The sequence below is a fragment of the Olea europaea genome, chromosome 11 (genome assembly GCF_002742605.1).
Source record: "Olea europaea var. sylvestris chromosome 11, O_europaea_v1, whole genome shotgun sequence".
NCBI classification, from domain to species: Eukaryota; Viridiplantae; Streptophyta; class Magnoliopsida; order Lamiales; family Oleaceae; genus Olea; species Olea europaea.
Genome location: NC_036247.1, coordinates 31,632,826 through 31,684,618, shown reverse-complemented (window position 1 = coordinate 31,684,618; position 51,793 = coordinate 31,632,826). Strand labels below are relative to the sequence as shown.

Genomic DNA, 51,793 nt, shown 5'->3' with positions numbered 1-51,793 from the left:
CGAAGCGAGTCATCTAGAGGATCATTTTTCACCTTACTCGTGATATCGAGATGGTTCCATCTCTATGTTTCAAGTTGAATGCGTACTAATTTATTTTGGATTTTTGTCATTTTTCTTTAACTACTAATGCTGGTTGAAAAAAATGAAAAAAAGTACAAGTTTAATGTTGTGAAATGCATATGCAGAGTGGGGATGCATCGGATTTTTTTTTTATTTTTTGCTTAAGAGTTGTGATACCTTTTTTTTATCATTGTAGTTGGAGGTTGTTTTTTTTTTTTTTTTAATGGCTTAGGAGTTAATGTTTCGTCTGATTAATCATGAGGAGTGGCTGCCTTCCCTTTGGTTCACCGTTGAGATAAATTCGAATGTAATCACAGTTTATACACACTTAATCTCACTTTACGATGTGCAGCTTATACACACATGACATCATTTTACGACGTGCAAACAATAGCCCTCAAAAGGACAACTAAACGTACCATAACTTTGTCTCAACGGGATATTTGCCTTTTCAACATAATTGTTGCCTTCTAGCTGCAGTGAAGATTTGAACATCCGATAATCCATAATGAACCTTCCTACCTTACCACTGCATAATGCCCGAGGGGCTTGTTGGAGCTGTTTTTATTGGGTCTATGCAGTTCTTAATATGTAAATTATGTGGAATTTTTAGGTCCACAAGTAATATCATTATAATAATTGATAATTACATTCATCTCCAACCAATTTGAAACCTCTGATTTTGTGCTCTTCATTGTCTCGACAAAATGCTCCTATTTGTCGTCAGTAAACGTATGGAACATTCAATTTCAAGCCTTACAAACGATTCCCAAATCCCCCAATTATCACCCAGCACTTACCTCTCAATCATTCCAATCTAGCCAAGACAAATAAATCTCACCTTAATCATCTAAAGTTGCACGAGAGTATGAGTCCCTCCGCTCAAAACGACAATAACTCGCTCATCATTGATAAAGCTTTCCGCTTAAAGCATTGGGTAATGGATCATACTGTAGTGAAAATCACCATCAAAGTGCAGAAAAAATTCGAAATGAGATCGGAATGGTGGCATATCAACTACAAAACAGAAGCAGCACAAGCACAATCAGAACAAAGTATATTTCCCAGTGCAGGGACTATAAAATCAATTTCGGTGTGTTTGGACGTAAGAATTGAATTTAATGGTATTAGTATAATAAATCTTTATCATTAAGATTAATTGAGATTTTCAAATCTTATCATTGAGATTTGTAATTATTATACACTCTCGAGTTTGTTATTCAAAACTACTATGTTGTTTTCACATTCGATCAATCAAATTTTACGCAACGTTTCAAGTTTTAGCATAACTTAGAGTCCGTCGACAAGGCTTTTGATAGGTAAAAAAATTGTTATATCTGGTTTTTAATATGTTTGGATAAATTTTTAAAAGTGCTCTTGAACATATTTAGATAATTTTCTCATAAACCTATTCTATAAAAGCTAAAGTAAAAGTACAAACAAACACATAACCTCATAAATTGGCGTGGCATTAGTTATTTATATGTTTGTTTTTGAAAAATTTCATAATTACAATAGTTTAAAAATTCAATTTCAAAAATAAAAAACTTGTAAAATAAAAAATAAAATAATAAAAAAATTCAAGTAGTATGTGATTGTTCCTATTTTGATAGATGGTTGTAACCTGTCAATTGTGTAATTATGACTCAGTATTAGGTTTGGTTGTGGTGTAATTAATTATGTGATCTGATAGTTTATTTAAGTGTAGATTGTGACAGTTTATTTTTCCTTAACCTTTATGCCTCATAATTTACTAGCATGTTAAATATATACGAGCTTGTGTGACTGTAACTAGTTGACGTGGAATGCTATGAAAGAATTATAGAAGGGAAAGGGGGAGAGAATAAGAGAAAGGAGGGGGAAAATAGAGGAGGAGGAGGAGAGGAAGAGAGAAATTGAGGTAGAGTATCAATATTTATTCATTATTAAATGTTGTTGAATTACGTCGCACCAGCCTCTTTGATAGAGAATTTGAACTATCTCTAATCGAAGCAGGAAAATAACATAAAATCAAATCATAATTATGTTTTCTAAATTAAATATCAAAATTAGAAACTAAATAATATAATATCTATATATTATTGCATCACTAATCTTGTTATCTAATTGGACTTAGCTCCTATTTGGAGTAACTAAAAATAAAAAAATTTAGTAGATTTTATTAAAAAAATATGTTATTGAAAAATTGTGTATGAAATATATAATTAAAATTAATTGTTAATTTTAATTAAAAAATTAATCGAAAATTTTAGCCATATCGAATAGAGGCCTAAGCATATACAGTCACATGACTTGACCACCTAATTTTTGGATGGAAAAAGTTAATGTCCGATTAATGAAATTAAAATTTCAAAAACATAGTTTAGGTAATTTTTCTTTTTTCATTTTATCTTTATCATAGTTTAGGCAATTTTTCCTTTTTATATTCATCTTTATCAATAAATTTGTCATCTAAGTATTAATTTCTAAAACAATGTTTAAAGAGAAGTACTCAAAACCTATTATTTTCTACTTAGTTTAACTATAATTTTATCCTTTAACCTAATAAAATCTTAGGCTTTTAATTCCCAACGAAGGAAAATATATAATCCTTATTTGATTTATATTTCTTAAAATTCATTCTCTTTTCAAAATATACATTTTCATCAATTTTATTAAAATTTATTAAAATCTTAATTTTAGCCAAATCAAACAATAACAGTATATGAAATGAAAAGTGGAGGAAATAGATTCGACCGCAACGTGGAAAGTTCAAATTGTGCGGTCAAAACCTTGAATTTGACTTTTAATTCTGCCACGACTTTTGCCTACGATTTAGAAGAATTTATAAACCGATTAATTATAATAAATACACTAAAGAATTTTAGATAAATTGAAAGTAACGAAGATTTCATTGAAAATTTCCGTTTGGCAAAATTTAGAAATTAACCCTCGTTTGATTCTCATTATTTTCAAAATATATTTTTTCTCTCCTCATTTCAATTACACATTTTTAATAAAATAATACTACATTCAAACCCAAAAGTAACTGATAGATAAATTGATAGTACCAAAGATTTCATTGAAAATTTCTATTTGGCAAAATCTAAAAATCAGCCTTTTTTCGATCACCATTATTTTCAAAAAATATTTTTTACTCTTATTTTTAACTACAGATTTTTCAATAAAATAATATTACACCAAAATTCAAAAAAATTTCCTCATTTTTTAAATGAAATATGCTACATAGATGGGGGCTATGACAGGCCCTTGTGAAGTACACCTCAGCCCTTGATCTGAAATTCCTGTTTGAGTAGCAAAAATATTTTTAACAACACATTCTCCATCAGTACTACTCTAAAATGCATTCTTAAGAAACAATGGGGCTCAAATAGGTGCTTAATGATCAAATTTTGTTTCTGCCTACACATTCTAATGGATCTACTACTATTTATTTATTCACTACTCATTTATATATTAAATAAAACCGCTTCTAAGTTATTTGCAAAATTCTCCCTTAATAAACTCCTGCTTAACATATTCCTTCACAAGGTCCTTTTCACCCGGAGCAATAATACGCCCGCCAACGACTTTAAAGCGACAACGTTGTTGACCAAGTGTGGTTAGCTGGTTAGAATACAAACAACCCATGACTCGTGTATCAAAAAATAAAAGCAGTGGAATCGATTTGAACCGATCCAGGTTTTGATCTCAAGACCTATTTTTAATTAATCTTAAATAACAATAAAATTAAAAAACTTATCTAGTGGTACATAATGAGGTGTACCGAATGGTGTACACCCCACTCACATGGACGTGGAACAAACAAACCTGTAATGAGCTCCGTAATTTTCTAGAAGATCAAATTGAGTAGCCTGAAGTTGAACCTTGAAATTTAAATATTTCTCATTATATAATTCCCGTAGTCCAGTCTTTAGTTAGTGATAACTTTTTCTTTTAATTAATTGTTTAGATGATTCTGGAAGGTGAATACATACGCGTTCAAAATTAGTTAAAAGCCTGTTTGAGAGTGATTTTTTCTTTAAAAAATTGACTTTTTGATCGTTATTTCACTATTTCAATCATCATATTTGATTTATTCTCTAACATACGGATCCCACTTTTCTCCTAATAATTAAAAAATTAATTTTCAAAATCAAATCCAAACATGCTCTAAAGGAAAAACTGTAAAACCAACAAATTAGCATTGCGACAAATCAAATCCGATCTGGCAAGACGACCGAAGCCATTATCGTGGCAAAAGTACCGTCATCAGATCTGACGGCAGATCCTCCACCACGTATATGTCTCCCATTCCTATTGTCCCTCAGCCAATCCCAGTAGACCATATGCTTCTATGTATATATCCATTCACATTATTACCTAACCAATACTGGAAAAAAGGCTCTTATTGCGGTCTGTATTATCTTTATTCTTTACACAGGCGTCCGATTGGTGAATTGATTCAATGGCAGAGAAGTCGTTCAAGTATGTGATCGTTGGTGGTGGCGTCGCTGCCGTGAGTATTTTCTTCCCCAATACGTTTTTCTAGCTTTAAATTTTGAATCGCGACTTTTCTAAGTATTAGTTTTTGGATTAAGTACTGTACTGTATTGTGTTTTGATTAGATTAATATTATGAAATCGCATCGTATGTTTTTGCTTTTGAAGTTTAAACATAAATAAAGAAGAAATGTTATCTGGAGACCGGGGGTTACCATTAACTTGTTCTATTCCTATAATAAACTAGATCTCCCTTTTTTTGGCTATCTTTTATCTTCTCTTTTGGATTAACCGATCGATTAGATTTTAGCAGTCATGAGTACTAGTTTTCCTGATAAGTAATATGTGTTCGCCAATAGATTTAAGTCTTTAACTGAATTAAGAAACCGTCTTTATTAAGGGATTAAATCCACATCAGATAATTTCCGAAGTATAGACCAATGTATAAGAGCTTAGGATACTCCTCTTAAGGGAACTCTAAGTCTTAATAGCCTGAAACTGGATTTTCTTGTTTATTACTGTAACTTTCATCCATTGATTTTTAGTCATAATTTTAACAATTTTTTGTTTGTAATATAAAGGTTATGTTCATCTACTCTAGATAAAAAGAAAACAGATTGAACAACCATTTTCTGGCATAAATTGCATGATAATATTTTGGCAGAAAAACGATTACAATCTGAGAATCACCCTTTTAGTAGATGTGGTGCATAGATTAACAGTTGCATTTCACATTAAAAGTAAGCTGGATGTGCTTAAAAAGTTACTATTCTAGAAAGTAAGTGAAGAAATACTTACTGGAATTTTGTGATTTTAAAAAAATGTTACTTTTAAAATCATACTTTTTGAGCACAACCAAACATGCGCTAATTTGTGTTCTCCCAGAAATAACTTGAGGACAGAAATTGTGAAGCCAAAAGAATTGCTGCTACGTTGTGCTTTAGTCTTGTCATAATGGTTTCTGAATCAAATTTGGATTGTGCTTGCAGGGATATGCCGCCAGGGAATTTGCCAAGCAGGGAGTTAAGCCAGGTGAACTGGCCGTCATTTCCAAAGAGGCGGTATGCTCTTAAGTGCTTCAGAATGAATTTTCTCCATTTAAAATTAAAAATAAATTCACAGCTAAGCTTCCTCTTGCCTATGAACATGAAAAAACTTCCCTAAATATGTTTTCAAATGTTGGATGGTAAAAATCTTTGTGAAATTCATGGGAAGTGGTATACTAGGCGCTTATTTGGTTGTTCTGATTACAAAATCAAGAGAATGGAAAGCCATTTTATCTAATAAGGGCAGTGGTTCTCTGTCCTACATTTGATATTCTGCAAATTAAATTTGATTATTTGAACTTTCTAAATACTCTAGCATTTTCGATTACAATGATTACGTGTCGTACTTAAATGGATTAGATAAGGAATAAGAATATATGCCAACATGTGGAGTTGAAACCGATGGAAGGTAAATTATGGGAAGTATGATTTAATTTCCTGGGGAATGTACTGCATAGAATTTTGGAAGAAAAATCCTCATTTGTACGGTTGACATGTACTCATAACATGCAATCGTGTATGGAATTGAGTGATGAAAAATGATTTGTGGAGCTCACCCTAAATTTAGTGTGTATTGAGCATATTTTGGTCACGCGATTTGTAATTTTTATCCGATGATGCTTGGCAACAAGAAAGAACGTGTAAATTATGTCTACATACTGACTTAAGGGAATTTATTTATAAATTCAGCTTTACCAGCTTGTATTTCCTGTCAAGAACCATTTGTGTGAGCATAAATAGAGAATCCTTGAAAAAAAAATTTATTTTTATTTTTTAATTTTTTTTTTAAGGATAATCCTTGAACTTTCATCAACGATTAAAATAATTGGGCTGAATAAGTCAATATGCATGCCTTATTTTTTTGCATAATATAGTATCCCTATTTTTTCCTGGAATTAAAATGCCTCAGTTTAACAGTATGAACCTTAGTATATACGTGTTATGATGGTTTCAGGTGGCTCCTTATGAACGTCCAGCACTTAGCAAGGCATACTTGTTTCCCGAGGGTGAGTTGTTTACTTTCAGTTTAGTAATGTTTATGCATGGAAACGAATGCTTCTGTAATGTTATGAGCAAAATGAACCATCTCTGTAAGGGCCTTCATAAGGGCATGGTATCCCATGTTCTCATTTTAAGATTCGAGATTGTATTGTGTTTATATTTGAGGCACAAATATAAACTGTTATCTGTTATGAAAGGTATCTCCAATTAAATTCTACTGGTATATTAAAAATTGTATTCAATAAGTTGATTTTCTGTTATTGTCACATTGGAAGGCCTTCAATTATATGGCCATTTGTTGTTTGTATCTGTCAGTAATTGTCAGGTTTCCACTTGTTCCTTTTCAAGTTTCTTCAATTGTTCAAGTATCTCTAATGGAAACCTGGTTTTATTTTTATTTTTTTTTACAGGAACTGCTAGACTTCCAGGTTTCCATGTGTGCGTTGGAAGTGGAGGAGAGCGGCTCCTTCCTGAGTGGTACGCAGAGAAAGGTAGAACTCTCATTGTCATCATGTATCTGCAATATAAGCATTAAAATTTTAGAAAACCTTTTTGAATACATGCCTCACGAGTTTCATTCCTAATTTTTGATCTTCTGATTGAATATTATTTCGAATGAAAAATTCATGACGTGAGCTCACTTTGATGATTTCCAGGGATTTCTTTGATACTTAGCACGGAAATAGTCAAAGCAGATCTTTCTTCAAAGACACTTGCCAGTGCAGCGGGCGAAACATTTAAATACCAGATTCTGATCATAGCAACTGGTTCTACTGTAAGTGTGTTATTCTGGGTATCATATCGCCTTCATATCATTTGATCTTGTTTCAGGTACTTGAAAACAGTATGTGATTGTGTATCACTTTTGGCAGGTTATCAAATTGTCTGATTTTGGAGTACAAGGGGCTGATGCCAAAAACATCTTTTATTTGAGAGAAATTGATGATGCTGATAAACTTGTAGAAGCAATCAAGGCAAAGAAAAACGGAAAGGCTGTTGTGGTTGGTGGAGGATACATTGGTCTTGAGCTCAGTGCAGCCCTGAGAGTCAATAACATTGATGCGACTATGGTTTACCCTGAACCTTGGTGCAGTAAGTTAAAAATTGTATTACATTTTTCATTTCTAGGTTGTTCCAAACCTTTGAATTTATGATTTATGTGAAGGCGACCAAATGATGTAGTGTAAGCTATCATGGATCCAACATGCTTTGTGCAACTTTGAGTTTTCTGACCTACCCATAACTTCTCTTACATGTATGCGTTTGCAGTGCCTAGGCTTTTCACAGCTGGCATAGCTGCCTTCTATGAAGGTTATTATGCAAATAAGGGAGTCAAAATCATCAAAGGGACTGTAGCTGTTGGGTTTGGCACTAATGAAAATGGAGAAGTGTGTTCTCAAGCAGATGAAAAATCTCTATAGTTAATTCTTCATGAAATTCATAGTCAGGACATGAGGTAACTTGTTGCACCTTTCAGGTTACGGATGTAAAACTTAAGGATGGGAGGGTGCTGGAAGCAGACATCGTGGTTGTTGGTGTAGGGGGAAAGCCTCTTGCAACCCTATTTAAAGGTCAGGTTGAAGAGGAAAAAGGTGGAATCAAGGTTTGTGGCTTCACTTTTTAATCATTTCCCTAGAAACTTGGTTCTCTTGTCAATGTTATGGTCAGTTACATGCTTGCTGATTTTTTCCCTTTGTGATTGATGTTTCAATGAGGTTGTGAATGTGTCAACAGGATATACCCAAAAAGAGTATAAAACTATACTTTTCTTGTCAACATACTGATACTTGGGAGCTCATCCTTATTTGTCCTGTGCGGGTGGACCTCAACTTTGAATTATCTTTAGAACTTTGACCAAGAATTCTAAATGAAACAGCACCACTTTTCCTTTTTAAATGTTATTTAAGATTGGAGACAAACACATGTTGCTTAGATAACTTATTCTTTCTCTATGCATAGTATTGAGAAATATAGAGAAGCAGAACTCCAAATAATAGGATATGATGAAATTAAAGGGTGCCAACCTTTTAGGTTAAAGCCGTCTTGCTAACAGTTCTGTGGTGGGTCATATTATGAAATTATGGTGGGAATTTGAATATAACGCTAAGGCCTTTCACTTGCAGACTGATGCTTTCTTCAAAACAAGCGTTCCTGATGTATATGCTGTAGGCGATGTTGCCACTTTCCCTTTGAAATTGTATGGTGAGCTGAGAAGAGTAGAACATGTTGATCATGCTCGCAAATCTGCAGAACAGGCTGTCAAGGTAGGTGATGTCTTCATATGCATAGTTCCATTTGCGTTAACTTGCATGCAATCAGTCTGCTGCTCATATGGGTGCATCTCCAAAGGTTAATAGATAACCTAGCTTATAATTTGGTTTGAAAATTTGACCATGGATGTATGATGCTTAAATATTCAAATTGGACCTCAAAAGATGGCAAAAATAAGATGTAGAAGTTTGATAGGTGTTATGTGTATGTGACTGTCCAAAGTTTGGAATAGTCTCACCTCGTCTGTAGTGAAACTGAAAACTAGATGGGTTTTTCGTGCAGGCAATCTTTGCAAGTGAACAAGGAAAGTCAGTTGATGAATATGACTACCTTCCGTTCTTCTATTCCCGTGCCTTCGATCTGTCATGGCAGTTCTATGGCGACAATGTAGGCGAGACTGTCCTCTTTGGGGACAGCAGCCCTACATCTACAACCCACAAATTCGGATCATACTGGATCAAAGACGGGAAGGTTGTGGGTGCATTTTTGGAAAGTGGTACTCCAGAAGAAAACAAGGCAATTGCAAAAGTTGCTAGGGTTCAGCCCCTCGCACAGAACTTGGATCAACTAGCTACAGAAGGTCTCAATTTTGCCTCTAAAATTTAAGTATCTTTTTTGAATAGTAAAAGGTCAGTCCACTGGAGGTCGAACATTCTGGAATTGGTTTTCAGTATTTACCCTGAACTTATGTCCGGGTAAAATTAATGAATTTTTTGGTGGACTGTAGACTGTGTGTGTGTGTGTGAATTTCATGTTTTATTTACCTTAACTGGGAGGATGTCTGCAAACTATCTTGTGCCAGGACAAGACCTGTTATGTTTCTTGGGAAATAAAGTTATACTTTTAGATGATTTCTATATAGTTTGTCGCGAGGAGTCTAATGGTTTGATATTGAGCTTCTGGGTTTTTTTCCCCTCTATGTAGTCTGTTTGTCTATTTACAAAATAAATAGAGCACTTAAACATCAAAGTGCGGCCAGATGGTCTGTTCCCATTTTGTAGCACGGATAAGCAGATTGAGCACTTAAGCATCAAATTGTGGTCAGACGGTCTGATCCCATTTTGTAGCACTAACGAGAAGTTTTTGCATTTAAGCGTCATAGTGTGGTCAGATGGTCTGGTCCTGTTCCCACTTTGTAGCACGGACGAGAAGATTTTGCACTTAAGCATCACAGTGTAGTCAGGCGGTCTGTTCCCAGTTTGTAGCACGGTCGAGCAGATTCTTTGAGTTCTTTTCTGCAGATCAGTAAGCAGATGACTTTTGTCATTTTACAAAATGAATCAATGACTTGGGTGTATTAAACTCGATTCTCTTGGTCGTGGTCTGGTTGTGGTTGCTTGACTGCTAGAAAAGCTTTTGGTACTATTTTCTCCCACTTTTTCTATTCTAATGCAGGTATAATTGTTTGTTTAGGATTCCAAAGTATCTGAAACAAACGGAAAAAAAAAAAAGAAAAAGAAAAAAGAGGGTAATGAAAGCTTCCAAAATTCGAATTGATATTCATACCTTTCATGTCAAAAGAGATAGGGAATCCGTGTCGGTTGTGTGGTGATAAATATTATAGAATATGTTAAATTTGACATGAATTTTGTGGTCTTGTATTTTATAGCATAAAGGACAGGTCGACACAGATTGATGGGTAAATCAATACATCGGCTGTTTGGAGAGTAGAATATCTAGTGGATCAAGGATCGTATGAGCCATATTTGATCATGCTCGACCTTATCTCCTTGATCTCTTGGCTTTGTATGGTGATAAACTATTTCCCTTGTCAAGTCACGAGAGAAAAATCGTAGAAAGAGATTTAAGAGAGATGTTCATTAAAATATATATGTTACTACTATCATATATCTCACATGGTTGGCTCTCGATTTGAGTTTTAAGCCTCCATTTGGTTCTGATTTTTCAAGCCAAAAGCTCAAATTTTTTTATCATTACTTAACATGATCAACCATCATTTTTTACTTCATATAGAGATGGGATTTATTTTTCTCTCTAATAGTCAAAAAATTGATTCTAAGAATCAATTTCAAAGAGATCCTTATTTTGTGTCAATTTTCATTATCAAAGCATAACGTGATGCCTCTTCTGACAACTCCCGCTGTTGCACATTCAAAGTCTTTGGTAAAAAATTCGAATCAAAATGAAAAAAACTAAGCCTCTCTGTTTGGATTTCAATTTTTTTTTTTTTTTTAGATTTTACTTTCAAAATTATATATTAGTTTTAATCATATGACTCATAAGTATTATCTATCTATTCGTCTATCATTTTTAGAAAATGTAAAATTTAAATAAAAGAAAATGAAACCTGACGTAAGCAAAAGAAAAAAAAATTTAAAGTACCCAAACACGTTTTAATTTTGCTTCTCTGAACTGACTGTACTTTACTTTTTGAGTCATGACTGACCTGTTTGAACACTTGACACGTATACGCTGTCCATAAAAAATTGTGGTGACTTCTCTGTTTGGCCCTTTTTTTTTTCTAAATTTTAATAGTTGGAATAATATTTTTTTGAAGAATATGTAGTTAAAAAGATTAAAAATTTTTGATTCACGTATAACACTATTTTATGAAAAATTGTGTGGTTGAAAATAAGAGAGAGAAAGAAATGAGAGAAAATGGAGGCCAAACATGAGCTTATTTCTTCCGGCCTCGGATTATTAAATGCATTATAGTATTGTTAAAAAATAATGTTATTTAGTATTAGTGGTGTTAGAATATCAATTTAAATGGCTATATTTAAAAAAAAAAAAAAAAGTTGAACCCCAACATTGAGGGTTTTCACCGCCCCGTCCCTAGAGCTTTGTGAGAGAGGTAAATTGCTGGATGTGCCTCATGAGGCCAGGGAACAAGAGTCATATGTACACTGCGCTTACAAGGAGTTCAATTTCATGTTTCAGGAATCGCACCCCCCACACTGCGACTGCCAGCAAAACGTCAGATAACATCGCTCATATCCTTTGCACCATTTGACAATGCCCCGGGGGGCAAAATAGTTATATTGTATATATTCACTTAGATGAGTCATATGCTTTTGTATATAAATGACGGGGGTACTTTAAAAAATATTTAATTTCATGCGTCAATTGATAAATGCTCACTTTTTAAAATTTAGCACTAAACTGTCTATTATATTCTTAATGAAAAAAAGAAGCAATTTATTTATTTTTCAATTTATTACGGATTTGGAGAAGTAGCTTCCATGAAAAGCTATATTAAAACGATGTTATAAACATTTCAAATGTCACTCTAGATATTTGAATCCTATTTATATTTTAAAATTACACATGTCAAATCATAATATTAAATTTTTTTCGACATTTCAAATATTGTTATCGACATTTCAAATATTTACAATGACATTTCATTCCGAACATGACATTTCTCTACACTTTAAATGTAATTATCGACGTTTCTGTGTTAATAAGAAAAATAACATTAATTGTGATTTGACATGTGCACTTTTGAAATAAATATGGTAGGTTATGTGTCAAAAATATATTGGGCAATAAAATTTTTGCAAAAATGTCCATTTTTGTCTTTGTGTGGAATCATAAATTGTTCACAGTGATATTTTGATCAAAAATGGACATTTTTGCAAGGATTTGTGAAAGTAGATATTTTTGCAAATGGATATGTGAAAGTGAACATTTCAAGTAATTTCCTCGAAATGAATATATCATTTAATGTTAAGTAATTGTCATCTAAATTCATTTTTAGTCCCCATTTGATCTTATTCAAAATCTAACAATTAATATTAACCACATTTTTCATGGATTCCAAAATTTTCAGTCATATATTTTAAATACATCGGCTGTTTGGAGAGTAGAATATCTAGTGGATCATATGAGCTATATTTGATCATGCTCGACATTATCTCCTTGATCTCTTGGCATCGTATGGTGATCAACTATTTACCTTGTCAAGTCACAACTTATATAATGAGATTTATGAGAAATGTTCATTAAAAAATATATATTACTCGCTCTGTTGGCTCTCGATTTGAGTTTTATTTTTTGTCAATTTTCATTATCAAAGCATAACATGACACCTCTTCTACTCTTCTAACATCTCCCGTGCTTGCACATTCAAATTCTTGGGTAAAAAATTCGAATCAAAATGAAAATAACTAAGCCTCTGTTTGGATTTCACCTTTTTTTTTTTTTTGAAAAAAAATTTACTTTCAAAATTAAATATTAGTTTTAACTTTCAATCATACGACATAAGTATTATCTATCTATTCATCAATCTTTTTTGAAAAAGTAAAATTTTAACAAAAGAAAATAAAACCTGACGTAAGCTAAAGATTTTTTTTTTAAGTATCCAAACATGTTTTAGCCTGGCTTCTCTGACCTGACTGTTCGTAACTTTTGAATCATGACTGACCGTTTGAACACGTGAACTTATACGCTGTCCATAAAAATTTGTGGTGACTAAAAATTTCTTGGGGCCTCATATTATTAAATGCATTACAGTACTGTTAAAAAATAACGCTATTTTGCATTTAAACACCAAATTAAATAACTATATAGTATATATCATACTTTGCTTAAAGAAAGAAAATTGCCTGAAAGTCCTTTCGGGTATAATCTAGTGGTGCAAAGAACAGGAGTGAAGTTATTTCACGTCTTGCTGGCAGCCGCAGTGTGGGGGTTCGATTCCTGATACATGAAATTGGACTCCTTGTAGGCGCAGTGTACATACAGCTCTTATTCTCTGGCTTGTTGGGGCACATCCCGCGATTTACCTCCCTTACAAAGCTTTAGGGGCGGGACCGTGGGAGCCCTCAAGGTTGGGGTTCAATTTTTAAGAAAATTGCCTCCACTATTCATTTAGGAGGCATTTGTTTGTTTCCTAATTTACCCTTAAATATCCATTACACTAATTCTAAATGGCAGGTCCAACGGTCTTTTCTTATATCTTCCATATTATATATTATTATATATACAAAATATCTTCCAAAACGTGATGCGATCAATGGCAACCCTAGCTTTCTCACTCCATATGGCAGAAAAGAAGCAAAAGAAAATCCCTCCCAAATCCAATCGACGACTACAATACCGTTTCTTCTCTGAAGATAAGTATAATTATCATACCTTCAATTTCTTCCTTTAGTGTAGATTTCCCGATTTTTTTTTTCGTTTCTCTTCTTCTGTAGTGCAAGCAGCAAGTTTCCCCATTTTTTTTTATTTATCGCAAGTTTGTTGGAAAAGTTCATGTAATAGAAGTGAAATTTAAATCTACACTCTGATTTTTTGGTGTTTATACATTCTTGTTTAATTTTCTAGATTTTAGAAAAAAATTTGTATTCGAAATAATACATGTGAAAAAATAAAAAAAATCCAAAAATATTGTAGTTTTTCTTCTTCTGATTCAACAGCTTGTCCAAAGCAACTATTTTCAATTTTTGAACTAAATAATTTAAAATTGGTTCAATTAACTGAAGTAAAATGTAATTTGAAACACAAGGCTGAGCACAGAAGTATTCACATCAAATACAGCTGTGTCATATTGAAGCATTTTATTTGGATTAGACAAAATATTATAAGAGAATGTGACATCCTTGAATATATCTGCACCTTTAGGATCATTTGCATTCTTGTCCGGATGGTACCTACACATTGTAAAATAAGCATAAATAACAACCAACAATTTTGTCTGCCTCATAAAACAGAGCCATTGATACATAAGGGCATAAACACACACAGAGAGAGAGAGAGAGAGAGAGAGAGAGACCATTCACAAAATACCATCCAGAAGCATCTACTAATAGGGTTCATGCTATAGATTATTTTTTCTGTTATTGGCAATAGATCTCTTGCAATATACTATAGAGTCTTATAAAATAAAATATAAAGGTTAAACTGAGAGCTTTAACAGTGAAACGGACCAATAGAAGACAAAGGACAAAGTAAAGAGAACAGAAGTAAGGCGAACAAATAGACCACCAACTTGGCAACTTCTGGAATGAGATTCTTCCTATCATGCATTTCTTTCTTTCTTTTTTTTCCTACTGACATTATTCACTGTATATTTTTGGTGCAAATATTTGTATAATTTTGTTATTTATCTGTTTATTGGGTTGATGAGTAAAATTTATATTAGGAGCATGTTTGCTAATTCACTAAGCTTAGGAAAAATAATAAAAATACTTTTATTCTATAGGCTTATAAAGAAGTTCCTATATGCCGGACCATATCCTTCGTGAATGCAAAAAAATTCTTTACATGCAAATCTTTACAAGGCTAAAACATTACTCTTTTCACTTTTCGATTTCTCAAACCTGATTTCGTATTGTTGTTAAAAAACAGTGAGGCGGATTTTACTATTCTCATTAGTAAAAGAAAAATTGTCTCCAATTCTTTGTACATATTTTTACTTCAATTTGACGTTCGTTCGTTAATAATGTGCAAGGTCTGACTGCTATCCATATTTATAATTTTCTCCTCTTCATTTCGCTTCGGTCAAAAGCTAAGAATTTTCTTTTCCTTCTATAAGTTTAGCTTCCTTTGATAATGTTTAATTAGATTATACATAGAAATTACTCGTTTAGTACTCTTATCTTATGTTTTGCAATATTTTGAAGTTCCATTTACTTTATTTGTGGCTGAGAACAATGTCAAACTTAGATTTCTTTTTTTTTTTTTTTTTTTTTTTTTGTTGACATTTGTTACAACTCCATAAATAATGTTAAATGGATTTATGCTTTGGTGAACCATATAATTGGCTTATGGAACCAATGCCAGCTCTTTACCTCCATTACAATCGACGAATCTGCTCTTTGGAATAAGGCCATATTGAACTTCAAAGTTCCTTTCCAAAAGTTTGGAAATGTGAGAGGTTTTGTGTTTAATGTTTATAGCATCATAAATCTTAGTTCTTTCTATGTGTATTGTAACTCTAATTATTTTCCCATAATGACCACGGTTGTTGGAAGTGCAATACTTGCATGAGTATGTAGGGATAAGCTCAACCATTGGGTTGAGAGCTAGCCCATTGTCAATAAACTGCATCATTAAATACTAGAAAGAGCAAATAACATAATGACAACCTTCAAATTCCTAATTGCTTTAGTTTGGATGTTTATAGTTTGTATGTTTTAGAAAGTGCATTTTATGTTATGTTAGTTATCATGTTTTTACATATTGTGAATAGGTTAAAGTCTTAAACAATTCTATGTAGGCAGATTTATTTTACTTGAAAGTTTAGTTTCCACATATGTATGATATAATATATGTGCTAATAGTTTTTTTTTTTTTTCAATTCTTTTAGTTCCTGTTGGTTACCTTGGGCTCCAACTATTCGATAAGTTATCTAATTGTTCTCATGGATGTTTCAGAAACATGTTCTAATGGAGTGACTGGTTCTCTGAATTTCGAAACAATGTCCCATCGCCAACAACAGAACCAAAGGCAAAGGGTTAGGCGAAATCGACTTAGAATCGGGTGCAATGATCGTCGTAAGAGGATAAATGATCCCATGTCATATGAAATTAATAATTCCAACGTTGAAAGAATACAACAATCTATAATGCATCATGATTTTGAGACTTCTACTTCAAACTAAGAGACGCATGATATTTTCAATTCTGCATTGCAAAGTAGTTTTAATGTACTGAACATACCAACGACTTCATATGTATTACCGACAAGCAATAGCTGTAAATATTGTGGTGCAAGAAAATTTTATAGAGAAAGTAAAGACTTTTGTTGTTTTGATGGAAAAGTTCATTTTAGTATTCCTGATTTACCAACTGAACTGTACAACTTGTTTACTTTCAAAGAACCTAAATGTATGGAATTTAAAAAGATTGCAAGGGGATATAATAATTATTTTGCTTTCACTTCATTTGGTATTAAATACAACAAAGAGCTCTTCAAATCATATAGAGGTATTTACACATTCAGGGTTCAAGGACAAGTATATCATTACGTAAATGAACTTATCCCACATAATAGTACACCTTCTTATATGCAATTATACTTTTAAAATACAGATAATGAACTTCAAAATCGTATGAAAAATTTAGAAAACTTTGTTTAATGTACTTTGATTGTTCTAATTGAAATCCTTAAGGTAAATCCGTACAGTAGATTCTTTAGGTCTTTAAGTCATAAAACAAATTTGCAAGAGGATTGAATACACATAAGATGTGACCCGGGACTTGATCAAAGATTCTTCAATAATCCTACAGCATCTCAAGTAGCTGCTGTATGGGTCGAAGATGATGAGAATGCTAATGTTCGTGTTCGTGACATTACTGTATATGGTCATTCCGGTGATTCACATATGGTTCATTATTACTACGGTTGTTATGATCCTTTCCAGTATCCGTTACTTTTTCCATACGGAGAATCTGGTTGGCATGAAGGCATTGAGAGGTGCGGAAAGGCCTATTTTCAGCCTGAACGTTTGCCTGAATTAGTTACCTTTCCAACTGCAGTCACCTCTGCAGCTGAATTTATAGAAAAAGAAAATCAAGGTCTAAAAAAATATTTATTGTGCATTCTACTAAGTTTAGCAGTGTAAATGTTAACAAATGATTAATTCATTTTCATTTTGTTTTGCAGTGTTGAATGGAACAAAGCAACGGTCTCAAGTTTTTTGTCGAGAATACTATTAATACAAATTGCAAATTAGGCATTCCGGTAAGTCTGTTTTGCTTCATAGTGGTAGATTATTTCAACAGTATGTTGTAGATATGTACGTTAAGATCGAAATTGCACGATTAGATTATTTTCATAATAACCAAAAATAAATTCAAGTTGAACTTTACCAAGGTATTGTAGACATTGTTCAAAATGGAGAAACAAGGGGATACAAAATTGGAAGAAAATTTGTTTTGTCACAATCCTTTATATGTGGGCCTAGAGATATGCTAAGAAAATATATGGATGCAATGACTATTGTACAATGCTATGAAAAATCAGATATATTTTTGACTATAATATGTAATCCAAATTGACCAGAAATTAGGCAAGAAGTATTACACAATGATGAGATTCAAAATCGACCAGATCTAATTACACGTATATTTAGAGAAAAAATTAGAAGAGCTAAAAAATGATTTATATATATATATATATATATATATATATATATATATATATTGCACGTAATTATGTGATGTCTAGTAATTTAGTTCTTGCGTTCGAGAGAAGGAAAATAGATTTGACAAGGCATAAAATATATATATATATATATAAAATCTTTGGCCCTATTGTTGCACATATATATGTTATTGAATTTTCAAAAAGAAGGCTTCCTCATGCACATCTATTATTGATTTTCAACTATGGCACAAAATTTGGTCTGCTACAAATGTTGATACGATAGTTTCATGTGAAATTTCTGACCAAAACAAATATCCTTATCTTCATTCTGTTATTGTTAAGCACAATATGCACGGCCCTTGTGGAGACTTTAATCCAAAAAATGTATGTATGAAAGCAAATAAAGGTTGTAAAAATAAATACCCTAGGGATTTTTGTAATACTATTATATTCGATGATAACTTATATCCATTGTATAAACGTCGTGACAACGGTATTTTTATTAAATTAGAGATCAAATGTTAGACAATCGATGGGTTGTACCGTATAATCCTTATTTAAGCACTAAATTTGACTGCCACATTAATGTTGAACAGTTGAAGTATGTTCTCTATTAAAACTGTAAAATATTTGTATAAATATGTGTACAAAGGACATGATTGTATTCATTTTTCAGTTGCCACAAATGAAACAGAGAAAGAAATCGATGAAATTTCTGTTTATCAATCTGCCAGAAGGATATCTCCACCTGAAGCTATGTGGAGGATTTTTTTTGTTCAATTTAGCATAAATTTATCTAACTGTTTATTCTTTACAACTTCATATTGAAAATCATCAACAAGATATGACGACCAAGATGATTTATCTACTATTATTGAGAATGAGAATATGAAAAGAACAATGTTAACAGAATTTTTTCGAATAAATGTAGCAAATGAATTTGCTTGTATACTATTGTATCGAGATTTTCTAGCATATTTTGTTTGGAATTCAACTAAGAAGATTTAGACTCCAAGAAAGAAACATACTGTTATAGGACGAATAGTCGTAGCGAGTCCATCTGAAGGAGAACGATATTTTCTACGCTTTTTTCTCAATCATATTCGAGGTCCAACATCGTTTCATGATTTACGAACTTCAAATGGAGTAACTGTTAATACATATCAAGAAGCATCACTTTTACATAAGTTATTAAGCGGAGATAATCATTGTTAAAAATGTCTATCTGAAGCTGTTGTTTATGAAATGCCTACTTCTTTAAGACGTCATTTTGCTACTCTTTTTATGCTTTGCAATCTCGATCATCCAAAGTTTTTGTGGGATAAATTTAAGGTTTATATGACTGATGATTATATACATGACAATATACCTTCTGAAGCTACTGAACTACGAGCTTTAGAAGACATAGGTTCAATTTTAGAATCATTGGGTAAAAATATAAATGACTATAAGATAGTGTCATTCAGTGTAAATATAGATGAAAATGAAAGGTTGAGAAGAATGGTGGTAGATGAGACAGAAAATTTGGATATTGAAGGAGGCTTTGCTTGTGCAGCAAGCTTAAATAATGAGCGACAATTTGCGTATGATACAATTATGGAAAAAGTGAATTCCAAATCAAGTGGAGTTTATTTCATTGATTGTCCAGGGGGAACAGGTAAAACTTTTTTATATAAAGCGCTTTTAGCTAGTATGAGGTCTCAAAATTTAATTGCTTTGGCTACTGTATCTTTTGGAGTATCTGCATCTCTTTTACCTGGAGGTCGGATAGCTCATTCAAGATTTAAAATTCGTTTGAAAATAGTTGAAGAATTTAGTTGTTCTGTTAGTAAGCAATCAGCTCTAGGGACTTTGTTGAAAATGTCAACTTTAATACTCTGGGATGAAGCACCTATGGTGAATCGTTGTGTTGTTCAACCTGTTGATAAAATGCTAAGATATATAACTGATTCTAACTTGCTTTTGGTGGAAAAGTGGTAGTTCTAGGAAGAGATTTTCGAAAAGTTTTACCAGTGATACCGAAAGGAAAGAAAAGAAGACATAATGAGAGCTAGCTTAGTTTTCTCTGTCCTATGGCCTTTGTATTCACATCTACCATTGGTTGAAAACATGAGAGCGAAATTAGATCCCACATTTTGTGATTACCTGCTCAGGATTGGAAATGAAACTAAATTAGAACATAATTGTAATTGCATTCAGCTTCCACACAATATAATTGTACCATTTGAAGACGAAATTACATCTCTAAAAATTTTAATAAGTCACGTTTTTCCAAATATAGAAGCATATGTTGATAATTTACATTCCATGGCAAATCGAGTAATTCTTACTCCTAGAAATGAATGTGTTGATAATATTAACCGAATTTTATTTGACCAAATTTCTGGTCAAATTTACACATATTATAGTTTTGATGAAGCAATTGACAAATCAGAACAAAGCCTATATGAGGATTTCTTGAATACTTTTGACTCCAAAAGGTATTCCATCACATGAATTGAAGCTTAAGATAAACTATCATGTAATGTTATTGCGGAATATCAATCATTCCGAAGGGTTATGTAACGGAACACGCCTTACTTGTAGAAAATTTGATAAGAATGTAATTTTTGCTGAAATTACAACTGGTGAGTATTGTGGAAAATATGTTTTCTTCCCAAAAATCCTTTTTGTACCTCTAAAAAGTAATCAAACTTCAATTCCATTCAAAAGAACTCAATTTCCTATTAGGCCATGCTTTGCAATGACGATAAATAAAGCACAAGATCAAACACTTGATTTCGTTGGTTTATGTCTTCCCAAACCAGTTTCCTGTCGTGGTCAACTTTATGTAGCATTGTCAAGAGCTAAAACAAGTAAATATTTAAAATTTTTACTTAAGCCATTAAGTATAAAAAATTTACACAATACATTTACTAAAAATGTTGTTTACAAAGAAATTATTTCCTTCATACGTCTATAAAACTATAACTTTTTGTAAGTATTATTTTCACTTATTTTAGTCGCCCTTTTGTAACATTAACTGAATATTATGAAAATTTATTTAATGCTGTAGAGAACCGATTTTACTACTATACTTTTGATTGAGTAGTTACAGACTTAAATCGTGCAGAAAAACCTCTTTAATAATTTAGCATCAAATGATATTCTTCTCATCGTAAGCACTTGTAATCATGTATATTATTTACGCTGTTCTTTTGTAATTGGTGTTCGTACTTTCTTGATTTATATTGAACACCAGCCTAAAGGGAACTAGTGTTGTTTTTGTCGAGCACATGAAAGCCCCTGTTGATATTATAATATCTCTTTCTATCTATATTTATATATGTGTGTATTTATTCAAAATTTTCTTCTAATCGTTAGTTAAGAGTCTTACATTTTGCATCTCATGGGTTTTGCGCTCTTGTATGGATTTGGAGTTTCTTGTTTCTTCTTCAAATGTGAAGGAGTCTTGTAAGATTTTGTTGCTGTATACTACTTAACAATTCAAGCTGAAGTTTTGTGTACTTACTAGGAATAAACTTGTTTTTAGTCACTGTAATATATAAATCATTTACTATAGAAAAAAATTGTTCACATTTTTCATAGCCATTTTAATTATATTTTAGGTACTCAAGAAGATGTTGAGGCATATGATACAACAGCTATAAAATTTTGAGGGCTTAATGCAGTAACCAACTTCGTTATCTTAAAATATGACGTACAACATATTATGGCAAGCAGGTGCAACGCTTGCTCCAAGGAGGAGCCAAATGTCGTATGCTGTGATGCCTTCACATGGACTTGCATATATTTGCATTATCGTTATTGGTGGACAAACTTTTCTGAAGGGCTTTTCAAATCATCCAAGTTCATGGCCAGGACTTCTGGTGGTAGTGATCTAGTCTGCCTTTCGTCCAAAAAGAAGACTTGTCCTCCTACTCTAGCTTTTATCTGTAAGCAATGATTGTCTATATTGTGGGATGATGCTTTTTCTTGCATTGGCTACTCGAATAAGTTTGAAAAAGTTGTCTCTCAGAAATTTTAAGATCAGTAACTCTGCTCACAGAGGTTGTGGGTTTTATTTTTTTTTCCAGGTGTACCATGCTGGATTTCTACTCCTACACCAATATAGGTACAGTCATGGCCCTCTCTCTCTCTCTCCAAAAAATCAAAGACGGTCTTCTCTCTCTCTCTCTAAATCTCTTGACTAAAAATCCTAAATCGTTTACAGAGATTAACAAATTCCTGTCTCCACAACCAAACCAAAGTGCAAGAAGAAGTGAAAATCTGCAAAAGAAGCTCATCTTTCGATAAAAGAAATTCTTCTATCAACGACGGAATGAGACACTAATTATTATTACGAGCTTTCTTAGGTAAGATTTTCTTTGGTTTCGGTGTTAGGATCTTAAGCATTTTTTATTTTTGGAAGGAAACTAGAGATTTTTAGTGACCTTTTCTATTTCTTCTGCTCGACTTTTTGAAATTCTAACTTGTCTTTGGATGTTTTGTCTTTGGGTCGATATTTTTGGGTAGGTGTCGACAACCAAACCAAATTCTAAGAAGAACCAAATTCTTAGAAGAATTGGAAACCTGCAAAAGAAGCTCCTCTATCATCGGCCCTAGCATACGTAGTGCAAGTCATTTTAAATGCTATGATTCTGTCTATGATGGACGTGGCAGGTTTGTTCCTTTTCATGTTTTGTTGGTTCTTGCAGTTACTTTCACGCTTTTAAATCAAGAAAATCAATGCATTGGTCCTTAGCCTACTGTCTCAGTAGAAGGTTGCCAATGTCCTTAAAGGAGCAAGTTGTACAATCAGCTTCCAATGGTAAAAATGTCTAAAATTTTCTTAGTGGTCAGTAGTCACTTGGTGCTTTAGGAAACATGCTTCACTTCAAATTTCTAGGCACCAATTTAAGTTGAGAAACAACATATAATCTCGTGAAGTTGGACATGCGAGGGTCACACCATGATTTAAAGGAAAACTGTATAGTTTCTATAGTGGTGGCAGATCAGCTGAGCGGCTCACCGGTTTGACTTGGTTCAGCCCATGAGAGCCACGAGCTGACTCGTCTTGAACTCGTGGGTCAACTTTCTTTTTTTGACTCGTTTTTGGTTTATTTTATTAATTTTAAAAAATAACAAAATGAGCCGCATGGTAATCAGCTCAGCCCATTTTACTCCTACATTTCTATCATTGAGGACCAATTGTTCTACAATGTTGAAGGATTGAGAACCAACTTACTTTTTATTATTATTATTTTATTTTATTTTTGAACGTGGGACACCAGTAATGCAATTTTTCCTTTAGAAAATTCTATGACATATTCCCATTCTTTTTCTTTTCCTTTTCTGGGGATGTGAGTTGTATAGCTTTGCAATGGATTTTGATATACAATGTATTGTTGACATTGTGTCTTGCTTGTCGATGATTGGCTTCGTAGTCTAACAAAATGTGTCTTTATAATATTTGATATGTGCAGCAATAGGTATGGTGCAAATCGCAGTAGAAGCCCCAATAGAAATTTAGTTTAACAGAATATGCTGATGAAACTTTTTCCAATTAGGAAGAGTAAGAGGATGAAGCAGCATTTGTGCTGAAGGCCGTATGATATTTCCAGATAAAAAATTGCGTGTTTCAGGCCGTGAACATGGACTGATTATTGATAAATTTTAGTCTTCTGACTTTGCATTTTTTCCTCTGTTGTATTCTTTGTCCTTGAAACCTATTTGAATAGTGCTTTAGCTACTACCAGGGAATTTATACTTGTGATAGTAAAATTAGGACTTCTTGTTAGACATTGTTACATGTGGACAACAAAGTAAGCTTCCTGTCCAATGAATTTACAGTTGGGTTTATAAATCTTTGTTATATACTTTGTTCTGTTAAGTAATTATTTAAACGTCTATGATCTCAACCAGTGTCTTGGTTACATCTATTTTGCTATTTTAGAAAACAAGTTTATGATAAATTTATTCTAATGCATGGATAATGATATGATCCAGGAGTCGAGCCTGACGAAGGCAAGTGCTAGACGAAACCCGTTGATAGTTGATGGCGGACCAATGACGCGATCAAGGGGAAAGTAAGTGAAACAAGCGATGGGATTGCTCGTTCAAGAAACCATGGATGGAACCATGTTCGGGACTCAAAATGGAGCAACTTTCATGTTTGGGTCGAAGGTCGAATCGACTTGGATCAATTTGTTATCAAGCGACGAAAGCGGAGACAGAAATCAAAACCATGTGGCCGCACAGGCAAAATTACATGCGGCCGCACAGCATGATACCGAAAATCAAAAGACCAGCTCAAGTTAAACCATGCGACGGCATGGGCCAAAAAAATTAGCGATTTTTCTATTTTTGGCCAAATTTTCTAGTTTCGATAGAATTCTTATGGAATCAAATTATTACCATAATTTGATGGTTTTGGACGTTTTTATTCATTAGTATAAATAGGAGAATATCTTTTCATTGTAAAAACCTTTGAACTTTGATATTGCTTAATATTATAGAGAGAAAATTATTCTTTCAATTTAATTGTTCTTCTTGAACAATCTTGGAACTTATCAAGATTCAACTTCTTGTGGCGTTCTATCAATCAGATTGTGGGTTCTTTCAATTGTAATCGAGGGGTTTTAGGTTTTTCGCTAATCTAGGGTTTTTTGGTTCAATTATTGGGGTTCAAGATCCAAAATCGGGTTAGTATTGGTGTTCTTGGGTTCCGCATCAATCTCGTTGTGAGTTTCGTAGTTTCCATTGCTACGGGGTTCGCATAAGATAATATCTAAACGTGATATGTTTAGTCTGTTGATATCGTAACAAGTGATGACCAAATTGTACTGTTTATCCACTTCTTTCCTGTAATTGATCCTAGAAGGAAATGAAATGGTCGTGGCTGGTGTTTTTGCTAATTAATTTTGTAGGATGACTTGTTTGACGTCATTCCCAAGTTCTCGTGTAATGAAATTGGTATTGGTGTGTGTGTGTGTGTGTAAGTTGTGTTTTGTTTTCTTCTAATAATTGAAGCCTTCGAAAGTTTTTACACATAATACATATACATTATTTTTAATTCAATAAATTTTCTTTTCTTCGAACGTATGGACCGCATTATACTACAATTGTTCTGCAATTTTTAGAGAATCTCTTCACAAAATTCGATCTTGATAATGACTACATCTCTTTATATGATTTTTAAACAATTAATATTAACATGTATGATAAAAAATAGTGACATTTCTATTTGTTGATTATTATAATTTATTTCTAAAATTTTATAGTAAACACTCTATTGTAGGGCAATTTGACTTCTCGAAAAAAATGGTCCAATCCAAAATATTCCACGTTCAAAAGCTAAGTAGAGTTAGTTTTAAAATTAATCATTACAAAATCTAGAAATAATTTGTATAGTTTTAAATTAATCATTACAAAATTTCCTATTAACTCATCCCGTATATGGGTAATTGGCGAAGTCCATAAGTTACTGAAGTAGTCAAGGAACCCCAAAAAAAAAAAAAAAAAAAAAAAAAAAAAGAGATACAGACAGTAGTGATCCATACATATTGATGATATTACGGACCAGAAAGTCATTGTGAAAACATGCTAAAACATTAATTTTAGAATATACATTTAACACGCTAAAAAATGCTCCAGAACACTCTCGCCCGTGCATTGCATGGGAAAGAGACTAGTTTAATTAAATGATCGCATGATTTTGTATTTAAATGAATATACGTGTTTGTCATCTAAATTTATTTTTAACACCAGTGATTATAGACAAAATTATAAAATGTGTATTACCTCGTCCATCCCATCCAACTCCACTATCTCAATCAGGGCCCAACTAAACTTGTTTATGCATTATTGTCTGTATCCGCCATCTAATCTCTTCTCGGCAAATTTGGTTATTTTGGGTTCGTGACATCTTAATAGATAATTTAAGTGGCGTTTAAATAAATATGTGACGTAGATTATGATAACGTATTTTCCATGATGATTGTGTTTCAATAAGTGATGCTCAATTATTACAGAATTGAAGGTAATGGGTTTGGAAAGTGACACTCCTGTAATTACAAGCGTCCATTTTCCAATGTTAAGTTATCAAGTTGAATTTGATAGCTTTCGAATCAAGGAAAAAGCTCCTTGTAAACTGTGGATTGTGGGCCTCCTCATTGTGAGGGGCCTGTAAGGGTGTACAGCTCCCAGCAATCCTTCGAATCAAACATCACGAGTCAAATTTCAAATAATTTGATTTATTTTTGGTCATAATCTCACTTTCCGTCTCCTAAAGAACGTAAAATCACATGGTTTCGAAGAATGCTCCAAGCACACTTCCGTTGACAAAGTCGTGTAAAAATTCCTTACGTATCTTATTTTATTTGGGTTGACGAAATTTAGTAATTGAAATCTCAATTACAGAAAACCAGTTCAAAAAATGAACCCAATTTTAGTACCCAAAAGGGCAATCCTGTCCATAAATTTATAACAGTTTTATTATTAGAATGATTATGTTGCAAGTGCAACACATTTTAAAATTTACACTTAACAGTGTTAGTATTAGAATGGTTATATTATAATTGAATTTGATCTCCTCTTCTGAGAAGTGGAAAGTTTTTATCCTATTATAAGTGCACCACATTTTAATTGCGTAATTTTTTTTTTTAAACTTTTAACTATGTTCTCATTGCATTTTTATCTTCAATATTTTATTAATCAACATATCTTGACGATTTCGTCAACAATTTTGTTAAGAATATATAAAAATACTTTTTGCCCTTTGAATTTTTAAATTGACAAAAAAAGAATAACAAGTATATGTCTCTTATTTTATAGCACGATAACAAAAAAGAATAAGTAAATATTAGAGATCTTTAATACAATTAAATTGGGGTGCACTTATAAAAAAAGTTGATGTATTATTGAAGAACCATGCTGCTGTGCTAGGGAGGGTCTCCTTGACCTATTCTCACATTTGGGGGTCGGTGGGGCCTTTTCTTGCATTTTAAATTCACCTCGGGTCTCACCCGATCCCACACCCATGTGAGTATCTGTCAAAAGGGTGGGCAAAAAAGCCCTGGCATATTTTATAGCACGATAACAAAAAAGAATAAGTAAATATTAGAGATCTTTAATACAATTAAATTGGGGTGCACTTATAAAAAAAAGTTGATGTATTATTGAAGAACCATGTTGCTGTGCTAGGGAGGGTGTCAACACCCTCCCTGACCTATTCTCACATTTGGGGGTCGGTGGGACCTTTTCTTGCATTTTAAATTCACCTTAGGTCCCACCCGACCCCACACTCATGTGAGTATCTGTCAAAAGGGTGGGCAAAAAAGCCCTGGCTCAGCAGCATATTTCATTATTGAAAGGATAAATATGTAATTTAAAAACTTGAGAACTTGCTAATCCTATCCATACCCTATTGTCCACCCATATTTGTGATCTTATTTTGTGGTCCTTATCGAAACTAGCCTAGTTAAAACGCTCGGATATAATTTAATAACAGTATATTTATAATCAAAATATAATAAATACTTTCAATATGCAAAGTAAAATTTAATGCATATTAAGTTGCACAAAATTACCTCACTACCCATTAAAAAATATAAATCGAAATGACTTAAATAATATTATTTTTGAGTAATAAATACTCTAAATCTTCACGGGTTTGAATTCACATTTTACCTACTCAAATCTTAATTTTTCTTAGTATTTACTGTTTAAGAATGTATCACATGATGCTGCTGTTACATTTGTCCCCTAAAGGTAGAAAATTATGTTACCTTTTGCTTCTTAGCCAACTTAAACAAATATTCGTGCATCTTCCGGGAAAATAGACAAAAAAACATAAAGAAATATGAGTAGACAGCCACCCAAATGGAACATCAATGCTTCAACAAAAGAAGACTAGAAGCCACTGTATTTAAGAGCGTTTTATTTAGCATGTTGACTCGACTCTAAAAGCGAATGGTTAGCGTGTTAAGATTCGGTAAAATTAGTCGATCATCAACGTGTTTTTTGTGTACTTCTAGTAGTGACGTTCTTGGATAATCTAACGACGTTGTGCTACCACAATAATAATCGAACTTTGTTAATAAGATAATTTTTGTATATGGACGAAAAAATTTGAGGATGAAAAAGTTTAGTAACTTTTCCACTCGGTAGAAATGACAATTAAATTACTATTGCGTGTGACTATCGAGTAACGAGAAATTAATTTAATTGTGTCATAAAAACAACTGTATAAGATCAACAAACTTGATAAATCTCGTCGAAGTTAATTTCTTGTTGAAATTTTTATTCCAAAATTCAAGTACTTGTATTTTTATAATAATTTAGAATGAAAATGGAAATTTCAGCTAATGTGTACGTGAAACACATGGGCAGATTTTTTTATTATGTAAAGATGATTTGCATAATAATTTTGCTAATATTATAATAATTAATGACAAGCATTGACTAATGACATGCAAATAAAGTTAAGAGGGCTTTCAAGACAAAGTCATTTAATAATGTATTCCTCACTTTCTTGACAAGGAAATATCGGATATCTTATCTTATATGAAGACACCGGTGGGCTCTTCTTAAACTTTTTGAAAAATTATTCTTTCCCTTTTGTCTTTTTATTTCTATTGTTGGGTAAAACTTTAACCTTTTTCTTAGCCTATGTTTGAAACTTTTTTTTTTTTTTCAAATGAGTTTTGTAACAGTGAATTTTTGAAAAATGTGTAATAAAAAGTAGGAATTTTTTTTGAATTTACATGTAAAATATTTTATTGAAAGAATTTGTCCATTTCGACAAAATATATCCAACCGATGAGGTTCTATACTCTCTATCTCGATCTCTATTTAATCAGGCATTCAGTGACCACCTTTTTTGACCACTTTTAGTCTAGACCACAAATGATTTCAGTGTACTAAAAAAATTAGAAAAAGACTAGTTGAGTCACTTGAATGGAATGAGACATGAATTTCCCTAGATCTTTCTTCCCCACTTACACGTAACAAGCTTTTCTTTTGTAGAATACTTCTTCCAAATGACATAATTGTCCTTTTTTCCCGAAAAGTCTACAAAAGAAAAATGAGAAATGAAAATAAAAACGTAGAACAGATCTTGACGATCGACGCATGAATATTTTTTCCATAACACGTGGACACACAGTATGATCCTTTCATGGTTGACATGACATCCAGATGAATTATGATTACTTCGGTATGTAACATGGATGATATTGCTAAAAAGGTAAAGAATATCTCCAACATTTTCTATTTTAAAATTACGATTTACGATTTTTATCTAATTTAATATTATATCTAACTATTTTATTGAAAAGTTTATGTTTAACATTACTTGTTATCCCCCTAAGTCCTCTATTACATTGAACTTGGTAACACACACCCCACATAGAAAAATTATCATGTTACCTTATAACATATTTGATCTCCAGTCCACGGTGGAGAGGATAAAAATTTTCTACTGCTGACATGGCAAGATAATTTTACTTGTGGTTCTTTGCAACAGTCATATATTTAAAGAACCATATTTAAGGTTATCTCCGCCACATTAGTAGCGAGAAATTTTATCCTGTCTACTAGTGGTAGGAGATCAATTCAATACCTTTTAATTGAAAAGTTATAGAAAATGAACCATTTTTTTTGTCAAGGAGTTGAGTGACTTTACTAGACTAGCCAGAGTCGAATGTGTATTGCACGTTATTTTGAAATACTTTTAAGTGATATAAAAATAATCTTTGATATCAATTTGTTGGGAGGATTTGATGAGTTTTAAACGAAATAGGATAGAAATTTAAGAAAAGAAAATTATACTCTCAAAACTTAACTTTTATAATTAAATTTTTTTGTGAGGTGAAGTACTAAAAATGATTTTTATACAGCGATTGGCATATAAGAATTAATTGCTAATATGAACTAAATACCCATTAAAATTTTTACATATACTAATATAAATAAACTCATCTATAATAGCTTTAAGTTTATGTAAATCAAAATTCATCAAATCAAGATTGAGTTTAGATTAATGCGGATGTTAATTAACTAAGAATTAATAACACGAAATTCATACATGACATTGATTTTGTAGTACTTATTACTTATTGAAAAATGAAAAGTAAAGTATTATTTTATTTTCGAAATAATTGAATATAGTACTAGTATAGTTAAAATCATCCAAAAAATAATCCTACATGATGTGATATTTAATATATTATATTATATATTATAGATATTTGTGCATTTAATTTCTTTATTATCTAGAGCATATTTAAGCCCTATTATTTGGAAAATAATGTGTTTTAGAATAGTCTTTTGACGATGAATGATTGGCTGAAAAATAAGAAAAAAATTTGAATTTACGTGTAATATTATTTTATTATAAAATAAATCGCTGAAAATAAGATAGAAAAATGTATTTCAAAATAAAGAGGACCAAACAAGGGTCTAGCACGGACAAATTGTTTGGTTAGTGTGAATGCAATTAATTTAGAAAAATCAATGATAATAGGACAGAGAAAGACAGCACAGCACAGCACGCTCGGTACGACTGAACACTATTTGTTGCTGATTTTCAAGTACGGACGACTTGACTTTGAACCCAAAATTCTCTTTATGTTTATTCCTATTTTCACAATCCTAAACGCGTAATTCTACACTAACACCACATGTTCCTTCTTAAATTTAGCCTCTTTGTTACCATATCGACTCATTTAGTGATTAATCACTAAGTTAGATATTGAAATATTTTAAGAAAATATATTTCTTATATTGCTGATGGTAAATGTGTCACGACATCTTTTGATTAGTTTGGTTGATTTTAAAGCCTATCTTTCTTGTAGAAATAAAGCAAAATGGAGGATTCAGTCATCCGTCAGAAGAATAGGGCGTGTGAAGGTCAAAGATTGTTTGATGCTTAAATTAGTGAGTCATAATACAATTAACCTAAAAGTATATTTACGTGGAGAGGATGCCTTGTGGCTGGAAATGAGCTCTTTAATAAGGTCTTCGAGAGTTGATAACATCCTAGTCACTCGGCCTCTATTTGGGCTCAATTTTGTCGAAAATTTATTTTTTCTAAACTCATTTTTAACTATAAGTTCTCCTATAAAATAATTTTACACGTAAATTTAAAATTTTTCCTTATTTTCTAGAAAGACATTTTTCAAAAAATTACTATTTAAAAACATATTTTTCCTAATAAAATGAGGGTCAAATAGGGGCTTAACGTGGAATGTGAACTTCAGTTGTCAAGTGCTTCCTCTCGATCCTAATAGGTTGCTCATACAAGTGCGCTAGCGCTATCATTACCCATAGACTAAACCTCTTATCAACACTCGTAATTGGACGAATAATTTACATTGAGTGTTATCCAAACATGTTCAGCTACTAAAGTGATAATTATTTCGGTTCATATTCCTTGAAGCCTTTCGTCTCAGACTTAATAATGGAGACAAAAAGTTGGTTTATTGAGTTACCCCCTTACGTTAGAACTTTCTTCGATTAGCATCGTGATCTCAGAAAGGTCGTTGTATTGTGGGATCGACCTTCTCGAGGCAATAAAATTTGAGTAATGCTATCACGATTCAATACGGTCCACATAGTGTAATTGAAATTTGAAGCAAACCAATCAATACTGTGACACAAATGATTTTTTTCAATAAGTTAATTTTTTTTATTTTTTTATTATTTTTTTTAATGTGGTCAGACGCCTTCCACATGGTGTAAACCAACAACTCCACCGTTCCCAAAAATAAAAAATAAAAAAATTGTCGGGCTCATATGTTTACAGTTTTCCGGGAAATTACTCGCTAGCACTGCACGCGAAACCACGCCCTCGCCCACCCTCACCCTGACCCTCAGATTCTCAGGCCGTTTGTCTGTAAAAAATTGAGGGTCAAACAAAAGCTATTGTTACATGTGAACTTCAGTTGTCAAGTGATCCTCTCGATCCTAATAGATCGCTCATGACAAGTATGTTAGGACGATCATTATCCGTAGACTAAACCTCTTGTCAGCACGTGTAATTGGACGATTAATTTACATCGAGTGTTATGCGAACTTGTTTAGTTATTAAGATGATAATTATTTCAGTTCATATTCATTGATAAAGTCTCTGACTCTAACCTAATAACGGAGACAAAAAGTTGGTTTGTTGAGTTATCCTCTTACGTTAACTTTCTTCGATCAGCAGCATCGTGATCTTAGAAATATCGTTGTACTGTACGGTCGACCTTCTTGAGACAATAAAATTTGAGTAATGCTATCACATTCAATATAGTCCACATAGTGTAATTGAAACCAACCAAATAATACGGTGACACAAACGATTTATTTAATAATTTTTTTATTTTTAATATTTTGTGGTCAACGCTGAAGTCTTTACTGTCCACATAGTGTAAACCGACAACTTCACTGTACCCAAAAAAAAAAAAAAAAAAAAAATTTGTTCGGTTCATATTTTTACCGGGAAATTACTTGCTAGCACTGAACGCGAAACCACCCACTCCCGCACCCTCAGACTCTTAGGCCGTTTGTCTATAAAATTCACCGGGTCACCACCGAGTTCTCTTCAATATTTTGACTCAGCTCTTTCAATGGAGGTCCAAACTCAAACTCTCTCAACCTTCGATACTTCTCATTTTTCTTCCACTTCCATAAACAACTCGGAGATTTGCAACGCTGAGGTTCAGTACCCCGAGATGCCTGGTTTCTTGAATGAAGCTCCGGAAAAGAATGAAGTTGAATCACCGGCCTCCGGTCGACGAGAATTCGAGGATGGACGTGGCGAAATGGCGGTAGGTGGAAGAGAATGGGAAGGTTCTCTGTCGACCGGAGCTCCGATGAGCCCTGTCGGTGCTCCGAAAACATGCCTTAAGACTGCCGCCACGAAGGTGCAGAAGGTTTACCGGAGCTATCGTACGCGTCGCATGTTAGCAGATTCCGCTGTGGTTGCTGAAGAGCTCTGGTAGGCATTTTTTTTTTCCTTAAACGTGCTAAAATTGATATACGTGTTGATTTACGAATTAGTCGATTAGATTATGGAAAGCACAAAAACGTTTGCGTGTAAATTTTGCTCAATTTTTTTCCCATTTTTGGTGGTGAAATTGAAGGTGGCTTGCCATATCCTATGTTGATTACCTGAAGCCAGATACCGCATTCTCGCGGTGGAATCGTGTCATTTCGAATGCTTCCAAGGTATAAAACCGGTTCCTTCTTGTTACTTTTTAGATCAATTTTAACTTTGAAGAAGAAAAAATAATTGATGATGGAAAACTTAACTCCGATTTACTAGATTCATTATTGTGTTTAGAGAAGGACAACAGTTGATGATTTGTCTTTAACTCAATTCATGGACAGGTGGGCAAGGGCTTGTCTATGGATGCTAAGGCACAAGTATTGGCTTTTCAACACTGGATTGAAGCTGTGAGTCTAATCTTTATTTCATGCCTCTTTCTGTGGAGTTCATTTACCTTTGCTTAATTGCAAGCTGTCTACCATTAGTTCGTGCTTTTCTCAATAGTTTCCTTTCGACGATAATAATTTTTGTGAAGTTGACATTAGATTGTTGTATACATTATCTAGATTGATCCAAGGCACCGCTATGGACACAGCTTACATCTCTATTATAAAGAGTGGTGTAAAAGTAACGCTGGTCAAGCCTTCTTCTACTGGTGAGAAAATTTTGAACTGATTTGATGTCTTCAAATTTTGATCTATTACTGTGAGCATGATAGTTTATCAAAGGTGGTCAAACATGCAAGTTACGTTTAATGACCCTAGGATTTGGGAAAAAGAATGTCATACCACTACTGTGTTAATGAACTGATATAAGAGTACCAAATCCACAATCAAAAATATGTCAGTGATTATCACTAACTTGTATGCTTTTTCTATTATAAAATATATCATATAAGCAAATCTATGAAATTGTCACAGTATTCTTCATGCCTTTCTAGTTGGACGAATGTAGGGTGGGATTGCCGTGAAGGCAAAACTATGTTGAATCCAGCTATATAATTTGTTTATTGTTATTTTGAACTGGTGTGTAATTGGTTTGCTATAGTACAAAGTGGAAAAACGCTAAAACGTCAACATATCTACTCTGTACAGGCTCGATCTTGGAGAAGGCAGAGAAGTTGATCTTGAAGAGTGCCCAAGATCAAAGCTCCGTCAACAATGCATCATGTATCTTGGGCCAGTATGTGATTAGAATTTTATTACTTACTGCGAGGCACTTATATTTAATTCTTCTGTAGTTAATGGATACAGTATGTGATGCAACCATTCTAGTGATACCTATTGTCTCTAACTATCTTTCTTAAAATGTCATTCTGTTCTGACCCATGCATTCCAAGTAGTATTCTTAGTGTTTTATTCTTCTTTGCTATTGTCAGCAAGAGAGAGAACATTATGAGTACGTGATTGTTGACGGAAAAATATTGCACAATATAACTAGAAAACCTCTTCATACAAACGAAGGATCGCTAGAGCTGAAATGGATCTTTGTGGTGAGCACATCCAAGAAACTCTACACTGGAGAGGTAATGTCTAAAATGAAATAAGAAGTATACATATGATGTTTCTTTTTGAACCTCCTATATCTTGAAACTTTTGATTGATTTTTATACATCTATATTTTAATTACCTTCAGAAAAAGAAAGGATCTTTCCATCATTCCAGTTTTCTTGCGGGAGGGGCCACTTTAGCTGCTGGAAGGCTCATGGTAGTAGATGGAGTTCTTAAGGTACAGTCTGGGGTTGTGATTACCCAAAAATCTAGTGACAAATTTGTGTTTTGCATCGTGTAATGCTGAGTGTCAGAAAATACGTTCTCTCTAAATTCATACTGAACTTAGCGAGTCCCCCAGATTATTCAGTTCTTGTCTTTTCCTTCAGGCTGACAAACGTCAAACAATTTTCATGAAGTTCTCTATTTTGCTAATCCCGATAATTTTACACGATAACTGGTTTCGTTTATATGTCAAGCAGATAATCTGCAAACATGTTTTATTGGCTCAGCCTGTCTTTGTTGTTACAAGTTGATGGCTATAACTTTGATTTCTGGTGTGTGGGAAACCTACTAACAGCATGATCGAGCAGGAATTTTATTGGAGATGCCAGCTAACTGTTGTAATAATCTTCCATCCACTATATCCTACCAGTAGTACTTGATTGTTTTTGCCGTTCTTGGTAGGATTAAGAAGCTCAGTTGTATACTGTTAAGTAGGAGAGTTAGTCTGTATTTGGGAGGCTGAACCAAGATTTCCAAACTATTGCTTGGTGTGATATATGTTTTATCTGACCCTGTGGTAACTGAGTAATGGGGGTGCAGTCACCACTGTTGCCAAACCTAACTCTTTGAAAATACAATTTGTTTATTTAGTTGCAATAATGCATTTTGATCTCATGCAAGTACTTTACTTTCTTCAGTGCATCTCACCGTACAGTGGACATTATAGGCCAGCTGATGATAGCCTTGAGAGCTTTTTATCAATTCTCAAGGAGAACGGAGTCAACCTGGATGAAGTTGAGGTACATCATCTGCATGTTCATTTTTTCTGATTATTATTTACATAGCCTAGATAATGGTGTGTACTTATTGTGAATAGCTGTCTTCTTAAGTAGTTTTGGGGAAAATAGAGGTGATAGATTGATTCTGAGGGCAACTGGGGGCCACTGCACAAACCGATCTCTACAAAAAATTGTTAAAATGATGAATAATGTTTTTATATATATTTTTAAAAATCTAATTATGGCTACTTATTTTTGTGTAAGTTATGAGATGAATAATGTCAATTAATAGTTGTCCCCCAAAGATGCAGTCCTTGATGTGCCTCTCATTGGAGTGGACACAATCATAGGTAAGCTTGACTCCTCTTAAGGGTAGATTATGATAAAAAAGAAAGCCTTCTGGTCCTGGGCATCAGCCTGAATTTAAGATGCTGTTGATGTACTTTAATGGGTATAAGCGCAATATTAACAGCTCAGGATGTTTCATCAATGAGAATTTGCTGTCCTCACATAGTGCAGCTAATTTTCTTCTAGATGGCAGTCCTTCTCTGGGAGTTACAATTTTAATATTTCCCCTAATGGTGCTGTCCTGTGTTGTCTTCTTTATCAGATCCGCAAAGCAAATGAAGATTCGGAGAGTCACTACAATGTAAAATTGGCTAGCGACCTATCTGTCTCAGAGTCTGTTCAACCCAATCTTCCCAGTGAAGAAGATGAAAGAGACCTGCCTTCAGAAACAATTGATGCCTCTCGGCCTGAAATTAAAATTGAGTACAAGAGGACTCTCTCTGGCGGTCTCCAGAGCCCTAGATCAGAAGTGCCAAAGGCAGCAATAATGCAAAGAATTAACTCCAAGAAGGCTGCAAAGTCCTATCAATTAGGCCATCAACTCTCGCGCAAATGGTCGACGGGTGCTGGTCCTAGAATTGGTTGTGTTGCCGACTATCCTGCAGAATTGAGGTTACACGCGTTTGAACTTAGCAAACTCTCCCCCAGAGCATCTCCGTCATCATCAACTCCCAGGCTGACTTCTGCTCTTGCTTCGCCTACCGCTTATCCAGCATAGTTTAGAAATGGTGACACCACAAGCTCTTAACTTAGCGTTGTTATTTCAGCTTCTCCTATACCCTCCTGTGGGCTTTGCTATTTTACTATGATCTATCTGATCTTCTCTTTGTATGCTGTTTGAGAAAGTGAATGGAACCGGTTGCTTCTTTGTAAAATCTTCAAAGGAAAATTGGGAACTATGTTCTGTTTCATGAACAAGTATCTTTAATTCATGTTTTAAGTGATTTTTCCCGTTTCACACTTTTAGAGCGAGAAATTTATTACTCTTTAGTGCTATCAAATTTCGCTCTGAATAAATAAATAAATAAAATGCTACAATCTGATGGGTGGAGGTCGATGACAACGCTAAGGTTTTTGTAAGGTTTTGATTGCGGATTTGAGATTTGTGTGTGGACAAGATTACTGTTTTGTACGGTGAGTAGGGATGGGAAAGTTGGCAACGGTCAGAAATTATTGGTTTTGTGGTTATTTGTCCGACTGGATACGAGCGAGGCAGGGTGGCGGTGATGGTGATGGTGATAGTGGGGATATGGCAATGAGATGGTTGTGATGGTGGCATGTTCGATTAGTTGATTACAAATTTATAATTTTTTATTATGTCTTTAATTTTTAAAATGTTATTTGCTGTATTTTTGGTTTTGGTCGCCGGTTTGTGGTGATTTTCACTAGACGGTGGTGGCATCGAATGGTGTAGATATGATGATTTGGTAATGTGGTGACGATAATAATGGTCGTGGTGGGAGTGGATGATGATGTTAAATGAGTTAAATAAGTTACAATTTCAAAAAATTACACATACTTTAGTAACAATAACAAATAGCATAAGTTATAATTCGAAAAAAATTACATATATTGTAACATGATTTAATTGTAAATTATCATAAAAATTATTGAAAATTGATAAGATACAGAAAATTACATACGAGTCAAAAAATTACTTACAAATAAAAAAAATAAAATACATACATTTATAAAAAAGGATGACTAGACAATACACTTGATTTTTTGGAAATAATTTCTACCGACAATATAACATTGATTTTTCGACTTGGTCCCCTAAATATTTGTAGTAGTGTAATTAACTCAGTAAATTTCGTTTTTATTGCTTAGAGGCCGTCTTAATAAAATTTCACTACAGTCGTTTCACATGACTAAATGACCGTATTTTATAAAATTTTGGTGTAAATTTCATTTTTCACTAAAAATAGTTGACTAATTAAAAATTTTCCTTAAAAATTTTATGGACCATCATGAAATGTGTCGTACGTGAGCAGACATATTTGTTAATTGGACCTTAAAGCTACATGTATATCAAATTTTACATAATGGGTTACACAATGTCATATATCACTATATCATGGAAAATTCTACTTATACATAATTATTGCACATAATAATGTTCATAATGTGTTGTGACAATTATCCGATTGTTGAATCAGATAGATTTATATCTGAAAGAGTTTACAATAAGTTCTTTCAAAATGACTATTTGTCCCTTTGTCAGAGGATGTGCAAGTGTTAGATTTGAATTAAAGATTGGATCCAGTGTCACGTGTAATTATGGACTCCATTATATAGACAATTATGTACATGTAGCACTTTCCCTATATCATTTGTCAGTTTAAAATATTGATAACTTTTTCATCAAATCTTTTCTATTCACATAATTTTATGTAATATCTTATATACCATTTTAGGTACAAAAGCATAATCCTTGTTAATTTATTCGCTTATGTCGTTTAAAATATACCATTTTTAGGTACAAAAGCATAATCCTTGTTAATTTATTCGCTTATGTCGTTTAAAACTTAAGTCTTAGAGTTATGTGATACAAACAAGGTTGATGACAAGATTTAAAAACAGTGGGACACGTATCAACATTTCATTGGACAGTGTGAAAAAAAAAAAAACCCAACAATTGACACTAACCCTGTCCACAAACTCTATTCAAACAACATAACTCTAAGTCTTAAACACTTATAAAGTGCAATTAATAAATAAAGGGAATAGATGACGTGGCTCAAGATTACATATTTCCATGCACGATTAATATTTAATAATTATGCATTAAAATAAAATTAAAAATTCCACCATAACTTATATCTTCATTATCTTTTCCTTTTTTTTATCATTAGATAGATTGAAAAAGAATTAAACAAAAAAATAAGCTAAAATCTTCCGCATATTACCTTCCAATCCCATTCAAAATTGTGTGTTAAGCACCTACTTAAAATATTGTTTCACCTAATAAGACAGACGAGAAATAAATGAATTTTTTCACCTTGAAACGTTATTCGTGAGTTCAGACTTGAAGTTTAGAGGCCCAAAATTCAAAGAGTAAAAATTCTCAAACCAACAATTACGAGTCAAGTTTTAGATCGTTTGACTTTCTGGGAAAGTTCCTTGCAAATTTGTAATACAATTTCCACACGTATCTTTATATTAATATTTATCTTTGGATTGACTGTTTAATTATTCCTATAACTACCCAATTTAATAATTTTTAGTACGGTCAATGTACAATTTTAACAACCAGACATATTAGTCTTTTCGACTGCAAAATGTTCTGTGCACACAACTTTTAAGAGTAGAAAATTGCCCATATATATTGTTTTGAGTTATGCTGCATGTACATTGTAATATTTATAATGTACAAGTGACATAATATCATTGGAAAGTTGAAAAATAGTTTTTTCAATTCTCCAATCATAGAACTCCACATGTATATTATAGATACCCTTATTGATATCATAATGTACAATTTTTTCACACGCTAAACAGAAGCGATATATGTGTTAAAAATGAATTGAGAGGATGGGAAATCTTGACCCAACACGGAGAATAAATCTGTTTCCATAAATTTAGTAGTATTAGAAAATTAATTGAGTGTAAACTAAAATCATAGTTAGGAGACAGAAAAGTATCAGAATAAAGAATTGAAAGATAAGTTTGTTGGGGAAAAAAAAATCATTGTAAAAAAGTATTTTTATGGTAGGGTCAATGTAGATAAATGAAAATCGTATCACCTTTCTTTGAACGGAATTTTTTGAAAAGGTTAATTATTTTTGACAGAACAAACATGAGTATAAAAAACTCAAGAACTCGTCAATTTCATCAGAATCCTATTATCAAATTATACTTAAATTCTTATTTTGTAGTCTAAGTAGGACAAATACTTCCATGGGAGGATCGCATCACGTGAATGGTGCGACCATCAATGCCGAGCTGCCACCTCGTCGGGGTGGTCCACCATCACTCCGAGGTGGTGAGCCACCCCGACGAGATGGCGCTTTCTTAGAGGACATTCGCAACACCACCATGGAAGTATTTCTCCCTAAGTAGGAACTGTTGGTGACAATATGGTTGAAATTATCAAATATAGTTACAAGAATATCGATAATTACGCGTTATTGCTATATAATAAATATTTCAATTAATTAGCACATATTAAGCTATGCAACATAATCAACATAGCACCCATAAACAAAAATTCAGAAAGATTAAAACAAAACTTAGCTTTAAGAATATAAACAAATAAATACCATCAAGTCCGAATACTTCATTTAAAGAGATTCATTTCTTGAACGTTCTAAATAAAGATAATTTGCATAATAAATTTCTAAAATATTTTAACAATTATAGATTACATATAAACAAAGACAAAAAAATGAGTAGGGATGACACCGAGAGAAACCGCCCCGAATGGGACGGGGATTACCCGTCTAATCAGAACGACTACGAGGCGAGAGTCATTGTTCGAAGCGGGTATTTACGGATATGAGAATCATAGTCCCGACTATTTGCTACTTGCTCCATTTAAAGTTAATTTCAAATTTATTTTTTTATCAAACTAAAATAAAAGATTTATTACCATTTCTAAATAGAAAGTGAGTTGTTTTTAAAAATTAGAAAAAAGTAGTAATATTCACTAACTAAAGAAATAAAAAATAAAAGTAAAAAAAAAATATAAAATAAAAATGGGGTCGGATGGAATAGATGACAAAAATACTCGATGAGAGCAGAATCGGAATGACCGACTTGCCATCCCTAAAAACGAGAAGACAGATCTGCCTCCGAAGACAACGAGTAGGCCATTCTTACGCCTTTTGAAAAGTATGCTCAGTCATTTTTCAAATTTTATCATCTCATGTTAAATATAAACTAGAAACATTCATGTTGAACGTTGAATTATTCCTGTAGCCTTCATGTAGGGACGTCTTGACTTTGAACATTGACTTGTAACCACTCGACTTACTTAGTACAACACCCCAAGTTTGAAAAACATAAAAAAGTTATTTTTCACTTAAGATAGCAAAAATATTCGTCAAATTCAATATCCGTGCAGACCTGCTCTGAAGCAGGTACAGGACGGGTGTATAGATAACAGTGCCCCCCTCCCAAACTCTATTTTATTATTAGGCCATCTCTAACCTCGCACCAAATTTTGCACTAAATCTTGCACCAAACTAAAATTCATCTCCAATCATTACACCAAAAATTACATCAAATGAACAGTATTTAACCATTTTATTTCCTTTTTTTATTCTTTATAATTTACTTATTTGAAATGTTATTTATTTAATTATTTCATAAATACATAAATTACTAAATAAATAATTATGTTAAATTACAGAAAAAATTAAATTCATTAATAAATATAAAAAATATAGAACAATTAATAAAAATACTACAACAACGAAAATATGAAATCATGCCGTCAGAAAATAGTACAATGCATTTCGAATTTGGATAGACGATATTACGAAATCGCTAAATTTTTGCAATTTAATTCTCAGAATTCATATGTTCATCCTACAAATAATCGATTAATGCATTTTGAAGTGCAATGTGAATTTCTTTATCCTTGATTTATTTATGACGAGTAAGGGTATGTATGTATCCTTATGTATCCTTTTTTTAAAAATAAAATTAGATTATCGTATGTATGTCTCTATTTAATATATTTTGTGTTATAATCAGGTAATCAGGCTGGGTAACAGGAGACACACCCCGACCCCCGCTTAATATTTTTATAAAGAATTCAATACTTTAGATGAAAAAACTCCATGAAATTTCATTAATTCTAATAAAAGATGGCAACTAAGATTATCTAAAAAATATGATAAACAACGAAAACCTTAGTTTATCAAATATATTTGACTAATTTAATTTTTTAAAATAGATTAATTATAAAATTTAATAATTATATTATTGTTTTACTTGAATGAATGAGGTAATAAAATGAATTATCAAAAATTATAAAAAAAAATTAAACGGGTATGTAAACGTGGCAATCGCCCCGCCCTGCTTTAAACGGGTAACGACATAGGTATGTGGTTCGTCCCGAACCCGTCCCCTTGCGAACCCTATTTTTCACTAATTGTTTGCTTGGAATTGTGTTTGGATAAATTGTTTTCAAGTAAAATTACACATTCTATTTTTTGATAGGTAACCCAAGTAAAATTACTTATTCTAAAAATAACTTTTATTTTTCTGTTAAAACGAGCTTCCGTTTGAGTATAAATTTATAAATAATTTATTAATTTTGATTAAAATACACATTCATAACTAATACTTATTATTATTCACATATTTCGTACTACTCATCAATATTGTTCTTATTAATTTCATCCACGTGTGCTCTTACTCTTTCCTCCTTGCTACGAAATGGACTCGTGTGGACAAGAATGCATGAGGTCAACTTATATAATTATTCTTTCAAGTCAGCAAAAGGGCATTATTTTAATTCTGTGATAGAAATAAACTAACAAATAACAGTTTTCAAGATTAAATCCCACAGCATTAATAGAAAATTTTAAATAAAAGACAATAGAAGTATTTCAACAGTAGGCAATATGTGCATGATTTGGAAGTTCTATGTCCTGACTTAAAAAGGCAAAAATTCAGGGAAATACAGCTAAAAGTTAAAATTAATTGCAAGTGGGTGGGGGCACTTGGACCATATAATAGAAAATAGAAAAGAAATTTTAAAACATCTGTGTAACAAGCATTTATTTATTTAGAAAGAAAAGAGAAATATGCATCTGAAAAACATTAATGTAAGAAAACAATAGGTGTTGCCGTTGCTCGAAGTGTGGATTTATTATCCACTTAAAAGATTTCACCAACAAAAATCAAAATTTATAAAAAAAAAAAAAAAAAAAGTTTTGTTTTTTTTTGGAAAAAAAAAAAAAAAAAAAAAAAAAAAGGGAAAATTTGTCTGGTTTGTATGTTTACCGGGAAATTGCTGCCCATTGCACGTAACAACCCGTCCTCTGGCTCTCTATATAACTCACCGAGTCACCTCCGATTTATCTTCATGTTGATTGAGCTGTGTTAACTGGAGGTGGAATCCTCTTGCAACCTTCAACAGCTCTCATTTTCTTATACTCCTACAAGCAAATCGGAGATCTGCAACGCTGAGTTTCGGAGCTTCGAGATGCCCGGATTCTGTGATGACGCACCAGAACAGCATGAAGTTGAATCCAAGGCCACCGGCCGACGCGAATGGGAGGGCTCTTTACGGTCTAGTGTTCCGGAAACAGGCCCAAGGAGTGCGGCCACGAAGGTCCAGAAGTTTTACCGGAGCTATCGTACGCGTCGAAAGTTAGCCGACTCGGCTGTGGTTGCTGAAGAGCTCTGGTTGTTTCTCTTTTTCTTTTCCCCCTTGTTTTAATTGTGCAAAATAATAGTACATTCATCAGCGCTGATTAGTCTAGGTAGAAGTGGACTCTCTGATTTATCGAATAATGAATCAAGTGGCGGGCATTACCCGGTAGTATATACTAATAGATATGAATAAGAATAATGCTATCTATGATCACCTGTTTAGGTGGCAATTGAATTCACTCTCTTATTTATAAATGTTTTTTTCTCGTGGTGAAATCGAAGGTGGCAAGCGACAGAGTTTGTACAATTGAATCACAGTACTGTATCCTATGTCGACTTCTTGAAGCCAGAGACAGCAGCCTCGCGGTGGAGTCGTGTCAGTTTGAATGCTTCTAGGGTATAAAAGTCTTGTGACCTTTTTATATAATGGAAAAGTCATTAGCAATTTAGTGGCTTCAATAGAAGTTTTTTTCTTTAGAAATGGATTGCATTTGATGATTTATTTTCAACTAAATATATGAACAGGTGGGCAGGGGTTTGTCTATAGATGATAAGGCACAAACATTGGCCTTCAACCACTGGATTGAAGCTGTGAGTTACTATTTCCTTCATGCCCCCTGCTGTGAACTTCATTTGATTATAAGCTTATCTGCCATTATCTGGTAATAGTATTTTTAGAGTTAATATAGATTTTTATGTACATTATCTAGGTTGATCCAAGGCACCGTTATGGACACAGCTTACGTTTGTATTATGAAGAATGGCGTAAAAGTACTGCTGGTCAGCACTTCTTCCAGTGGTGAGACAAGTTTGAACTCATCTGATGTCTTAATATTTTTTTATTTATATTGGAAAGTATCATAGTTTATCTAAAGTGGTCAAGCATGCCAGCCATGTCTAGTGGATTTAGGGAAAATAAATGTCATACTCTTATGCCGTTAATGAAATATTGAGAGGACCAAATCGGTGGTGAAGATACGCGAGGGATGATCATAAACTTGTACCCAGAGTAATCTTTCATGCCTTTCTAGGCCCAAAATGTTGAGTAGGAAGCTACAATATTGGTTTAATTATTTATATTGGACTGGTGTGTAGTTGGTTAACTATAATCTGAAGAGGAAAAGATGTTAAAACTTCAATTTATCCACAGGCTGGATCTTGGAGATGGCAGAGAGGTCGATCTTAAAGAGTGCCCAAGATCAAAGCTTCGTCGACAACACATCAAGTATCTTGGACCAGTATGTGATCGAAACTGTATTTATTTAAGTTTTATGGATGCAGCACGTGAACAGTGATGCAACCATTCTAATAACATCTTGATTATATTGTCTTAATTGCTCTGTTCCAATCCATGAATTTTAATTAGTATTCTCTGTTTCGTTTCTTATTCTTCTTTGCTATGTTCAGCAAGAGAGGGAGAATTACGAATACATGGTGATTAATGGAAAAATATTGCACAAAAAATCTGGAAAACCCCTCGAAACGAACATAGGATCACCAGATTTGAAATGGATCTTTGTGGTGAGCACATCCAAGAAACTCTACACTGGAGAGGTAAGATCTAAAAGGAAATTATAAGTACAGGCATGACTTGAAACTTTGATTTATTGTCACATCTATATTTTTTATTGTCTTCAGAAAAAGAAAGGATTGTTCCATCATTCTAGTTTCCTCGCGGGAGGGGCTACTTTAGCTGCTGGGAGGCTCATGGCAGAAGATGGAGTGCTCAAGGTACGGTCTGGGCACTAATCATTATCCAAAGTCTTTGGTCCTGACATATTGAAGTCCAATTCAACTCTTTGAAAATACAATTTGCTAATTTAGAATAGGTTTCTCATTAATACATTATGATCTAATGCAACCACTTTACTTCAGTGGATCTCACCTTACAGTGGACATTACAAGCCCAATGATGATTCCCTGGAGAGCGTTTTATCAATTCTCAAGGAAAACGGAGTCAACCTGGATGAAGTTGAGGTACTTCATCTACATTTTCTGTTTTGAGTATTACTTACAAAGCCTGAACAAGGTGCTTGCTTTTTGTGAATATAAGTAGCTTCTAAGGTAACCGCGGATTTTCATCTTCTGAATGGTAGTCATTTGGAGTTATGATTTTAGCATTCCACCTAATAGTGCGCCCTGTGTCTTATTTAATCAGATCAGGAAGGCAAATGAAGATTCTGAGAATCCTGACAACGGAAAATTGGCTAAAGATCTGTCTATATTGGAACGTCCATCTGTATCAGATTCTGTTCAACCTTGTCTTCCAAATGAAGAAGAAAGAAACCCGTCTATAGAAACAATTGAAGCCTCTCGAACTGAAGTCAAAATTGAGTACAAGAGGGTTCTCTCCGGTGGTCTCCAGAGCCCTAGGGCGGATGTACCAAAGGAAGTAATACTGCAAAGAATTAACTCCAAGAAAGCCGCAAAGTCGTATCAATTAGGCCATCAACTCTCGCGCAAATGGTCAACAGGTGCTGGTCCAAGAATTGGTTGTGTTGCAGATTACCCTCCAGAATTGAGGTCACAAGCTTTGGAACTTACTAACCTCTCTCCCATAGGATCTCATTCATCGTCAATCCCTACAATCCAACAAGCTTGTCAGCTATCTCCTTCTGTTGAGACAGATACTTCCTCTAAGGTCAATTAAGGCTTACTCTCTAGCTCTAAGGACTTGAGTATGTAACTGAGTAGCAGTGTCCTAGGACAGTAGATGAAATTTTAAATTATTTCTTTCATAATCCCGTTTGCTGTCTAAGTCTAGTGTAGCAAATGTGCTAGGAAAGTATTACACTTTCATTTACGGAATACGGTGGAGTAATAGAATAATTCTTCCATATCTGCTCTTCTTAACTAAAATTTTAATGAATTTTAAAAGATCATAAATTTTAGCGAATTGTGTGAATTTGAATAGATTTTCACATAATCCATAAAAATCTCATTCAAAATGGTTAAATCTCGAAAGAGTTTGTTCTATTCAAATATTTTTAAGTTTGAAATCCATTCAAATATTTTGAAATCTCTTTATTAATGAAATCCTTATTATTGAGAATATTTAGATTTTAATAAAACCTACTAAAATCTCAATTTGGGGACACCTAAATTTAGGAGAATTTTTAAAATTTATTAAAATCTCACAATTCATGTCTGATCTCTATTTCTTAAACTTATTTTTAACTATTCATTTTGTAAGATTCACAACATATATATTTACGAAGAAGGAAAATAAATCCGTCAACACGTTGAATCAAACTTGAAAGTTCAATGTCTAGGTAATTATTGGTTGATTAATTATTTAAAACTAATCACAATCTAACTGTCCAATCTGACAAACTACCGAACTATTAATCAATCGACCGCAATAAAAAAATAGCGAAGTAACAGTAAATTCAAATACAGAACATGCAATATACCATGGTAACTAAACCAGTAAGGGGAACATCTATGGTCCCTTGTGCCATGAGTAAATATATATTCGTCTCAAGTTTTTCTCATTACAATTATTTCTTGTGCATGTCAAATAAACCCAGTTATAAAATATAAAATAAAATAAAAAACAACTAAAAATTGTTTTAGTTCTTTTCATCTGTTGAGGAATTGAACCATGCACAAATTGGAATAAAAATCACGTTCTTAGTTTTACCTACAACTTCTATACGTGAATTTCAGCAATCAAGAGTTACTAATTTCTTCAGAATTTTGTGCAAAGAATTTTCTTCCTCTTATATACAGACTCCAAAATCGTCCACTCTTACTAATAAAAACTTGCCTTGTTTTTTCGCCATATTTGATGGCCATTATTTTGAAAAAAAAATAAAAAATGATGTTTTTGAATAATAATATTTTGAAGAACGTATAATTAAAATGTAGGAAAATGTTATGAGTTTACATGTAAGATATTTTATGATGTAAATGAATAATTGAAAATGAGTATGAGAATTAAATAATTTTATTTTAAAGGGAGACATACGAGGGCTTCTTGTAGTCCAAGGCTCCAATATTTGTCCCAAAAATCCGTTGTTAATTTGGTGGTCGTTGATAGTTATTAATGGATCGTGTCAGAGGTAAAGAGTAAACCTTTTACTAACGAAAATTCGTTGGTAAAGAGTAAATCTTTTACCATCGAAATTTTTCATTAGTAAAAATCTTAACCATTATCAACTAAGTTTCCGTTGGTCAATATTTACCATTACAATTGATAAAAATCAATGTTGTAAATAGTCGTATATGTGTGAGACGTGGTAAAAAAATTATTTATTTATTTTTTATTATAGTTATTATTATTTATTTAATAATTATAATTTTTTAACTTTTAGCTAACTGCGTTGAAGGCCCAAAAAATTGTTTAACCACTTATTGGACCACAAATTTATAGATAGCAACTCAAAAGACTTTGTTCTAAACTTTTGATGTGGAATAAGAATTCCTTTGAAAAATTAATTAATATTAGCAACAACAATTCCGTTGACAATATAAACTATTCTTTACTCACCGAAAATCCATAGGTGAAAGGTTGATACAGTTTTTAGAAAAAAAAAGTTGTGTTACATCATCAATGAAAATACTGCTTGTAAATGGTACGTATATTAAACAATAATATTAGACATGGAATATCCGTTGGTAAAGAGCTACCTCTTTTATCAACGAAAATTTCTTTTGGGATTTTCGTAATTAAAAATTTAATACTTTTACCAATGGATGATATGTTTCTAATTACCAACGAATACATTATCCGTAGATGAAAAGCCGATTTTTAGTAATGCACTCTTCTATGTAAGGTTGAATTTTGCATGTTGCATCATCGTTAACAATTCAATATATTAACACACCATATCATTAAAACTTGTCGTTCTATCTTAAAAGGTGAATATTGTTAAGAAGAGTAGTCCATACTTTTATAAGTTGACCTATGTTTTTATCTTTATTCGATGTTAGATTTTATTGCTTAACATGTTCTACAAGATGGTGGATCTTTTGAGCAAAGTAATCTTGAAATTTGCATGTTTATTTTTTTAATCTTAAAATGTCAATCTTATTAAGAGTAATAGCACAATCCTTTAGGGCCTGCTCCGGAGTTTAGACGTATTGGTTATGAGCCTTTTTTTAAGTAACAATTTTGAGCATTTATAAGTGGATCGATTTTGAGTGGTTATAGTAGCGATTTTTAAAATAGTTCAACATATACTTGAGAGTTTATTATCTATAGATTTTGAAATTTTTTTAAAAGAAAAAAATTACATATTTGTCTCTTAGTAAAATTTTCAATTTATAGTCTCTTATGTCGTAAATGATATTTTACTTAAGTAATTTTTTTTAAAATATAAGTTATTTTTTAACTTAATAAAGTTAAATATATACTTTACATTTTAAGTTAATTTTTTTTACTTATAAGTAACTTTTATAATTATAAGTAAAGTTTATACTTTAAATAATGTTAGGTGATTTTTTTATTTATAAATAACTTTTTATATTTTATAAATGAGCCTTTGTCTTATTAATATTGTTTTTATTTTTTACATAAAGGATATGTTTTTTATATAAGTAATTTTAATTTTTCTTATCATATAAGTAATATTTTATTTATTGTATTTCTTTTAATTATAATTTAATTTTTTTTTTGCTCATAAATAACTTTCTAGTTAATATATTTTTATTTACAAATTAGTTTTGAATAAAATATGTTAATTGGAAATAATTATTTTATAGAGGGTAAAATTAGAAAAAGAATTTGAGAAATTGTCAAAATATGTTGATTTGGCAAGTTGAGAGAATCGGCCAAAAGTACACTATACCAATTTGGGTGTTTTCTTTAAACCATCCAAAATTAGTGCTAAAAAAAGCTAGCAAGCATCGATTTTTTCAACTCTGCTTAAATGTTGCCACCCAAAATCAATGAAAAAAATCCTGACTTGGTCCTTATAAATTGGTATGTATTTTCATCTTTACATGATGTAGGATTTCTCCATTAACATGTTTCAGCAAGATAGTGGCTCGTTTAAACAAATTAATCTTGAAATTCTTGTGCGCATTCTTTTGAATCTTAATCGAATCGAATTGCTTATTAGAGTTTAATGGACTTTGACATCATATTATGAGTTGGGGTTCTAAGAGAAGTAACCCAAACCTTTATTAATTTGTCTATGTTTTCATTTTCAATCGACGCGGAATTTTACCACTCAACACATTGCTTCATCGGTTGGCAAATCATTATTTTCGTACTGGGTTAGGGAGGCCTTGTGATTCTAATTGCCATGTGATTCTAATTGATGCTGCCTGGGATTGAACTTTGTTATCAGTGTTTTAGTTGATATGACATTCTAAAGGATAAAATTATTCAGAAGAGACCCCATGACTGGAAAACAGACGGCATACTGTTATGCATATGCATTACATGGATAAAGATGCCAGCAAATTAATGTCTCCAGGGTGAGGGCTATCTTGTTGCCATTTATATGTGATCATCCAACCGAAAATGTTCAAGAATGCAAGCATCTAATGATGCAAGTTAGCCTATTTCAAAATTTGGCTGGCAATAATTTCTTTTCGTGTTGGCCATGTTTTGTAAAATCCTGCTTATAAGTGCTATGCTCCAATTAGGGCTGCCTGGATTTGAATACCGTAGGTATAGAGAGATATTTATATGTGTTTCTTTATCTTATAGTTCTTTTTGTTTATTTGTTATCTATTTCTATCGGTATGATTTATAACAAGTCTTATTGCACTTTCTAGGGGTGACATGGTGACTAGTATAGTGCTTGGGCATGGCCAGTTTTGCGTAGAGGCGAGTGAGGCTAGCACCTCAAGCCCATCAACGGAGAGGCCTCGGATTTTAGCCTTTTTTTTTACAAATATATTTGGTAAATTAGGTTTTTTGGAATTTTTTTATTAAAAAATTGATAAATTAGATCCATTCCATTCTATTTATAATTAAGGCCCGATAATGTTTTTTCATTGTGGGAATTTTATTTCTAAATTAGGTCTATTTCAAATGTAACGGAAGGGGACAAGTGGAGTAGGATTTCTCAAACTCATGTTGCGGTGATTTATCAATTCTATTCAACTTATTCATCACATAGGTAGTATTCAATTTATTTGTTTAAAATAAGAGACGTGTACTTGACTTGGCAAAAATTGATGAACATTCTTAAACAAAAAGTAAAGTCAAGTCTTTAGCGACATATGAAATTCCAACTTTTGAGTTCTTGTTTAGCATGGTAATCTACTTCAAATAAAAAAAACATGGATATTGATGGTGCAATCGACTTCTTTCAAGGAATTTTTTTATTTCTTGAAAATTATAGAGAAATTGAATTTGCTATTATCATGTATAAATTGACAAAAATGACAAGTTAAATGGATATTGAAGATGTATTCCGATAAAAGTGTATAATTTGAATAAAAAAGCAATTTGACAAAAGTAGTAGTGATGAGGTAAATCAATTGGTTGAAGAATCTTTTAGAGTTGAGTATTTTTTTATATATATAATTAATTAAACTCCATCTTCTCTAAAATTTGATTTGAACAATTTATACAATATGAAGAAATATTTCAATTTTTATTAAATTTGGAAAGGTTAAAGCGTGCAATTTATTTATTTATTTATTTTTAATTTATTGAAGCTTTGTATGAATCCTGAGAAGTATCTAAATACAATTGACGTTCGAATATTAATGTAAATGATTTATGATTCCGAGATAGAAGTCTTAAGGTGCCATTTACTAAGTAAAGCAGCAAGAGCAATTAAAGTGTTACAATATTTGAAGACATCTCAAATATTTATATTACTTACAAAATTTTGTTAATAATATTTTATCTTATCTCCGATCAACTAGATAACAAGAAAGATTGAATTGATTGACTATATTATTACTTGAGAAAGAAATAATTGAACATGTAGATTATTCAAATTTCAACAATGTTCTGACCTCTAAAATTACAAGAGAATAGTATTTAACTGATGTGGTTTGAAACATTGTTGGCTTCGTTATTTGATTATAATATAATCTTTTTGTTCTCCGCCTTCCAAATTTTGCATAAAACGCTTGAAAGATAAAATAGAAGCACTAAAATAATTTGACAATGAAAAATAAATAAATAAAATAAAATAAAATCAAAAAGTTTGAATTAGTGCCAAGATAAATGAAATTAAACTAAAATACAATCTCCGGCAATGGCATAAAAAACTTGTACAAAAAAATATATATTTTGATTTAAAACACAGAAAGTGTACGATTCGTTAACAAGTAATAAAGTGGATATTGAGTCCAAGTATCATTCCACGAGGATTGATTTAGTTCAATTTCTATACTGTGACCTTAACCGAAACAATAAAAATGAGAGTGTTTGTTATGATGCAAATTATAACTAAATTATATTATGTATGCAATTATAAGTGATTTAACTAACTAAATGCAATTTGTGATTGATGCATATTGACGTATTCTAATGAATGACAGACGTATTAGGACTCTACGACGATTTATACAATGTCAAGCCTATTCCCTTTCTTTCGAATGCATGAAACAAGTCACCAAATTCACACAATCACGTGCATAATAATTGTGGAGAAAATTAATCATATAAACCATTCAAATTTCAAGAACGTGTTTTGATGTCAAGAATGTAAAATTAAAAATTAAAAAGTCATATCACATTGTTGATTGTTCTCATAGCACAAACATATTTAGCCTAACA

General features: G+C 32.5%; 4 protein-coding genes and 1 long non-coding RNA gene across 5 annotated transcripts; all 5 read left to right on the top strand.

Moving 5' to 3' along the window:
• The first annotated feature begins 4,410 nt into the window (after positions 1 to 4,410).
• LOC111404068 (monodehydroascorbate reductase) lies at positions 4,411 to 9,717 on the top strand. Its single transcript, XM_023032792.1, has 10 exons — positions 4,411 to 4,558; positions 5,531 to 5,602; positions 6,543 to 6,594; positions 7,000 to 7,080; positions 7,246 to 7,364; positions 7,462 to 7,681; positions 7,859 to 7,977; positions 8,067 to 8,192; positions 8,713 to 8,853; positions 9,143 to 9,717. Exons 1-10 carry the CDS (start codon positions 4,508 to 4,510, stop codon positions 9,464 to 9,466), a joined length of 1,305 nt encoding a protein of 434 aa, XP_022888560.1. The 5' UTR covers positions 4,411 to 4,507; the 3' UTR covers positions 9,467 to 9,717.
• Positions 9,718 to 13,815: 4,098 nt separating this feature from the next.
• On the top strand, positions 13,816 to 16,599 carry LOC111404067. The gene is made up of 3 exons (XM_023032791.1): positions 13,816 to 13,938; positions 15,276 to 15,332; positions 16,201 to 16,599. Exons 1-3 carry the CDS (start codon positions 13,830 to 13,832, stop codon positions 16,425 to 16,427), a joined length of 393 nt encoding a protein of 130 aa, XP_022888559.1. The 5' UTR covers positions 13,816 to 13,829; the 3' UTR covers positions 16,428 to 16,599.
• Positions 16,600 to 21,527: 4,928 nt separating this feature from the next.
• Positions 21,528 to 22,571, top strand: LOC111404979. Its single transcript, XR_002704720.1, has 4 exons — positions 21,528 to 21,849; positions 21,991 to 22,028; positions 22,128 to 22,269; positions 22,430 to 22,571. It is a non-coding gene; the product is annotated as an uncharacterized LOC111404979 (long non-coding RNA).
• An 8,114-nt stretch (positions 22,572 to 30,685) lies between these two features.
• Positions 30,686 to 36,709, top strand: LOC111404719 (IQ domain-containing protein IQM3-like). Its single transcript, XM_023033485.1, has 10 exons — positions 30,686 to 30,912; positions 32,394 to 32,876; positions 33,022 to 33,106; positions 33,269 to 33,334; positions 33,494 to 33,582; positions 34,022 to 34,109; positions 34,306 to 34,452; positions 34,563 to 34,655; positions 35,341 to 35,442; positions 36,032 to 36,709. Exons 1-10 carry the CDS (start codon positions 30,686 to 30,688, stop codon positions 36,485 to 36,487), a joined length of 1,836 nt encoding a protein of 611 aa, XP_022889253.1. The 3' UTR covers positions 36,488 to 36,709.
• A 6,013-nt stretch (positions 36,710 to 42,722) lies between these two features.
• LOC111404066 (IQ domain-containing protein IQM3-like) lies at positions 42,723 to 45,939 on the top strand. Its single transcript, XM_023032790.1, has 9 exons — positions 42,723 to 43,131; positions 43,381 to 43,495; positions 43,624 to 43,689; positions 43,809 to 43,897; positions 44,249 to 44,336; positions 44,506 to 44,652; positions 44,737 to 44,829; positions 44,974 to 45,075; positions 45,257 to 45,939. Exons 1-9 carry the CDS (start codon positions 42,929 to 42,931, stop codon positions 45,746 to 45,748), a joined length of 1,395 nt encoding a protein of 464 aa, XP_022888558.1. The 5' UTR covers positions 42,723 to 42,928; the 3' UTR covers positions 45,749 to 45,939.
• Positions 45,940 to 51,793: the final 5,854 nt, after the last annotated feature.

Excerpts from the sequence above, each read along its gene's own strand:
- LOC111404068 (XM_023032792.1), top strand. The coding sequence starts at position 4,508 with ATGGCAGAGAAGTCGTTCAAGTATGTGATCGTTGGTGGTGGCGTCGCT. Across the intron at positions 7,081-7,245 it reads TGAGTGGTACGCAGAGAAAG|GGATTTCTTTGATACTTAGC; the intron begins GTAGAACTCTCA and ends GATGATTTCCAG. Across the intron at positions 7,365-7,461 it reads TCATAGCAACTGGTTCTACT|GTTATCAAATTGTCTGATTT; the intron begins GTAAGTGTGTTA and ends CACTTTTGGCAG.
- LOC111404067 (XM_023032791.1), top strand. The coding sequence starts at position 13,830 with ATGCGATCAATGGCAACCCTAGCTTTCTCACTCCATATGGCAGAAAAG. Across the intron at positions 13,939-15,275 it reads ATACCGTTTCTTCTCTGAAG|GTCTGACTGCTATCCATATT; the intron begins ATAAGTATAATT and ends ATAATGTGCAAG. Across the intron at positions 15,333-16,200 it reads CATTTCGCTTCGGTCAAAAG|AAACATGTTCTAATGGAGTG; the intron begins CTAAGAATTTTC and ends TGGATGTTTCAG.
- LOC111404719 (XM_023033485.1), top strand. The coding sequence starts at position 30,686 with ATGGTAAATGTGTCACGACATCTTTTGATTAGTTTGGTTGATTTTAAA. Across the intron at positions 33,107-33,268 it reads TCATTTCGAATGCTTCCAAG|GTGGGCAAGGGCTTGTCTAT; the intron begins GTATAAAACCGG and ends ATTCATGGACAG. Across the intron at positions 33,335-33,493 it reads TTCAACACTGGATTGAAGCT|ATTGATCCAAGGCACCGCTA; the intron begins GTGAGTCTAATC and ends TACATTATCTAG.
- LOC111404066 (XM_023032790.1), top strand. The coding sequence starts at position 42,929 with ATGCCCGGATTCTGTGATGACGCACCAGAACAGCATGAAGTTGAATCC. Across the intron at positions 43,132-43,380 it reads GTGGTTGCTGAAGAGCTCTG|GTGGCAAGCGACAGAGTTTG; the intron begins GTTGTTTCTCTT and ends GTGAAATCGAAG. Across the intron at positions 43,690-43,808 it reads TCAACCACTGGATTGAAGCT|GTTGATCCAAGGCACCGTTA; the intron begins GTGAGTTACTAT and ends TACATTATCTAG.